The sequence below is a fragment of the Lactuca sativa genome, chromosome 3 (genome assembly GCF_002870075.4).
Source record: "Lactuca sativa cultivar Salinas chromosome 3, Lsat_Salinas_v11, whole genome shotgun sequence".
NCBI classification, from domain to species: Eukaryota; Viridiplantae; Streptophyta; class Magnoliopsida; order Asterales; family Asteraceae; genus Lactuca; species Lactuca sativa.
Genome location: NC_056625.2, coordinates 55,471,167 through 55,543,255, shown reverse-complemented (window position 1 = coordinate 55,543,255; position 72,089 = coordinate 55,471,167). Strand labels below are relative to the sequence as shown.

Genomic DNA, 72,089 nt, shown 5'->3' with positions numbered 1-72,089 from the left:
AGCGTCTCGATACCTTTTCATGGATATAAGGATGGTCGGATGTGGAATTGTATTGAGAAAGATATGGCGTTAAGACGAATTAGGGTTTGGCAAAAACCCTGGTACACGGGGTGTACCAGGGAGGTACGCAGGGTGTACTGATGTGAAGCCAGTTATGCAATGCATAATGTTGACTATACGCAACGTAGGTGCGATGTTGGGTCGGGGTGCGAGACCCCGTACGTTGGGGGTATGAGGAGGTACGATGGGCATACGAGGGTCAGGTTGAAAATCTTAATTTTAGGGTTGTACCTTTGAGATTGGGTCTTCTTGGGGCATGCAAAGTCACAAAGTCGGTGACTTTATGGTTCTAGACATTCATTTAGAAGTATATATGTGGCTTGGACTTATGGTGTCAAGCATTAAGAGATTAATGAAGGTTTTGGCTCAACGGAGGAGTACATTGGGCGTACAATCTAGTACGCGCAACGTGCAAGCCAAACAGCCTATACACTTAGCGTACATCTAAGTACGCCCCACGTACTCAATCAGGGGGGGGGGGGGTTGCTGATTAGGCTTCGGTGTGGGCCATCTGTTGGGCTTAATTGTCTTTGGCTCTATTGGGCCATCAGGTTTTGGTCTGTTTGTGAGTTTGAGAAGGCCCACAAAGGGCATTAGGCTGGGCCACGAGTAGTTTTTGGTATTTTGGGCTTGATTGTTTAAGTTATTAATGGGCTATTGGAATTCAAAGTGTTTTGGACTAGAATGAATGGTTGGGGCTGAAGATAAGGCCCATGTACGGGGTTTGGGCCCAATTTGGAAAATTGGGCCATTGGTTGATTAATTGGCCTTTGTGATGGGTTTTATACAAACAATCCTATGTGTACATGCAACCCTAGCATTGGATCTAGGTTTACACTATTAGATACACAACATTATGAACACATAATAAAACCCTAATCATGATTGCTATTTTCGAAATTAACCAAGAAGGTTAGATTACATACCTCTTGTTGTTATATTGTAATAACAACTTAAATCTTCAAACCTAAAGTCTTGAAAGCAAGCACCACAAGTGTAGTGCCTCTAATGGCTCACAAACACCAATAGCAAATGGAGAAGGTATAAAGAGAGAGGAGAGGTATAAGAATTCGTCCTTAGATGCTCTAGGGATCAAGTGCACAAATTCCTAAGGCCTTAGGGGTCTTTATATAGGGTTGGGATTAGGGTTTCAGTCCTTATCCTTATCCAGTTACTTGCCCACCAAGCAACCACAAGATAAGCCTTGAAAACCCTTATCTCTTGGACCTTGGACGATTTCAAGGATCTCCTTATCCTTGAATTCGTCCATCCTTTAACAAGGATAACCATTGCCCTATTTTGCAACTATCACATAATTACAATTCAGCCCCTCTAGTTTAATTAATTACATTTGATCACAAAATAAATTTTTAATTAATTATTGACCAATATTAATTAAACAAATATGATTTCTCCTTTAATATATTATTCTTATAACATATTAATAAATCATAATAACCTCTCTCTTTATTTATTTCTCTAATCAAGTTGCTTTGGTGAAGACAACGCAAAAGGACCATGCACCATCGGGTCAAGTACATACCAAAATAGTTATGGACTTAGACACTAATCCAACAGTCTCCCACTTGGATAAGTCTAATAACTATTATGCGTATGACTTCAGATCCTGATCTGCAATCGTAGCTTTCCAAAACCGTTGTCAACTCTGATCCTATCAGATACGTGTGTCCTTAAGATAAGGGATCATATATTCCTCCATTCTAGATATCATATGAGATATGATTTTAAATCATTCTCTTTGTACTATATCTCGATTCCCGATTTATGACGACTGACTAATTGAACAAATCAAATTAGCCCTAGCCCGGCCGAGCATTTACGTTTGTCATCACTAAACCATCGAGGGGCCCAAAGATATCGCTTTTATCCTTCTTTGGTTAAAAGGAACGGATAAACTTTGATACAATGCTCGCTTGCACTCACTCACCGAATCACACACAATAATATGTTTTATAACACCAAGTTACTAGTGCGTTTACATATTATCAATGTGCAACCGATTCGCAAGATACAACTCACACATCTCGGTTTCAAGAATATAAGATGTTATCGTCTTACCAATCACTCGTGATACAATCCATGGAGTGATCCAAGTGAGCGTGGGTTTAATCCAATGCTCAAATCATATTCATAAGCACTCATGAACGTTGCAGCAAACATTTGCTTATGTCTAATACTCTTTCAGACAATCCACACACCAATTCATGACAGTCTTCATTCATATCTACTTCCAACATATGAACGACTGTGGCCCGTTCGAATAATTCAATTATTCTTAATAAACTCAATTATTCTGGAAGTCAAAACATGCAAATGTGAAACACAAGAAAAATACTAATCCCATATGGCCTCAATCCTTTGAGCATAAATAAAACACCTTTCATTTATCACCATATCGATTACTCATTATTTGTTGTTTCGGGTAATCAACTTCTTACTTGAATTATTACACTTGTCCCATGCTCCTAGCATGCACACAATGTTTACCTATGGTTCTTACTTTGTGAAATAGATCGCATTGAACACATTTCCAATCATTCTCATTTCACAGCTCCAAATCCTCTTCATAAGTGAAAGAATATCAAATTCTTGCTACTTATAGAATATGCTAGATTCTAACATTTTATGCAATGATCCTTTTGTGATTTCACTGCACCAAAGTCACAAAGACTATTGCCAATGATATTACAAAGTCCTCTATCGGAGATTGTTACAAGACAATTCCTTAGATATGATGTCTCTCACTCAAAGTACATTCCTTTGAACATCCTTTTGCATAAAAGTTTCTAATCTAGTCATAGATTATCGATATTCACTTCCCAATGTGGATACATTTCCATATTTTCCATATGACAACTTATTCTTAATAGAATCTTATCTATTCATAATAATGTCGACATGGTCCATCCAATATGAAACATTTCCACAATTTCCATATGACAACTCATTCTTAATAGAATCTTTTATATTCATAATAATGTCGATATGGTCCATTCAATACCATGCTTCCAACTACTCACAAGCAACCAATCATCGTCGAACTTTGGATTGTCCTTTGATAGTTGTTTAATTATTTTAGTCTAAACCGATTCTAGTCCTTTTTCCCTCTAAATGCGCTAGACATTTGGAAATTTTTAGAATGGTCAAACATTAAAGCATTTGCAATCGATCCTATACTCGAAGCGTATGGGACACGACGCATAATGTTTTATTTGCTATGTTCTCAAAATTCGAATTGTGAAGAGGAATGTCGTAATCATAATCAAAATTTTAAGAACACACTATGTACCCTTGACTAAATTTATTAACATTTCTCAACCTAAACCTTTAGATTTGAAATGAAGCATAATATTCTCTCCCTTAATTATAGAAAAACAACTATTCCATCCTTGCAACTTTGCAAAGAATGACTCTTGTTTTCTATAATTAATATTGCCAACTTGCAATACTTTCCTTAATAATCATACAATCATAACATTTATGCTCCCACTATCATGATGATTATTATAAAACATAACACTTATGCTCCCACTAGCTTCGACATGTATTCATAAACATCTTAACTTTCAGAAAACAATACTTATTGAATTTCTTAAGTTCATGTTTCTAATACTTAGTGCTTTGATAATCCTTTATCAAGGCTTCTTGAACTTATACACCTTTGCCTTCGATAGTTCATATGTGTGTCTAAACAATTAAGACTAATTGCCAAACCTCACAATTCAAATTATGGAAAGGGATACTGTAACCATGATTGAATTCGAGAATGCAATTTTACAATTACCATCTTCTTAAAATATTTCCTAGTGAAAGCATTTCCTCACAATCATTTTCATGAAGGAGTAAATCTTATGACACTTAGATTTAAACGGTGTATGTGTTCCTATCCATGTGAATTTGTTAAAACCAAGGTTTATGACAAATTCAAACTTATATGGATCGAACTTTCTTAATCTTGATTTCTTGCCTTATGATAGCACAGCTGCCCACCACGTCTTCCAATTGTTAAGCAGCTCACCTATCAATGTACCTTTCATTGATTATGGTGCTTTGCCTTTTATGCGTTCAAAATGAGAACTCATAGAACTCACATGCATAATTAAGTCGATTGGATTGACACAGAAACAAAATAATGTCATCACGATAGGTTGTAAACCTCAACTCGTGTGCTAGTGATGATCGATAAGTTTTATTTGATTTGTTCTTGAAACCTTTCAAGACCATTAAGACTCCCACTAACTCCTTGACATATAAGATTCTCTTGTCAATAACCATTTCTTGACAAATATTCAAGAGTTAGTGTAGTTTTTATCAAAACACTTCATAAATTGGTCCTAGTTAGTCTTTGTCTTATTCAAGACATCACAACTTTCCACATTTGATGAATGTTATAAACCTTTAATACTTTTCACTCATTGTCACAATCTTAACTTTAAGACTTGTTATTTGAACGAAGTATGATTGACTTCTTGATTTAACCATTTCTTCAGTTCTTGATTTCTTTTCTTAGACATACAATTGTACTAAGACTCATTTAGAGGATCAATTGAGATATGATTCTTAATCATTAAGACCTATCAAAAAGCATAAAAGGCACTCGCCCATCTTCTTAGAATGGAGAAACTTTTATCTTTCTGCCTACTTGATTCTTCTTATTCGTTCTACTATTGATCTAAACCCTTTAATCAATTCAGAATTACACTTAATCTTGTAAGTATAATCATATTTACTAAACCTTTAGTAAATCTTGACGAATATCTTTGTTACTCTTATGGTGGACTTGATCAACACGCAACTTTGTGTATTCGATCTCCAAGTCCTTCACTTGACACTTTGTCAATGAATTAGTTTAATTTCCAAATATGAAATTTCTCATTCATCGTGTGAAACGCCTGTGTTTCCGGGCTTGCCATTTGTAGCAATGTAATAGTCTAGGTTAACCTCTGTAACCCGTTTTGAAATAATAAGATTGTGTTATTTGAGTATTATGTGTTTTGTGCTTAATTGCTTAATTATGTGGTTTGATTAATTAAGAATAAAAATAAGCGTCAAAATTTAAGTGTAAAATAAACTTAATATCTTTGAATAATGTTGTAGTAGTTGAAACGAGGTTTCCGAACATATATAGAACGCCTAAATCTGATTTCGTATGAGGAAGTTATGATTTATCGAAGTTTCGGCTTTGCGGTGTGCAACCCGAAATACTCGATTTGAGATCGAGTGGTATTTAGCCGAAGCAATCTAAATAAGAATCGAAGATCTCATTGTTGGTATCGAAGCGATAAAAAGTTAGGCGAGAACGGACGTCAAATGAAGGAGTTATGAATTTATAACGAAGTTTTTCTGTCGCGGCCTATTAAAAATAAATAATAAAAATAAAGTCAAAATTAGCCGACGGAGTCTAAACGAAAATTGTAGAGCGTAGTCTCACCTTCGCGTGGATATAAAGAACGTCGAAAACGGAGTTCGTATGCGAAAGTTATGAATTTCCGAAGTTTATTAAATATTTTGTAATTAAAATTAATCTTTTAATCCGGCATTATCCGAAGACGAGTCACCGGTCCGATCCGACGTACGCCCCGCGTACGCGAGTATGCCCCGCGTACTCCGAAGAGTGTCGACATTTCGGATGACGCATGCAGTGACGATTTCGGAAGCAGTACGCGCTGCGTACTGCAGTACGCCCCGCGTACTCCGAGGCTCCAGCCTCCTATAAATAGGAACCGAAGGCAGCCGAGTCTTTTGCCAATTTCCTCTTTTCTCTCTCCTGTTTTGCATCGTTTTGTGTGCCAGAAATATCTCGAAGCCCCGGTATTGTTCTCAAGCCCCGAGGCAAGTCCCGAGATCCTGAAGATCCCGAGAAGTGCGGTTCCCGAGCCGAAGCTCTGCCCGCGAGAAGTTCGATTTTTGTGAAGATCTTCCAGATCTGCTGAGGATTACTACTTCTACAAGCCGTAGTGCTGTCCGATCATCTTCTGATCAAGTGAGTGTATACTATCTTTCATAAACACGATAATAATACAAGTTTGGTTCGAGTGTATTAAGTATATTGTTGTTTATAAGTGTGAGTGTGTAGTTACCTTCTTCTAACACATAAATATTAAGTATTTTCTATAAAATACGTGCTATGTGTATGGTATATTGTGGTTATATGTGTGAATGTATATTCACTCTCTTCTATCTCATAGATATGATTTATTCTCTATGAGATATGTGTTATGTGTGTGTGTGCCTCATCTGTTATGTGGAATATGTGTTGATTAAAGCATGCTATGCAGGTTTTTAAACTATGTATAAAAATGTATATTTTTATCTACTAATATGTTGGGTAGAACATGGGTAGATAGTTGGTGTGTAATAAACAGATGAGAGGCCTCGTTGTTGTTTGATTTAGTCATCTAGCGGAGTTTAGATGACGACCACTGGCTATTCTAGACAGTCTTGTGGAAACATTAGCAGGTTCGCCACCTGTAGGTGTTAATGAACTCGGGTGTTCATTTGCTGTACTCCATCCCCCTCATGGTTGCCTTATTTGACTTATATTGCTGAGGTACCCCCGAAGCATGTGTTGTCGCCCCAATGAAATATTCTTAGACTAGGTCCCTTGTGTTAGTTGTTTTAGGGACATAAAGTGAGAATAACGGGAATGGGTAATTGGGTTATTGTTGGTTGGTGAAAATTAAATATGATTATTTATTGTGGGTTGAAAACCCTATATGTTCACCAGGCTCCCAAGCCTGACCCACTCAGTTTTATTTGTATTACAGGAAGTGGCGCAAGGGCATGAGATGGATGAACCATCGGTTGTTTTGTTTACAAGTCTGTATTTGTATATATTTGTTGAATGACTTGTAATGTTATCGTTTATGCTTATTGATCTGTATCGGAACATGACACCCCGAGTTTTGATTATAATGAAAATACATTTCTTTTATGAAATGCTTTGGTAAACATTGTTTTATCATGTTTTGTTTTTGGGAACAAATTCCGCAACTCTTTCAAATAAAAAGGATTTACTCTGAAAATATTTTTAAAAGCATAAATGAAAAACGGTCTTTTCTGGTCGAGATTTTGGGGATGTCACATTGTGCAACCAAGTTGCATGATTCCAAATTTCTGTCCAATTGAAACTTGGGCGATGAGAAACTCTCCCTATTTGGTAAATTCTCGACTTTTCCATAAACACCATAAATAAGAATCATATCCATTCGTTGTAGAAATATGCAAACATCAATTTTCATAACGATTTCATTGCAAGGAAATAAAAAAAATAAATAAATAAGTCAAACAAAATTTATTTTATTTATAAAAGCAGCGGAAAACATTTGTCCTTACAATGCAAAAATCCATTGAAAACTATGTATCTCATAAAGAAAATTTCTAACAACTCTTTCATAACTATCTAAGCTCAAAATCTAATCTTCAAGTCCATGCGATCAAGATCCATTTCTTGTGATTAGATTCATCTTGCTCTCTCATCAAGCTTCCATTCTTTTCACCGATCCTGCGAAACATTCAAATGTAATCTTATCACATCATGCATTAAGAATCAATGAATAGGAACTTAACGGTTTTAGATAGTGGATTTTACCTAAATTAGAGCCATACGTTCTGACTCTCCCATCTCTTAGATCTCTTAGGTAAATATGGCAACTTCATCTCCAATGCCCCTTCACTTGGCAATAAAAGCAAATTGACTCTCTTGGAATAGGACATGGAACTACTTCAGACATTGCCTTTCTCTTATGATTGGACTTTTCGATCATAGCATGTCTTTCGTTGCCATTGTCTATATCCATGAAGGCAGATTCACCAATCAACTTTGCTTTTCTATTGCGCCAAACCATTGCTGATTCAGCAGCAATAAGCATATAGGTGAGATCTATAAGGGTCACGTCGTGGTTCATCATATAGTACTCTCTTACGAACTCACTATACGAGTTAGGAAGTGACTGAAGAACCCAATCCACAGCCATCTCCTCACCAACAACGGATCCCATCATTCTTAACCTATCAATGTGTGACTTCATCCCTAGGACGTGTGCATACACTGACTTTCCTTCTTTATGTTTACTTGCCAAAAGGGCTTGAGTGATATTGAAACTTTCAATATTTCGATCTTGTGGGTTAGGGAGAACGATTTGAGGAGGAGGAGGAAGCGAAGCATGATTTCTTGTTCCTCGATCGAATCGTGGAATATCATCTTCATGTGGAATGCTTGTTCCATGGGATTTGGGAAGACCATAGTTGTCGAACTTTGACATCTGCAAAACGGGAGAAAACGAATTCAAGTTAGTTGATAGATTGAGTCCTTAGTAAATCACCCAAATGAAATACTAAGGCTAGGACCCAACACAATATTCTACAACTCGGGAGAGGGATGCCGTAACCCTAATTGCATAATATTTGAAGGTAAGTGAATGACGATTCACTAATTTCCACCATGAAAAAACGAAAAGAAATTTAAGTTTTAAATCTATGAAAACTCCTAGATCCTTTGAGATTCATTGAACATTTCAATGGCATGTTTAAATCTCGATATGCCCCTCTTGTTTGTGACCGGGATGCCGAGGATCACAAAGCGGGTGTGAATAACCATGCAAACTTACATGGTGCCTCCACATGTTACAGTCATCTATTCGATGTGCCGGTAAACCACACACGCTCCACCGAACTATGACAAACATTGAGTCACCCTTTGCTACCTTTGCTTAGAACCATTTTGTGTGCCGGTAAACCACACACGCTCCACTAACGTCTTCGCAAGGGCACAAAGTGTAATTTCATGGAATTGCATCAATTCACTTTTGCCTAAGTAACTAAGATTGGGAGTTTTATGAAAACATTTAGTTACTTTTATACTTCATTATACTTATAATGGAAGGTTTTTGTCCTATCCTACCCGTTCGGCTAACGAACCTCCACTAGTCAAGAGTGCGGTGGGTAAGAGTGGATACCCATTCAATTGCCATTTTATAGGCAATTTCCTTAAACACCCCTTATAGACCAGCTTCGTGAATGAGGCCTACTAACGGTAAGACTGACTTTTACTCATACATATATATAATGTTAGACTTTTAATGTTATATATAGTATAGGGTGTATTTTATACTTTCAAAATACTAGGTGGTCTAATTTAACAATTATACTTTTAATTCAATTAAATTGTAAACTTAAACTTTTATGGATTTATTAAACCTCTTTTAATTATACACCTTAATTAATTAATAAACCATAGGGTGTGATTTGAACTTTTCAAAACAATCCTAGGGTTTTAGAATTTAACACTCCTAATTAAACCTTTTTAATCAACTTTTAAATTCCAAAACTTGAGGGCAAGTTTTGAAACATTTCAAAACAATTTAGTTTTAATTTCTCTTAAAAAAATTTCGAATTTATGACATGTAGATTAAAATTTTAAATATTAAAACTCTTGATTTAATAATTATCTTGAATTAGACTATTAATTTAATTATTAAATCATAAGGGATTATCTAAATCATGAGGATAATTACCATTTATACATTTAAGATATCCTAATCCCTTTATTATCTCTTTAGAAATCGAAAATATGGATAGGATAATGCAAAATCTATAATTACTATATATAACAATTAGAGGATAATCACAAGATATGGGATAGTCCAAATCCCTAAAATTTAGGATCTTATCTTGGGGAGGAGGCCAAATTTCGAAAACCAAGGGATTAAAACAAACCCTAGATTTCGAAATTTAAGGGTTTAAGGAAAGGATTTGAAGATCTTATTCAAACTCTTGCAAATTAGGGTTTGCAAACCCTAATCTCGAAAATCCTAGCCACCTAGGGTTTATTGGATATAAACCCTAATATGTCAAGTTCATACAACTGAATAAACTAATTGAAAACAAGTTAACCAAAGGCTCTAATACCACTGATGGGTTTTATACAAACAATCCTATGTGTACATGCAACCCTAGCATTGGATCTAGGTTTTCACTATTAGATACACAACATTATGAACACATAATAAAACCCTAATCATGATTGATATTTTCAAAATTAACCAAGAAGGTTAGATTACATACCTCTTGTTGTTATATTGTAATAACAACTTAAATCTTCAAACCTAAAGTCTTGAAAGCAAGCACCACAAGTGTAGTGCCTCTAATGGCTCACAAACACCAAGAGCAAATGGAGAAGGTATAAAGAGAGATGAGAGGTATAAGAATTCGTCCTTAGATGCTCTAGGGATCAAGTGCACGAATTCCTAAGGCCTTAGGGGTCTTTATATAGGGTTGGGATTAGGGTTTCAGTCCTTATCCTTATCCAGTTACTTGCCCACCAGACAACCACAAGATAAGCCTTGAAAACCCTTATCTCTTGGACCTTGGACGATTTCAAGGATCTCCTTATCCTTGAATTCGTCCATCCTTTAACAAGGATAACCATTGCTCTATTTTGCAACTATCACATAATTACAATTCAGCCCCTCTAGTTTAATTAATTACATTTGATCACAAAATTAATTCTTAATTAATTATTGACCAATATTAATTAAACAAATATGATTTCTCCTTTAATATATTATTCTTATAACATATTAATAAATCATAATAACCTCTCTCTTTATTTATTTCTCCAATCAAGTTGCTTTGGTGAAGGCAACGCAAAAGGACCATGCACCATCGGGTCAAGTACATACCAAAATAGTTATGGACTTAGAAACTAATCCAACACTTTGGGCCTTTCAAATTGTAGTTTGGGCAATAGTTTGGACAATGATAGGTTAGGGGTACAATGGTCTTTTTACCCCAAGTATGGAGTTATGGTTATGGATTGGGACCCAGTTGTTAATTGGGTATTGTTTTGTTATTGGTAGTTGAGGAACTGTCAGTCAGCGTCCAAGGGTTTTTTGTATGATTAAGCAGTGCGAGGTGAGTCTTCTCACTATATCTATGGGTTGAAGGCACTAATACGAACCCATTACATGTTATGTGGTATGCTAGTTGTCTCTGTGATACTTGCATGGAAGACCACGGGGGGGACCCATGGCAATTGGATGTCATACCATGGGGGGAGCCTATGACATTCCAGGTAAAGACCATGGGGGAAGCCCATGACATTCCAGATAAAGACCATAGGGGGAGTCCATGACAACTATATATATATATATATATATATATATATATATATATATATATATATATATATATATATATATATATATATATATATATATTGCATGATAATCTATGGTTGTATGTTGTATGGTACTTTGGGGAACTCACTAAGCTTTGTGTGCTTACGATTTTTAGTTTATGTTTCAGGTACTCCAGTTTTCAATTGGGAGAGCTCTAGATGATTGTATAGCACACACCACATGTTTCCGTATTCTGTGAACTACTCTGATTTGATGATGTTTTGTTAAATGTTTTGTTACCTCGGTTTTGGGAAAAGTATGTGTTAACGATTTATAAATCTAAAAACAAAACTTTTTATGGCATGATTTTCGGGTCGTTATAGATTACTACCTAAATCGTGTCGTAACCATTAGGCATCTTGGGAAGTTTCATGACGAAGTCCATTGCAACTTGTTCCCATTTCCACTCAAGTATTTTGTGATGTTGCATTAGACCTGAGGGTTTTTGATATTCTGCCTTGACCTTAGCACATGTCAAGCATTTGCTCACATAGGTGGCGATTTCTACTTTCAAGTTTGGCCACCAATACCTCTTCTTTAAATCAAGATACATCTTATTAGCCCCTGGGTGGAATGACTACCTTGTTATGTGAGCTTCATCTAAATCCAGAATTCTGATATCACCAAATTTTGGCACCTAGATTCGGTCCATGAAACATAAGGTTCCATCATCTTTGGAATCAAATTGTTTCTCCATTCCTCGCAGGCATTTGTCTGCCTTGTTTTCTTCTTTAAGTGCCTCAAGTTGTACTTTTTGAATTTAGATAGGAAGTTTGAGTAAATTGTCAAGGTGAGTGCTTTCACTCTGCGAGACTTAGCTCATTCCTTTCTTCTTAGGGCATCAGCTACCATGTTATCTTTGCCCGATTGAAATCGGATTTCACATTCGTAGTCATTCAACATATCTAGCCATATTTGTTGCCTCATATTCAGTTCCTTTTGATTAAAGATGTGTTGAAGACTCTTGTGTTTGATGTATATAACACACTTTGTGCCATAAAAGTAGTGTCGCCATATCTTTAAGGCGAAAATTATAGCTGCCAACTCCAAATCGTGAGTGGTGTAATTATTCTTTTGGGTCTTAACTTGACGTGAAGCATATACAATTACTTTGTCTCTCTGCATAAGTACGCATCCCATTCCCTAGCATAATGCATCGCAATAGACTACAAAGTCTTTGGTTCCTTCCGGAAGCGAAGTAATTGGCACGATACATAACATGTTTTTCAATTTCTGAAACGTTGATTCTTGGTTTTCCTCCAAGTTGAACTTCGTATCCTTTTGCGTCAGTACTATGAGGGGTTTACCTATTTTTGAGAAACTTTTGATAAATCTCTGGTAATAGCCTGCCAATCCCAAGAATTAACGTACCTCTGTTGGCATTGTAGGTGCTTCCCAGTTCTTTATTATTTTGATTTTGGAAGGGTCTACGTGAATTCCCTTGTTGTTGGCTACGTGTCCGAGAAAATTTACTTCTTTGATCCAAAACTCACACTTTGAGAATTTGGTGTACAATTTCTCTATTCTAAACAATTCCAAGATGATGCATAGGTGTTGACCATGTTCTTCCTTGGGTTTTGAGTATATCAACATATCATTGATGAGTACAATCACGAATTTGTCCAGGTAAGTTTTACAAACATGGTTCATTAGATCTATGAAGATCGTTAGAGCATTGTTTAGACCGAAAGGCATAACTAGAAACTCATAGTGGTTGTAAAGAGACTGGAATGCTGTCTTTGGGATGTCTTCCTCTTGTAGTCGAAGTTGATGGCACCCCGAACTTAAATCAATATTTGAATAAAAGACGGATCCTTGAAGCTGGTCGGATAGGTCATTAATCCTTGAGAGTGGATACCTATTATTGATCGTTAATTTGTTCAACTCTCGATAATCAATGCACATCCTGAAGGTTCCGTACTTCTTCTTAACAAATAACATTGGGGATCCCCAAGGTGATAATCCCTTATCAAGAAGATATTGAAGCTATCCAAATAGTTCTTGCATTTCCGAAAGGGGTAATAGGTAGGGAAATTTTGCCACTGGCGCTGCCCCTGGAACTAGTTCAATTCGGAATTCGACCTCGCGAATTGGCAGTAGTCCGGTTAAATCCCCCGTAAATACATTGGGAAAATCACATACTTGGGGTATGTCTTTGATTTCATTTATCTCGCCCCTGTTATTTATGATGTGGGATAAGAAATCGTAATATTTCTTGTGAAGGTATTTATGTGCCTTCACGTAAGAGATGATTCTAAAGTTCTTGCTCAACTTATCTTCACATATCACTAATGATTCTCCGTCAGTTAAGGATAATCATACTGCTTTGTCGTAGTATAGGATTTCAGCTTGATGCGGTGATAACAATCCATGCCAATTAGAACATCGAAACTTCCGATTATAATATGCATTAGGTCGACGTGGAAGGTGTGGTTGTATAAAGTCAGACAATAATTTTCTAACATTTCCTAAGTACTACTAGATTCTCCATTAGACTTTTCCATTACGTAAGGCCCATCTAGGATCTTAGACTTATGGCTTAAAAGTGCTCTAAACTTATGTTAAGTGAAGCATTTCTCAACACCAGAATCAAAGAGTACATTTGTGTATAAACCGCTAAAAGGAAACTTACCTGTTACCACGGTCGGATCTTGGATGACGTCCCTTGAGCCAATCATAAATGCTGTACCTCGATCATTCCATCCTTCATTGCTCAGTCTTCAACAATTTCTCTTGAGGTGTTCGATTATTCCACATTCAAAACAAGCTTGACTCTCAGGCGCCACAACAATTGGTGGATTGGTCGTGGTGGCAGGCGTAGCTCCAAGATGTCTATAGTATTTGATGGTATGCCCTTTCTTATTGAACTTGTTCCAGAATAGGCAGTTTCCCGAGTGGTGGTAGTGGCACAGGTTGCATCTCGTGTGTTTACCCACATATTGTCCTTGAGAGGTGGAGGTTGGCAGGCTGCCACTAGTGTTGGGGATGCAGTGATTGCATATGCCTTGCCAGTCTCTTGTTTCTTACTCGGAGTGTAATGTCCTAAAGACAGTGATAAAAATTTTCATTTGGAAGTTTATCAATTCATTCATCAATTGTTCAAAATCAAACACCAAGTTATAATATTCAAAACATCATAGTACAATTATTCACAATAGGAAATCTTGAGGGGAGGATGTTGTGCCATCACGTCAGGCCCTCCCCTTTCGAACCAAAAGTACTTGAAACCATAAACAAAACTGTAAGCACAAAGCTTAGTGATTTCCCTAAAGTACCACATACCATACATAAGAAAGTGAATGCTATTGTCAAATCATAGTCTTATAATCATTTCCTGCCATGGGCCAAATCATGGTCTTTCCTTGCAATGTCGAGGGCCAAATTCCAGTCTTTCCTTGCAATGCCAAGGGCCTAATCTCGGTCTTTCATACAAGTGCCAAGGGACAGATCCTGGTCTTTAATACAATTTCCGGGGACTAGATCCTAGTTTTCATGCAAGCATTATAAAGAAAATTAGCATTCTACACAACAAAGTAATGGGTCAACATTGGTGCCTTCGACCCATGGATCTAGTGAGGAGACTCACCTTACAGACAGATGAGAAAATAGATTAGCATACCTCTTTGAGATCAACTCTACCAATCAACTTAACAAATTTAGTGACAATAATCTCATCATACATATCAAAATACCTAAAATACCCCTTGGCCAAACCCTAGTCAAAATCCAGGTGAAAGTCAAATGAGTCACCAGAGTCGCACAGTGAGTATGATGGGCGTACTCAATAGGTATGCAGGGTGTACCATGCGTTTGACCAAAAACGAGGGCTGACTACGTACACACATCGTACTCTTTGGTACGCCTAACATATGCGGCTGCCATCCAACCCAACCCATTAAGTGCTAAATCCTTGAGCACCTTCGCCCAAAATCCAGATCCGAACCCAAAAAGGTGATCTTAACCATAAAGTTTCCAACTTTATGGTTTTGCATGGCTATTAAGACCTTAATAACAAAAACCCTAACTTCTTGACCCATTAAGACAACCTAGACCATACATGAGAAGAAACCAATGTCCAAGATCACATTATTATGACTTAACACACCCATAAACATCTGAAAGGACAAATCAAACGTCTTGGAGCATTCCATGCTCACAAAGTTCAAGATTTGGGACAAAAAGGGACCAACTTTAATCTAAAACTAGATATAAAGAAATGTTCATCAAGGTTGGAGCTTTATGCCTCCATAAGATGCACAACGGAATGTAGATGCTGGATCCAAGGCCTTGAGTGAAACACTACAACCTCAAGGTTCTTCCTTCTTCTTCAAAAGTTCAAAAATGTCACTAAAAGGCTCTTCAAGCTTAACAAGGAACTCATACACTTTAGGGTCTCGAAATGAGGAAGGAGGATAGACTTAAGAGAGTGCATAAGGCCTTACAAACGTTTAAATATGGTTCCAAACCCTAAAAATTCGGGTTTGCACCCTGGCTACGTATTCCCACCATACTCGGGGTATGCCCAACGTACTCATGCATGGCCAATAGTTACGAAAATGCCATTAGGGACCAATTTTGTAAACAAATCACAATACAAGGGTCAAAAGAGAACACCTGACAGAAATTAAGATGTTACACGGAGCTTGCTTGCAAGTATCCTTAAATCCATTTTCGGAGTTGCGCTTGTTTTCTTCTGACTTCGGGAGGTCAGCTCTTTGGACCATGGTGCCTCATCTTATCTATTGGTTGTTTAGGTCGAATGCCAATCTCTTGGCACTATCATACGTTATTGGTTGGGATGTTGTGATCAACCCTTGTATAGGCTGGAATAACCCCCATATGTATCTTTTGATCTTCTTAATTGTATTCTGGCTCTACGAAACAAAGACAAAGGTTTACAAGATCATTGAATCGATTCGTGTAGGTTGAGATGTCAACGTTGGTCATGGTCAAGTTTCACAACTTTTTCTCTAATTGATGCATTTCCTCCCGAGGAAAATATTCCTCGATAAGCATTTGTTTGAGTTGCTCCCAAGATATGGCATTTGCACTTACGAGGCCCATTGTGTTGATGTGGCTGTTCCACCAAGACATGGCTACATCCACAAAGGTGTAAGCAACAAACTTCACCATGCATTCCTCAAGACAAGAGTTGATCTCGAACATCGATTCAGTCTTTTCGATCCACCTTGTGAGTCCTACAACTCCTTCGTTTCCAAATAAAGTCCTAGGTTTGAAGCTAATAAAGTCCTTGTAGGTGCAGGTCCTCAGTGAACCTTGATTATTTACTTGCAAGTTTTCATTTCGCGCTCCAAACCCAAATCCTATATGGTTGTTATTGCCTAACGTTAGCACTTTGCTGTTCTACCAAGGCCTCAATGGTTGTTGTATCCAAAGGTTAGCTGCTCTGAGCAGATTGGGCATCCTGATCTTGGGGACCTTACTTGGATCTGCTCATTCTTGGGGGTGTCATTTCTTGATTCCTAAAGTTAGTGTTGTGACGTGAGTTACTTGATCGTATACGTATAGTTAGCGTCCTCGTGGGAGTGATTATGATATGGAGTGTTACTATTAGCGTTAGTGTTATTCAAAGAGTAGAGTGATAACATAACACACACATTTCTTACAACCATATTATATTATATGCATCATAATATTTTACAGAATGGCCACCAAAAGGGGTGGTTAGTGTAAGAAAAGCCCTAGAGTTTACAAAATAAGCAAGTATGACATATTTGTGAACTTTTTCTAAATATACTAACCCAAAAAGTATCGATATATCTATCCCGACCATCATGCTAGGAAAAAAATTCTAACATCCACAATACATAATCAAAAGTTTCATAAGCTACACTAGCTATCTGTAAAGAAAATATATATAAGCATCAAAAAACAAGATCCTCGACTCGGCTCTATCCACATGTTGCTCCAAACTCTCAATATGACTAAAAACCTCCTCCAATAATTGTTGATGAAACTGCGTCTCATCTCAGGCATCCTACATATGTCTTGCAATATGAGGATCCTCATTTCTACCACATCCTCTCCTCCTCTAAGTACTATACCCGCTTTGCTAACTGCAATAGGGTCACCCTCAACTGAAAAAGCCTAGTATACATGGCTCCTAAACAATCAGAATGTTGGGTAGTTTGTGGCACCAAGAAGGAGATAGTCTGTTCCATCGTCTGAGATAGGATCTGGTATGGTAGAGTATTCCCCTACCTCATGGTGAAAACCGATATCCTCCTCCTGTCGCCATGCTCTCACCTGAGGTATCCATGCGTAGTCGCTACAATGCTTCTTCGTTGGAGGTGGGGGTGCTAGTCTTTTTCAATTGGGAATTGTCGTAGGCTTCCTTGGGGTATTTTTAACCCGAGTACCAGTAATACGGGATCTGTATGATCGTTGTGAGGGTGTGGGAAGTGGTGGTGAGATCTTTGGAGAGGAGGAGATATCCTCCTCATCCTCATTTGACTCATAGTCCGAGCTGGGGTGTCCATGCTCAGCTGGAGTGTAGTCAGGCTTGGAAGGGCCCAAACCAATAGTGACGTCAACCTAGATCTCATCACTGGTCTCCATCGGTTCCTCCTCAGAATCTGTGAGCATCGCTGGAGTATGTGCAAGGTCGGTAATGCTAGGTACTGATTCCTCCTCTACTGGAAGCGTAGCTGCCCTTTGTCATCCAAAATCTGTCATGACTCTCTGGCAAACCTGCATAAGACATCAAACATGAAAGATGTTATATGAGAGATGAGAAGATCAATTATATACAATATAATATCCAATTATAAGTATGTAATAGATAGTACCCCCAATTCCTAAGTCTACCTACTATGTCGTAAGTCATAAATAGTGGTTCTAAGCCAAGAATCCTCAAGTGTAGATATCTCTAATCCATAAATCCTCAGACGTAGAAATCCTCTAAAAGAAATCTTCGAGTGTAGAACCCTTGAAATTAAGCGTCCAATCCAGAAGTCCTTAAGCATTTAGATTGCCAACCACCGTATCCGAGTTCGGTCGTGCGTCGTTCAGAGCATAATAATACTTAGTTTCACATTCTAGGTTTACTTATGGTACAAACGATGTACTATACCAACTATAAATACTGTTTTTGATCTAAAATCTTGAGTTGTGATTTTGTGAATTTGTGTTGTGGGTAGTAGATATATTTATACGAGCATATTTATATTGCTCTATATCTTTAAATCTTTGTTTGGTTGAGTGTACTTTATTAGTTTTTGGGATTTTGTACTCCAGTACTATCAAATAAGGATCAGCCAGGTGAGAAGTACCGGAGGGTAGGACCATTATAGCGTATAGCCATTCTGAAATCCAACAACCCAAACGATATTTCAAACTGGTCACTTCCCCCGTAAGTAGTCGAGAAGTAGTGTAATTAATAATAATATTTTTTTAATGTAATAGGCTTATGGATTAAACCTAATTAAAGTATAGCCCTAGATTATATTTGTATTTTGTAAGTAATTACTAGTTTGCTATAATATGAAGCTCTGATACCAATCTGTCACACCCCCAACCGAGCGGCAAAATCGCCAGGTTGTGCGATGCAGTGATGTTAGTTCACTATCATTACTTTCTTAAGTTATACCCTAGTAGTAGTCTAATATAATTTGTTTTAGTTTAACAAGGTTATGATGAGTTCCTATAATCGTGTTGTGACTGTTGAGAGATCCCCAAAAAACCACGACACTTCATCGAATGTCGCAAATGTGTTTAGAAAGTTATGTCAGATTCGAGTTGCAGTCAAGTTGTAGCTAGCAACCATAGGTAGGAGTGTTAATCCCGTATAGATCTATACATATGTTTCCCACTCACTTAAGATTTAACGATTATTGCTCGGGGGGTAGCTGATCAAGGTCATTCAACGTGTTGATGAATCATGTTTCATCTAACCACTTGTTGTGTGAAGCCTCCACTATTCGGTCGTGTTGTTCATCTTTGTTGTATTATACCAGATACTTATTATATATATTATTCATCTTATACATATATCTAATCAAATTAGTGTGTTTTGCGTAGGCGAGAATTTGGGCAGAGTAACCGCTAGGTACAAAGATTTATCCAAAGGGTGGCTATATGTTGGCTAGCGTATCTGCTAGGTGTCAGCGTTTCCTAACAACTGGCCAGTGTAACAACTAGGTATGATATTTTCTATCAATGTGAGTCAGTATAACAACTAGGTATAATTTATCTTTAAAAAGTTGGGCATAGTATCTACCGGGCAAAATATCATCCTGATGTTATGAGCATAATTCTCTAACTAATATTATACACTTCGTAATAATTTAAAAATAGTTGTGTTTTAATATGTATTCCCCCCAAAAAGGTTTAGAAAATAGGTCCGTGAACTTTCTTGTAAATATGAAATCGTTGTAGTAGGGTAGAAATCGGGAGTCTGAAACTTCGAGAGACGTTCGGGGGCAGTGGCACGCAGATCGAGAAAGTTGAGAGAGTGTTTTTAGGGTGAGAAATGGGACTACTGAATCTTGTTATTTATAGCAATTATTGTGGTGCATGTTGCGTAGTGTGCGCCATGCAGTGTGCGCCACATAATTGTGCATGAGTCACAGAGGCTGCTACATGTCGTCCCCCCTTGTGCCACGTCATCCTATATCCCGAATTTAAAATTTCATAACTCTCGCAGATGAACTCCTTTTTAAACGACTCTTATATATCGGGTAGGTCTCTACGTACCCTAAAACTTTCCTTTTAGTTATTTTGGCTAGTTTTAACTTACTATATTTTTACAATCGTTATGATTTTATAAAAATTATAAATCTCTCATACGGGTTCCGTTTTAGGCGTTCCTTGTCTCAAAACTCCTACTTTGAGTAGTACTATATTTCTCCTGTTGGTGTCTTTTGCTAAAGATCAACCATTATCCACGTAGTTTTTGACGTTGTAATTTCTTATGCGCGGTAAATTTTTATTTACTATAAAAATCATAACTCTTTTATACTAAGTTGGATTTTTACGAAGGTTATATTTTTTGAATCACGGTAACACATAAATTCTAAAAATATAAACAAGCTCTCAAGGTGATACGATTTTCCACGCATTATATTTTGAGCCTAAAAGTTGACGTAATTAAACACGAAATCGAATATATTTACTTAGATATTCCAAATGTTTACATTACATGGTTGTCCTATTATATTTTTGTGTTTGTCATTAAATTCTAACGGGGGTTGATGTCGTGTTTTCCAAGTGTCACAAACTGGTCTTTCCTTTACCTCCTGTTGCACATGCATCTCACCACCTCCTTGTTATCTAGGTTCTCTATTTCCTGATGCATAAACCCCATAGGAGTGACTTCTACCTCATCATGCTATTGTCCTTCATTTTGACCTCCTTCATCACCACCCTCATGTACATCATTACCATCCTAATTCACCTCATTCATGATACAATATTAACAAATAAAAAAACAAAAAAAACCGCAAATTAACATGCTAATTAATTATTAACATGTCTTCTTTTTCTTCTGACAATTTTAGGAGATCTTCCAACAATAAAATCTCTTTTGTTGTGTCCTTCAAGCTAACAAATACTACATTTTTCTTTCGCTCCAGCTTTGGATACTTTATGGTTATCATTGTTTTGTGTTTGGGTACTCTTCTTCGGTTTTTTCCTTGTCTGGTTTTCTGTTGCATCCCTTTTCCTTTTAGTTGTAGGTCTCCCAGGCATAATTCTATGAACATGAGGTAAAGGTGGTGTGTACAAACTTGTTGGGCACAAGTTACTTCCATTCATAGGTGCTAACTCAAACTTATATGCCTTCATGTACATGATGATACTAAACATTTTGTCCACATATGACTCTACATCCCTTTTAAGATAACTAATGGCTGCAACAGAATGGACACAACCAATTCCATTAAGTTGCCATTGATGGGTTTTAGTCCTAAGAACATCCTATGTGCTCATACAAACCCTAATGCTTGGATCTAGGTTTCTCTATTGTACATGCAAGTTATCCAAGACTATAAACCCTAATTCTAGCATACAAGTAATCATATTAACATAAGAATGGTTTAAATCATACCTTGATTGTTATATAGCAATAACAATCACAATTCCTTCTTGTAATGACTTTAGAAAGCTTAGAGTCACAAATGTCACTCCTCTAATGGTTCACAAACACCAAGAGAAAGAGGATGAAGAGGAGAGAGGAAGGAGGCTGCCCTAAAACGTGTGAAACCCTAGAAGGATGCTTAGCCACGTTTTTGGGTCATAAGGGATCTATATATAGGAGGCTATTAGGGTTATCTTAACAAGGAAACCCTAATTTGGATGCTTAAGCCCTAAGCAACCCATGGATCCCTTTCCTTAAGGCCTTGGACGATTTCCTTATGGGTTTCCCATAGAATTCGTCCACTCCTTAATATAAGGCGATCCATGGCCCAAATTGAAATTATCTTATAATTACAATTCCAGTCCCTTAAGTTTAATTAATCTCTTTTAGTCACAAAACTAATTACCAATTAATCATTGACTAATATCAATTAAACAATATGATTTCTCCTTTAATATATTATTCTCATAATATATTAATAAATAATATTTAATCCTTTCTCTCCATAATTCATCCTATCAAGTTGCTTTGGTGAAGGCAACCCAAAAGGACCATGCACCATCGGGTCAAGTTCATACCAAAATAGTTATGAACTTAGACACTAATCCAACAGTCTCCCACTTGGATAAGTTTAATAACTATTATGCGTATGACTTCAGATCCTGATCTGCAATCGTAGCTTTCCAAAGCCGCTGTCAACTCTGATCCTATCAGATACGCGTGTACTTAGATAAGGGATCATATATTCCTCCATTCTAGATATCGTATGAGACATGATTTCTAATCATTCTCTTTGTACTATTTCTCGACTTCCGATTTATGACGACTGACTAATTGAACAAATCAAATTAGCCCTAGCCCGGCCGAGCATTTACGTTTGTCATCACTAAATCATCGAGGGGCCCAAAGATATCGCTTTTATCCTACTTTGGATAAAAGGAACGGATAAACTTTGATACAATGCTTGCTTGCACTCACTCACCGAATTACACACAACAATATGTTTTATAACACCAAGTTACTGGTGCGTTTACATATTATCAATGTGTAACTGATTTCCAAGATACAACTCACCCATCTCGGTTTCAAGAATATAAAATGTTATCGTCTCACCAATCACTCGTGACACAATCCATGGAGTGATCCAAGTGAGCGTGGGTTTAATCCAATGCTCCAATTCATATTCATAAGCACTCATGAACGTTGCAGCAAACATTTTCTTATGTCTAATACTCTTTTAGACATTCCACACACCAATTCATGACAGTCTTCATTCATACCTACTTCCAACATATGAACGACTGTGGTCCATTCGAATAATTTGACTGTTCTTAACCAATTAAATTATTCAGGAAGTCAAAACATGCAAAGTGAAACACAAGAATAATACTAATCCCATATGGCCTCAAAACTTTGAGCATAAATAAAACACCTTTTATTTATCACCATATCGATTACTCATTATTTGTCGTTTCGGGTAATCAACTTCTTACTTGAATTATTACACTTGTCCCATGCTCCTAGCATGCACACAATGTTTACCTATGGTTCTTACTTTGTGAAATAGATCACATTGAACACATTTCCAATCATACTCATTTCACAACTCCAAATCCTTTTTCATAAGTGAAAGAATATCAAATTCTTGCCACTTATAGAATATGCTAGATTCTAACATTTTATGCAATGATCCTTTCGTAATATCACTGCACCAAAGTCACAAAGACTATTGCCAATGATATTACAAAGTTCTCTATCTGAGATTGTTATAATACAATTTCTTAGATATGATGTCTCTCACTCAAAGAACATTCCTTTGAACATCCTTTTGCATAAAAGTTTCTATTTTACACATAGATTTTCAATATTCAATTCCCAATATGGAAAACTTTCCATATTTTCTATATGACAACTCATTCTTAATAGAATCTTATCTGTTCATAATAATGTCGATATGGTCCATCAAATATTATACTTCCAACTACTCACAAGCGACCAATCCTCGACGAACTTTGGATTGTCCTTTGATAGTTGTTTAATTATCTTAGTCAAAACCGATTCTAGTCCCTTTTCCCTCTAAATGCGCTAGACATTTGGAAAATTTTAGAATGGTCAAATATCCAAACATTTGCAATCAATCCTATACCCGAAGCGTATGGGACACAATGCATAATGTCTTACATAAAGATTTGATACTTTATCAATCTTCTACCATAATATTTTATGTGCTATGTTCTCAAAATTCGAATTGTGAAGAGGAATGTCGTAATCATAATCGAAATTTTAAGAATGCACTATGTACCTTTGACTAAATTTATTAACATTCCACAACCTAAGCCTTTAGATTTGAAATGAATCATAATATTCTCTCCCTTAATTATAGCAAAACAACTTTACAACTCTTGCGACTTTGCAAAGTATAACTCTTGTTTTTTATAATTAATATTGCCAACTTGCAATACTTTCCTTAATAATCATACAATCATAACATTTATGCTCCCACTATCATGATGATTATTATAAACATAACGCTTATGCTCCCATTAGCTTTGACATGTATTCATAAACATCTTAACTTTCAGAAAAACAATACCTATTGAATTTCATAAGTCCATGTTTCTAATACTTAATGCTTTGATAACCTTTTATCAAGGCTTTTTGAACTTATACACCTTTGCCTTAGATAGTTCATATGTGTGTCTAAACAATTAAGACTAATTGCCAAACCTCACAATTCAAATCATGGAAAGGGATACCGTAACCATGATCGAATTCGAGAATGCAATTTTACAATCACTATCTTCTTAAAATCTTTCTTAGTGAAAACATTTCCTCACAATCATTTTCATGAAGGAGGAAATCTTATGACACCTAGATTTTAATGGTGTATGTGTTCCTATCCATGTGAATTTGTCAAAACCAAAGTTTACGACAAATTCAAACTCATATGGATCGAACTTTCTTAATCTCGATTTCTTGTCTTATGGTAGCACAGCTGCCCACCATGTCTTCCAAGTAGTTAAGCAGCTCACCTTTTCCTATCAATTTACTTTTCATTGATCAAGGTACCTGCCTTTTATGCGTTCAAATGAGAACTCATAGGACTCACACGCATAATTAACTCAATTGGAACAACACAGAAACAAAATAATGTCAACACGATAGGTTGTAAACCTCAACTCGTGTGCTAGTGATGATCGATAAGGTCTATTTTGATTTGTTCTTGAAACCTTTCAAGACCATTAAGACTCCCACTGACTCCTTGACATATAAGATTCTCTTGTCAATAAACATTTCTTGACAACCAAATATTCAAGAGTTAGTGTAACTTTTATTAAAACACTTCATAAATTGGTCCTAGTTGGTCTTTGTCTTATCCAAGACATCACAACTTTCCACGTTTGATGAATGTTATAAACCTTCTTAAAATCTAATCACTCGATGTCACAATCTTAACTGTAAGACTTGTGATTGGAACGAAGTATGATTGACTTCTTGATTTAACCATTTCTCCAATCCTTGATTCCTCTTCTTAAACATACAATTGTACTAAGACTTACTTAGAGGATCAATTGAGATTTGGTTCTTAATCATTAAGACCTATCATAAAGCATAAAAGCTACTCTCCCTTCTTAGAATGGAGAAACTTTTATCTTTTTGCCTACTTGATTCTTCTTATTCGTTTTGCTATTGATTTAAACCTTTTTAATCAATTCCGAATTACACTTAATCTTATAAGTATAATCATATTTACTAAACTTTTAGTAAATCATGACGAATATCTTGTTACTCTTATGGTGGACTTTGACCAACACACAACTTTGTGTACTTGATCTCCTAGTCCTTCACTTGACACTTTGTCAATGAATTAGTCTAATTTCCAAATATGAAATTTCTCATTCATCGTGCAACCAAGTTGTGTGATTCCAAATTTCTATCCAATTGAAACTTGGGCGATGAGAAACTCTCCCTATTTGGTAAATTCTCGACCTTTCCATAAACACCATAAATAAGAATCATATCCATTTTGTTGTAGATATATGCAAACATCAATTTTCATAACGATTTCATTGCAAGGAAGTAAACAAATAAATAAATAAGTCAAACCAAAATTTATTTTATTTATAAAAGCAGCGGAAAACATTTGTCCTTACAATGCAAAATCAACTAAAAACTATGTATTCAAAAAGAAAATTCCTAACAACTCTATCATAACTATCTAAGCTCAAAATCTAATCTTCAAGTCCATGCGATCAATATCCATTTCTTGTGATTAGATTCATCTTGCTCTTTCACCAAGCTTCCTTTCTTTTCACCGATCCTGCAAAACATTCAAATGCAATCTTATCACATCATGTATTAAGAATCAATGAATAGGAACTTAACGGAGTTAGATAGTGGATTTTACCTGAAGCGCAACCATACTCTTTGACTCTCCCATCTTCTGGACTCTTCAGGCTCTTTGGGCAGACTTGTATCCAACGCCCTTTCTTTTGGCAGCAAATGCAGTTCGGTTCTCCTAGAACGTCCTCGGAAGCATGGTCGGTTGACTTTCCCAACAAATACGCTCCATTGCTTCGCCAAATCATTTCTGATTCAGCTGCAATGAGCATGTAAGTTAGGTCAATGAGGTTGTCGTGATGATCCATCATATAATACTTTCTTTTGAACTCATTATACGATTCAGGAAGTGACTGCAAAACCCAATTCACAGCCAACTCATCCGGGAATGACACACCCAACATTATCAACCTATCAATGTGTGATTTCATTTCTAGAACGTGGGCACACACGGGTTTACCATCTTCATGTTTCATTTCCAATAGGGCTTTAGTGATATTGAACCTTTCAATTCTTCGATCTTGTGGGTTAGGGAGAACAATTGGAGGAGGTGGAGGAAGTGAAACATGATTTCTTGTTCCGCGATCAAATCGTGGGATACCATCTTCATGTGGAATGCTTGTTCCACGGGATTTGGGAAGATTATAGTTTTCGAACTTTGACATCTACAAAATGGGAGAAAACGAATTCAAGTTAGTTGATTGATTGAGTCCTTAGTAAATCACCCAAATGAGATACTAAGGCTAGGACCCAACACAATATTCTACAACTCGGGAGAGGAATGTCGTAACCCAAATTGCAGAACATTTGAAGGTAAGTGAATGACGATTCACTAATTTCCACCATGAAAAACGAAAAAGAAATTTAAGTTTTAAATCTATGAAAACTCCTAGATCCTATGAGATTCATTGAACATTTCAATGGCATGTTTAAATCTCGATATGCCTCTCTTGTTTGTGACTGGGATGCCGAGGATCACAAAGCGGGTGTGAATAACCATGCAAACTACATGGTGCCCCCACATGTTACAGTCACCTATTCGATGTGCCGGTAAACCACACACGCTCCACCGAACTATGACAAACATTGAGTCACCGTTTGCTACCTTTGCTTAGAACCATTTAGTGTGTCGGTAAACCACACACGCTCCACTAACGTCTTTGCAAGGGCACAAAGTGTAATTTCATGGAATTGCATCAATTCACTTTTGCCTAAGTAACTAAGATTGGGAATTTTATGAAAACATTTAGTTACTTTTATACTTCATTATACTTATAATGGAAGATTTTGTCCCATCCTACCCGTTCGGCTAACGACCCTCCACTAGTCAAGAGTGCAGTGGGTAAGAGTGGATACCCATTCAATCGCCATTTTATAGGCAATTTCCTTAAACACCCCTTATAGACCAACTTCGTGAATGAGGCCTACTAACGGTAAGACTGACTTTTACTCATACATATATATAATGTTAGACTTTTAATGTTATATATATAGTATAGAGTGTATTTTATACTTTTAAAATACTAGGTGGACTAATTTAATAATTATACTTTTAATTTAATTAAATTGTATACCAAGACTTTATGGATCTACTAAATCTCTTTTAATTATACACCTTAATTAATTAATAAAACCATAAGAGTGTGATTTGAATCTTTTTCAAAACAATACTAGGGTTTTAGAATTTAACATTCCTAAATTAAACCTTTAATCAACTTTTAAATTCCAAAACTTGAGGGCAAGTTTTGAAACATTTCAAAACATTAGGGTTTATAATTTAAATATACATCAAAATTAAACTATTAATTCAAAATTTAAATTCCAAAACTTGAGGGCAAGTTTTGAAACCTTTTTCAAAACATTAGGGTTTCAACTATTTAAATTTCAAAACAACAAAACTTTTGAGGTCAAATTTAAACTATAAAACCTAAAGGGGAAAATATGAAACATTTCATAACACAAGGATCAAATAACAAATAATCTAAATTAACATTTAATCACATAATTATCCATATTTGACTTATTTAATGATTTCTTGCAAAACAATTTACCAATTTAATCAAAATAATTAATCAATTATCACATAAGGAAACAAATATTTTATTAATTGATAAATATCTTCAATTAGATCAAGAATATAGTCATATATATCAAAAAATCGGATTTATATTGATCTAATATGATAAGGCAAGTATCCTCAAGCAAAAACAGCAAGAAATCCCGGTTTTCCCTCATTCTGACCCGCCGACTCGTCAAGTCAGGCATGGACTCCTCGAGTCAGCATGGACTCGGCGAGTTCATTTAGAGACTCGGCGAGTTCAGCAAGCAGAATCACAAAAAACGAATTTTTTCAACATACAAGGCATTAATACAATAGAAACCAATCTAGGCTCTGATACCACTGATGGGTTTTAGTCCTAAGAACATCATATGTGCTCATACAAACCCTAATGCTTGGATCTAGATTTGTCTATTGTACATGCAAGTTATCCAAGACTATAAACCCTAATTCTAGCATACAAGTAATCATATTAACATAAGAATGGGTTTAAATCATACCTTGATTGTTATATAGCAATAACAATCACAATTCCTTCTTGTAATGACTTTAGAAAGCTTAGAGTCACAAATGTCACTCCTCTAATGGTTCACAAACACCAAGAGCAAGAGGATGTAGAGGAGAGAGGAAGGAGGCTGCCCTAAAACGTGTGAAACCCTAGAAGGATGCTTAGCCACGTTTTTGGGTCATAAGGGATCTATATATAGGAGGCTATTAGGGTTATCTTAACAAGGAAACCCTAATTTGGATGCTTAAGCCCTAAGCAACCCATGGATCCCTTTCCTTAAGGCCTTGGACGATTTCCTTATGGGTTTCCCCATAGAATTCGTCCCCTCCTTAATATAAGGCAATCCATGGTCCAAATTGCAATTATCTTATAATTACAATTCCAGTCCCTTAAGTTTAATTAATCTCTTTTAGTCACAAAACTAATTACCAATTAATTAATGACTAATATTAATTAAACAATATGATTTCTCCTTTAATATATTATTCTCATAATATATTAATAAATAATATTTAATCATTTTTCTTCATAATTCATCATATCAAGTTGCTTTGGTGAAGGCAACCCAAAAGGACCATGCACCATCGGGTCAAGTTCATACCAAAATAGTTATGGACTTAGACACTAATCCAACAGCCATAACCTGCATGAACAAGTTTTCTTTTCAAGATCTACCTCATAAGCATCTCTAGTTCCTCTAACCTCAAACTAAATTGACCCACTAGGTAATACTTGGTAAAATCTTTGTTGTTTGTTAACCTCATTCAATAACTCTCTGATTGTTGGACAAATTTGCTCGCCCTATCCTTGGCCCTTAACTTTCATGTTGAACACCATCTCCATCGTATACAACCTCACTCCTCGAACATAGTGATAATTGGCTTATTCTTAGTATCAATTGTAACAAAACTGAAGCTTTCTGACATTCTATTCTCCACATCATCACAACATCTTTCTGGTTGGATAAAGGCTTTTAACCATGTTTTAGGGTCTTTATCAATCAGATACTTATGAGCACTTGGGTCTAAAACTCCAAGTTCTTTCATGGCAACCTTAAAATCTACATCAGTTGTTGCTTTAGAAGCCTTCCAGAATATGCTTTCATATGGTTTAGTTAGACAGTCAATCCTAACATCAAAGACTAATTGCGCAATAAATAAATAAATAAAATAAAATAAAATAAAACTTGAGTGACTATATGTGTAAATTCGTCAAATTTTTTTATGCTACAATAGCAATTAACATACAAATAAAATGCATATGTATATCATGACATTTTATTGTATTAACATAAAATTATGTTAATGTTGAATGTTATTTACTTGCAAATTTGTCACTATGACTTGTGTAAATATGATGTGTATTGGGTGATATGACATATGGGTTTTGGACATGTATACTTACCCTCTTCATATACACTAATTGTTAAAAGTGAAATTAAATGTTTTGGTTATTTTTCATCCCAAAAATATCACCAACCACATAGATAATCAATTTATGTGATTATACATTATTAAGATTCACTTTAAACACTAGAATTTGCGTTATAACACTCTTAAATCTAAATCCCATTAAACATTTAGAACCAATTTCTTTCACATTTCTTTTTGTCAAAAGCCATGAAACCAAACAGAGAGGGAAGATCCTTTTAACCTTTTGTGGTTTTAACAAAGTGCTGAACAACATCTATTGATCTTATCCTCTTGACTTCACACACTTTTGATTTTATTTTTTTATTTCATTGAAAATGAAAGGGAGCTTAAAGTCTTAAACCCTAACAAAAATTTATTCTCCTAACAAACTTTCATTCCTTTTAATTTGGCCACTAAACTTTGTAAAATTAAAAAATGAGCCTAATTTCTAAATGACAATCAAGCCGTTTTGTATACCTGAAGGCGATAAAACGTCATTGTAACGGGCCGGCCCAAGACAGCAACCAGTTCCATTAGAAAAACGAGCGTTATACATGATCCAAGTATCCAACCAGTTTCAGGGTTTCAGTGTTCAAAATACATCAGTTTTATCTATATATAATCAAATGATCTGCTCGACTATTAGAATCACAGCCTCACAGAATACAGATACATCTTAAATCCTAAGCTTTCCATATCAGAGTTTTTGTTTGATTTTAGAGTTTTAATTTTAATCTGCATGTAGCACCCCGGGCTTCTCTGAAAATACAAATTGGATGAAGAAGAAAGCCCCAATGCTCGTGCTAAATCAGATATACAGCCGTCAAGTGTTGCAGTTCAGCCTTTTTGTACCTTTTTCCATGGCCGTTTCTGTGTCAAATCGACGGCTACAGATAATCAATCAAGTTCATAGCTTTATCAATTTCATATGTTCTGCCTCACCACACCTTAAGCCTTCTTCCTTAATTTCTATTGGAAAGAGGTCTAGTCATGGAGGCATATAGTTAACCCTAGGCGGCGTTAACGTGGAGGTTTAAATTATATTACTGTTTTTTCCTCTAAAAATTTCCGCTATATTTATGCATTTATTACGATCTTATGAAATTTATTTTTCTCGGCAATGACTTGATAATTTATCCGCGCTTCTGAGAGAAATCAGTGAAGTAAAGGATTTAAAATGGTTGAATTTCTTAATATGAGCCGATTCTGCATAAATTTAAATAATTTTACATGATTTTTTGAGGTTTGATGACTTTGATAAACTCTTGCATTGATGATTAAAATACAGCTTTAAGCCAGTTCTGCTTCTGAGAATTCATGATTGATAGAGCTGTTTTTTACTCTGAGCTTTGAATTATGATTTTTCTTTTTTGAAGCTACTGAATGTAAAACAACTTATTTTTATAATTTTTTTTGTAGATTTTAAATAAGACGATGATGATATAATCCAAATGTTGGAGGAATAGGGGATCCAAGACCTTGTTTTACAGGGAGAACCACTTGGTGAAGCTGTATTTCAGATGATATTACCGGATTTAACTGAGGTGCTATGTATTTTTTATGACCAATCTTATTAATATTTGATTCATTTAATTCGATATGATTTATTGAGTTTTAACTATACTCTTTGCCTTAATATTCAACGGTTTGGAGTCTGAAAAAACTCATAGAGCATTGTGTTGTCATCAGCTTCTTCTTTCGTAACATTAACGAGATTGGAGTTAAATAACAGCACTAGATTTTTAGAAAAAAATGTCTACTACGATGCTACCTACATCGTGGGTTTTGTTTTTATTCTTTAAATGGAATTTGTGTGCTTTTTTGTTATTTTGTTGAATCAGCAGTCTCTTTATTTTTAAATATGACTCTTGTTGATCATTAATGGAATTTGTTTTTATAGCAAAAAAATGTAGCAAAATTTGATAAGTAGAGAACGTGAATCAAAATCAGTTGGCATGAGAGTGGTCTGAGAACATTTGATGTAGGATACTGGAAGTGGAATACATGCTGCGATGTGAATGGATGAAAGAAATAACGTTATTGCCATTTGTTGATAAATGTTCTGCTGACAACTTTATGTGGCGTAGTTTAGTTGCGCTACGTGTTATCGTGTATGTGTCAAGGATATAAGGTCATGTGAGATGCAAAAGTTCCAACAATTTTGACATGAATATTGTGAAGTAGGTTGATGAATAATGATACAAACAGGTAATATGTAATGAAAAAAAATCCCTGATTACGTAATGTGTCATCTAAAATGTTTAAACTTTGTGATTGTTGAATGTTTATAAAATGTCTATGTCAAAACATGAGTTTTATTGAAATTGTTTTATAATGGTTCTATTATTTTGTGTTATAACTAGTGGTGGATCAATCTCCCGGAAGTCAAGTGGTGTGCATGTTGACCATTGATTGTGTTGAAGTTGACCGTACGGGCAAATGAAAAAAATTGAAAAAATCCAATGTTTTTGTGAAGATGGTTGACGAATGCCAAAATTCAAGTAATAACATTAAAAACATACAAATTAATGAAAAAAGAATCAAGTAATAAAAAGTTAGAACAAATTAAAACCATACCCAAAAATGTGAAAAGATGGTTGATAAATGCCAAGAACTAGAAGATGAAATCGGATATAAACTTTTGAATTTAAACAAACCTAATTTGAGATAGGCAATCTCCAATACAAGTTCAAACTGTAAAATACAATCTCCAATACAAGTTCAAACTGTAAATATCAGACAAAAAACAAATGAGAGTTGAAGATAGCCTGTTGTTGATACAGACAGATATTGTGTAATAATGAAAGATCAAATTCTGATTACGTCATGTCATCTAAAATTATTAAACTTGTGTTTGTTAAATGTTTATAAAGTGTCTATGTCAATACAAGTTCAAACTGTAAAAATAATCACAAGAAGCAAATGAAAATTGAACATAGCCTATTAAGCGTAATGCAATTGTGAAGCAGGTTTGATACAAACATATATTATGTAATGAAAGATCAAATTCTGATTACTTAATATGTCATCTAATATGATTAAACTTGTGTTTGTTAAATGTTTATAAAGTGTGTACGTCAAAACATAAGTTTAAATGAAATATCAAATTCTGATTACGTAATGTATCATCTAAAATGATTAAACTTGCGTTTGTTAAATGTTTATAAAGTGTCTATGTTAAAACATAAGTTTTATTATAATTGTTTGTTCGTATAATGTTATAAATGTTAATATTATTTCGTGTTATAACAGGTGGCGGATGCAACCTGTAAGTTAAGTGGGGTGCACGTTGACCATTGACCGTGTTGATAGTTGACCGTACAAGCTAATGAAAAAAATTCAAGTAATAACATTAAAAACATACAAAATTAATGAAAAAAGAATCAAGTAATGAAAAGATAGAATAACATTAAAACCTTACTGAAAAGATGGTTGTAGTGATATGGTTGATGAATGCCAAAATTCAAGTGATAACATTAAAAACATACAAATTATTGAAAAAAGAATCAAGTAATAAAAAGCTAAATAACATTAAAACCTTACTAAAAAGATTGTTAATGAATGACAAGAACTAGAAAATGAAATCGATGAACTTTTGAATTTAAACAAACATAATTCGAGATAGACAATCTCCAGTACAAGTTCAAACCCTAAAAATAATCAGACAAGAAGCGAATGAAAATTGAATCTTCTAAACACCACTAACCCATTTAAGCCACCACCATCATCATGATAATTGATTTAATGGGTCAATAATATATCCGAAAAAGGTGTTAAACTGCTCCATGGATTCTGTTATTCCTAGACTTTTTCTTTATTGAACCAAGGAAGAAACGAGTATTTTTCATCCCCATCTGCTATCCATTTTACTTTTTCCTTCTGTTGGAGGTCCATCTTCTCCATCCGCTCCAACTCTATTAATTTAATTTTACAGTCTTTCATGAATCCCTTTCCATATCTATTAACATTTGAGTTTCAACGGTCCTTTCCAACTCAGCTAGCTTTTATTTTGTTTAATCCAGTTGCCCTCCAGCCTTCTTTGAGCGTTCTGCTTTCAATTTTCGAATATCATTACAAAATCTTTTAAATATAAATAATATATGGGAAAGGTATTATAGTCTTTTTTTAACTTTTATAACTATTATATTAATTTTAAACTTTTTGAATTATAAATATAATATATTTAGTTTGTTAATTTAAATATGATGTTAAATTCAAAACCTAAATCAAAATATCAAATAAAAATAAAAAATAGTCGAATATTAACTTTTAAAATAGCTAAAAAAGGGTTTAAATATTTATATATAAATCTAAATCGACATTTATATGGAGCTCTATAACTTCGATACTTGACAATTCTTTTATCAGGCTTTCTGTCGCTAAAGTGCCTTGTTGCAAATACCTCAAGGCTAAAAAAAAATAGATTTCTTGAGAGAGAAACCCGAATTGGCAAGGTATAAGGGAGAATGAGGCATTTAAAATATATTTATAGGCAATTTGTTAGGAGGGTGCGTTGTGCCCATACATAGGCACGTCGCATCTTCAACGTAGGGAGCAAGGGTGGTATGTCGTGCTGACACGTGGCGGTCACATGTATTTCTCACAATTTTCAAATAATCATATCTCTCACATAAGATCTCCATTTTTGATGTTGCTTATATCTCCGGTTTCTTATCGACGAGTACTACAACTTTCATATAGACTTCATCCGATAAGGAATATATTGTAAAATGACGTTGCGAAACTCATAACTTCTTCATACGAGCTTCGTTTTTGGCGTTATTTATATAGATGGTTTAGTAATGACGAGTACGATAACTTTTATTTAGACTATTTTGTCTAAAAATCAATTGATTTTCATTTCGATTTATGTTTCGTACATTATTGTACTGTGTCACACTTGTGACTTTGAACAATCATAACTTCCATAGTGCCTTCATAAGCCACTGTTAGCGTGTCTATCATCTCTTGGGTTGATTCACAATTTTGTATGAGATGATATATGTGGTATGGAAGAGAGTTTCCTATAGCAGCCCTGGCTTTTACATCAAGACTAAGCAGTCTTTTGTCATCGTCATCATGACTCGTCTCTGGCTTTTGCTTCAAGAGGCCAATGGGAGTGTTGTTGACCATGGGTTGGTACATAGGAACAAGGGGACCTTTTTCAATAATATTTCTCATCTCATAGTCCATGGTTTCAAGAAGGGAGCTGATCCGTACACAATAATTTTTTTTCATACACAACAATTGGTGCTTTAAAATGATGTATTGTACAACTATACAATGCATGAATTGTTGTGTATGACAAAAAACTGTTGTGTACGAATCACTTCCCTTTCAAGAACCAACATGGCCTTGGTTTTCCACATGGCGAAGTTGAGTTCATCGCAGGGAGAAATTTTGTTTAGACCAAAGGATTTGGAATTGCCTGAAGTTGACATGATTACTTGAGTGTATCAAAAACCCGCTCTGATACCAATTGAAGGTTTGTATCGATCAGATTCACTTCAATTATGAATAACAAATGTAAAATTAATCTAAGCAAAATAATAAACATAAAGTAAATAAAATAGAAGTTCTGTGACAACCCGATATTTCAAGTCAATGTAATGACCTAAATAAGTATTGTAATCTATTTTTGAATTAACAAATAAATAAAAATAGCGTCAGAAATGAAATGTTCAAAAGTCTCAATTGAGATGCATAAAATGATAGATATCGTGTCAAGGTTTTCAGAAATATAAAGAACACTCAAATCCGAGTTATAACGAAGAAGTTATGACTAATCAAAGATCCACGTCAAAACTGGTAAAACACTATTAAGTGTGAAAAAGTAAAATTTCAATAAAATACTTTTTAGCCTTAGGAATCTAAACTAAAGTCTTAGATTAGGTTAAACCATGAACGTACATAAAAAGAACGTCCAAATCTGACTTTGTATGAAGAGTTATGATTTTTCTAAGTTTCGAAATAGCAGTAGACTGCTAAAAACTCGAAATAAAGATTGAACGATATTTAGTCGACACAACCTAAACGGGAATTGAAGGTCTCGACAATAGTAGTACAACGGTAAAAAGACAGACGAAAACGGACATCGGATGAAGAAGTTATGAATTTTTAACGGTTTTTTCCTGTCCCGACCTATTAAAAATATATAATTCAAAATAAATTCAAAATTTGCCAACGAAGTCTGAATGAAAGTTGTAGATTATATTCTCACCTACGCGTGGATATAAAGAACGTAAAAAACGGAGCTCGTACGCATTTTAGAAGATTGGGACACACAAACCGCGGGGAGTACGCTATGGCGTACGAGGGTATGCCCAGCGTACTCAGTGTGTGACCTTAGATCGACCACGTATCCCTACTACCTTCTAGCCTGTCCCATCCAAAGTCCGGTATCCGACGAAGGTGTCATGCATAACGTACGCCCAGCGTACGAGGGTCAGCTCCACCCCTATATAAAGGGTGCGAGGCTTCCAAATTCTTTTGCCAATTCACAACCTTTCTCCCATATTTTCTCACTCTCGAGCCTCCCGAAACTATCCCGACGCCCCTGTTACGTATCCAATCTCCGACGAAGGTCCGAAGGTCGGAAATTCCCCAAGAAGTTTACCACTTTCCGGTCGAAGTGCTGCCCGAGTTAAACATCGTTTTCTTCAAATCATCACACTTACCATGTGAGTTCATACCCCTATATTTTCACATTTTTACTATATTTTAGGGGGAAAATACAAGTGAAACGCAAGAAAAACTTATGTTAAAATACAAATCGTTACATACAGTTTCTAATGCTTTATCTACATTTTGGGTATAAATGTTAAATAAGTAAAATAACGTTATTACAAATGTTATACTTTACATGCAAAGCTGATAATATACCAATGTTTATCATTCAAATGAAACACACTTTTGAAAAACTATAATAGGTATAGTTTACGAGATATTCAATATATTTTACACTCTATGAACACTATAAAAAGGAAATACTTACATTTATAAGAAAAACAAACTTTTCATACATAAATCTATTTGATACTAACTTTTGTGAGACATTTACTTCACGTACTTTCAAGTACGCATTTCAAATCATGTGTTATAAACCATAAACTCTTGTAGGGAGAGCGTGATACTTGTGTATCTATCTATACGGGATTGACAATCTCGCACCTAAACTGTTAGCTACAGTTGAACCGGCAGGTCTGCGGTGACAAACGTCATTTCATTCCAACGCCTGAAGAACGTTGTGACAGGTAGTCTGGGTCAATAGTACGATTATAAAACTCAAATGAAGTATTAAAACATTTGATTTACGGGGCTATAAAACGCCTTAGTGGTTATATATACATATATAAATCTTCTTACACTATTTTAGGTATGGAAAATACTTATGCATTCCGGTTTTTGGAACTTTTAAAACTACTATTCATTTATGGAAAATATTAGATTTTCTAGAAACAAACTCAGTTACTTTATACAAAAAGGCATACAATTCTTATACAAAAACGCTTATGAACTCACCAACTTAATTGTTGACACTTTTTCAAAACTACTTGTATTTCTCAGAAATTCAGTAATATAGGTAAACAACAGCTTTTGGGGAAGGGACGCTAAGGCATCAATTTCAAACTTACTATATCATCATATTGTAATTTCTTTTGAAACATGTATTACAATCAACAATGTAACTTTTTAAATTATATTTATGATGGTTGTGTTTGCTTTCTTTACTATTTACTCAACTGTTATGGTACTACACGAAGTCATCCGCCCTCGAACGATTCCGCCGTTCTGGTTTGGGGGTGTGACAAGTTCTCTAAATTGTTCTTTCATCAAGAAAGAGATTTGTCTTCACCAAGAAGATGTGTTTGTCACAAAGATGATTGACACAAATCCATGATCACAACATTCGGGTTTTCCCTAATGTTGTATATATATATATATATATATATATATATATATATATATATATATATATATATACTAATCTATACATGTATATCCCTTGATTGAAGGGATTGCGTCTAATCTATACTAAGAACCGATCTTATCACAAAAGATACTAGATCTTTGATCTATTATATACTTATCTAAATCATTACCTAATATACAAAAAATTACAATCGGGTAACTAAACTAGAAGCTAACGCTGATAAGATTGATACGCTGGCGTTGTAGATGTAGTAGACGCTGACATTGATCTATTAGCCTATCGTGTGTTTGACTCATCATATCACAAGGTGTGACCTTACAGTAATCCTAAACCCTTCTTTGGTATTCTCAAAAATAACCTAGGGTTTCTAGGGTTTATTATTTGATGTTCTTAGTTATAGGTTCAATAGTGAAAACATAGATCCTTTAGTTTGCATGTGAACTTAAGGGTTTTTAAGTTTATTTGTTTTACCTAAATCCTATCAGGAACTCCTTCTAACACCATCTAACTAGCTCACGAATGCAATTAAACATCACTGATACCAGATAACTCTTTGACTGATAGGTCTCACACTATAACGGTTAGACTCAAACAAGAGTTGCGCAACAGGATTAAACGTAACCTTCTAAAATTATATAATCCCAATAATATGCAAGCTAACACATTTTCCTACCAGTTAGCTAATATTAATGAGAAATCCTAAAAGCACAAAGTAAGTAGCATTCGAGCATCAAGTAATTCAAATCAAAGCATAACCTAAATAGGTCGTCCTATCAAGCAACTGATCCAATACTAGCATGCAAGTCTACATGCTCATACAGTAGGCATATAAAGGCATGTCTCCTAGAATTCTATCATACAATCTTGAGCAAATCCTTAGCCCTAATCAAGCATGCAATTCTCAACATGTCACATAGAACATGTATGGGTATTTTGGGAAAACTTACCTGAGTTTGATTGATTACATGCTTCACACCCCTTTCTTTTATTAGAAAATCCTTTAATAAAACATTTCTTTTTGTAAAAAGATCTACCAAACCCTCAGTTTGAGTTCAGAAAAACTCGAGAGTATGCATGAATCCCTCAAACCAAGGCTCTGATACCAAATTGTAACACCCCAAAATTATATGACCAGAAATTTCATTTTTGTTTTAATAACACCATTAACCAAACATGTTTATAAAAATCATAAAGAAAATCAGATTATGTTAATAATCATCTAAAAGTACATCATAATCATATAAAGCGGTAAATCATGGTGTATGCAATGCGATCATCTCGACCTCTTCCCCTTCGAACTGGAAGTACCTGAGACATAAACTGAAAATCATAAGCACAAAGCTTAGTGAGTTCCCCAAAATACCACATACCATACATAAATGTTAGCTCAAGGCTGAACTGGTTCTGTTTCACCCCTAGGTCTATTTCACCCCTGAGTCTATTTCAACTCACATAACAGCTCAAGGCTGTACCTGGTCTATTTCACCATCGGGTCTATTTCACCTTAAGTCTATTTCAACAAAAATGACAGCTTAAGGCTGTACTGGTTCTATTTCATCCCCGATTCTTTTCACCCCACATACATATAGAAAACAAGCATACAAACATACAACAATAGTCACAAAGACAACAAGCACATACTACCCTAGTATCCTAGAGTAGTGAGCAAACTCACCTCGATCTGCTGATAAACAAATAGATGCTCTGGCTATTGAACTGGAGAATCCCCACACTACTCAATTAAATAATATCCTAATTAACAATTAGGTTATAAACCTTAACTGGGAATCTAATTCATTAAACCCGATTCCTTAGGGTAAAATGACAAATTTACCATTTCCCTTAACCGACCCAAAACCGAAACCTAACCTAAAAGTAATCAAAGCCCAAAGTGGCCCAATTTCCAAAACTCACAGTTGGGAGTATGCTGAGCGTACCCAATTCATAAACCCCGCGTACTCACCCTTGACCAAGTTACAGGGATTGAACCTAGTATAAGTAACGTACATGGAAGTACGTCCGATGTAGTGGTCTATGAGACAATACTGCTTTAGATGGCTTAATCCTTTTAGACCCTTTCATCCAAACTTCAAATATACTCTAAAACAAGGTCTTAATCCATAAAGGTGGAAGCTTTAAACTTATGCAATGCTTAATAATCCCCAAAACCCAATTTTAACACTCTAACATCATGAAATGAACATTAACCCTTGCATGGTACCCATAAAGCTACCATTTTTATGCACAATGGACCTTGGAAACACTAAGATCTAACATCCTAAGCCTTTGTAGTAGCTTATACTCACAAGAAACAATTCAAGGGACCAAAATATGCCAAGAACTCCAAACTATCTATATCTAAGAGATGGATCAACAAGGTTGCAACTTTATACCCTCTAAGACTTGCCAAGATGATGAAGATTCTGGATCTTCAAGCTCCACTCCAACCAATGCTTGATTACCAAGCTCCTACTTCTTCACAATGCGTAAAAACACCAAAAGTTTACTTCCAAGGCTCAACAACACACAAGTGTAGTGATCCTAATTACGATAACATGTGCGAAATTGATTAGATCTAGTGAAGCATTCAAGAAACATGAACACAAGGAGTAAATACTCCAGTTAAGCTCTCATTAGGTCAAGTGAGTATTACAAAGTGAGTAATGTAAAAATGATCTAACTAATCTAATCTCTCCAAAGTTCATTACATAAATAAGTGTCACTCACTTCCTGCTTATAGGAAAACAACTCATTACACAATACAAGATGGTAAGCATACACTTCGCATCCAAGGAGAACTTTGCATCCTAAAATTCTCCCCCTCAAAGTTAGGATTGGATGTCTTGAATTCAGTTTCCAAAAGAGCTCGCACGATCATGACCAACTCCCCCTCGAAGTAACATCGGTCTTCAAATTCGCAAATGAATACCCGAGAAGCTTCGAATACCATCTCTTCATTCTCCCCTTTTTTATAATCAACAAGTGATTATAAAACCCACAAAAGACGAGAAGCACTCGAAGAATAAACTTGACAAATTCCCCCTCGATGTGTGCTAAAAATGAAACCGCGGAAAAACTTGCACGAGTAACAATCACAAAAATTCAAGAAAATTTTCCAAATTTTGTGAAAATTTTCGACTTTTAGGTGAAAGTTGCAAGAATTTCGAAAATCTAGGCATAAATTGTCAATTTCGTAATTCTTTAGGGACCTGTTGCACCAAAATAGCCTTAAATGCGAAACTTTACCCAAAATGCAAAACTAGGCATAAAGTGTCTATTCGCATAAGCTTCAGGACCCGATACGAAAAATCTCAATATTTCTCAGAATTTTAGCCTAATGTCGAAACTAGGTAAATTCTGTCATTTCGCATAAACCGTAGGGATTCAAAATGAAAATTTTGCAAACTTCACATGATAGAATAAATAAGAGTAGATCGACATATTTCAAACAGGTAGTTGAATCATAAACAAATAACACAATGATCAAAGTTGTGCCGAATGATTAATAATATATGCCTTAGAAGAACTCGATGAAAAATTGTTACTGTAAAAACAGAGTATGGTTACAAGAGAATCGACACGAGATACGGTGCATGCATGTACTATTTATAGTTAAACCTTAATCATTAAAGACACCGAGTGGACAGGCCCAACCCGTTACATAAAATGGACTATATAAAATAATTACAATTGACGCAATCCAATGACCCAATATCACAAAACATTACTCCAATTCAAAAATGGGTAATTTTTGTCACATTTCTTAAAGATTAAGGATTCGAATAGAAATATTTTGTTCTTCCCCAATTTTGTTTCCTACTAGATTATGACCCGCGTAAAACGCGGGGAACATATAAAAATATACATATAAAGTAATAAAAAAGTTGGCACAATAATAATAATAATAATAATAAGGTAAAGTAACAAAAAACAACTTAACATTATTGGTAATATTTAAATGTCCGAATATCTATAATTGTTGAATAATCTCTTTATACACAACATGTTTTTTACCGATGACGCAAGAAACGACATATAATGAATCATGATTGAAGTCGAGTCCTAGCAAGTATTGCAAGGTTATGTGTATAATATGATTTGTCTATACAATTGATGAAACATTACATGGTCTCAAATAAGCAATAGTTACTTGAAATATGGAGGTAGAAACAATGGACTAATTTTACTTTCTTTTGTAGCATCACACATTCATTTAGTTTTATTTTAGCCATGTACTATGAAAAATCTATCCTATTATAGTTATATAATTCAAATAAATTTGTTTAATTTTATTTTTATATTTTGTAGACAATGCATTAGGAGCAATATACATTTAGTGATGTGTTCAATATAATAAACTTTCGAGAAGGAAATTTTGTACACATTGAGAAATAACAACACCCTAAGAAAACATAAGAAAAATATTATTATGAATACCAACAAAGACCCATACACAAACACGCATACATAATGATATAGTTTTTAGAGCAATGTATAGCAACTTTTGGCATTACGTAAAAATTGTGCAAAAAAGAGCATTTTCGGAGCAATTTATAGCAACGTATTTCCGTTAAATGGACATTTGTATATCAAGTAAAATAGACTAAAGCGAGCACATTTTGGTCAAAATGAGATATTTGTTGGAAAGGTCAAATTGACAAAAATGCGGCCATTTTGGCATCAGGTCAAAATTGTGCTATAAAAATAACATGGAGCCTATAAAAATTGTAATTATTAATCATAAACTACAAACAATTATTCTACTACAACATTAGACGTTTTATCCGCAAGTCTATCATCGTTAGCTATAATCCAATTTACTTGATATTAAAATGTCTGTTTTAATAATAAATTGTTTTGAAAATGCTATTATTGCATCATTTTGACCTGATGACAAAACCGTCTCATTTTGACCAAATTGAGTAAAATGCCCATTCATGACTTAGGCTCTAACTTTTTTATGCAAGTTTCATTTCATCACTATAACGAAATACAAATTCACATTGTTAAAACATTTTAAAAACCAAATATAAGATGCTATAAAAACCAATAAAAAATGCTGTTTTTTTTTCCGCTGAAAATACAGGATGCTATTTTTGCCGTCAAAAGTAGCATGTTATTTTTACCCTAAAAACTAAAGTTGAATATTATTTTTGTCTAGAAAATAAAAGTAGCATGCTATTTTTTGGCTTAAAATGAAAATCATGCTATTTTTATCTAATAAATGAAAAGTATAATGCTATTTTTTGTATAAAAATGAAATTAATGTGCTATTTTTACATTGACTTTTGAAATTGCATTCTACTTTTATGTTAAAATTAAAGTAGCATGCTATTTTTTCTTTCAAATTGAAAGTAACATGTTGTTTTTGTCTTAAAAAAGGAAGTGACATGATATTTTTTTTCTTGAAAATGAAAGTATTTTATATAACAATACATACTTTTGACACCCCCTACCGATTATTGGCTTCTTTTATGCTTACTTGTAATTACAAATTCTAATGCTTTTATCAAGCATTAATGCTCAAGATCTATCGTAATGCAGAAAACTAATACATCCGAAATTAGGTACTACATTGGTTTTATGAAAACCAATAGTCTATAAGTAGTTCTGATGTTTGTAGTTTCCAATCTTAATGTCATTAATGAGTGGTAACTGACATGATAAAAACATACTTTAACAATATCAACGTTAAGTGTAAGAAATCTGAACTATGTATCTTAAGAACAACAATAGAATTAGAAAAAATAAAATTGAAAGTTGAAATTGGATGTTGAAAGTATAATACACAAATAAATAACACCTTAGTATGTTTGGAGTTAATATTTGTGGTTGTGTTTTATAATACCGTCTTCAATCCATTACACCACTTCTTGAACCAAAATTATATATTATTTATTACAAAAATCATTTTTCTTTTATCAAATGAACAAAAACACATTAAGTAAAATTTACACATATGTTAATTATGTGTGTTTTTATTTATGTTAATTTTGTGTTTTATCCAAAAGTATAGTGTTTTAAATTAATAAAAAGCTTTAAATTATTGAATGAGTATGAAAAATAAAATTTTACCTTAATATATACCATAAATTAATATCAATTTTATAATATAACTACATATAGAATATCATAACATAAATAATAGCTTAAAATATAAGTTCAATAAAGATGCACTAAATCAAGATTCATTTTCTCCCAAGAGTGATGGTGCTTCATCTGCAAATATATTCTATATTTCCAGGATGCACGATTTGCAAATCAATCACCATCTTTGTTTGTTTATAGAGATGACAATGAGGGCGGGGAACACAGGGGACCCCAATCCCCATCCCCATCCCCGAATCCTCATTCTAATCCCCATCCTCATCCCCATCGAGGAATATAAATAAACCCCCATCCCCACCCCCAACGGGGACTGGGGATCCCCAACGGGGAAATGGGGATTTCTTTATCTCTTTTAACATGCAAACTTTTACGTAAAAAAAAACTCTATATTTCAATTTTACCAGCATAAGTTTAAAGATTTTATAAAATATATAAGTACTCATAAATTGCATAAAAAATATAAATAAATTTTCTATCAAATTTAAATACATACATGAAAAATCAAGTAGAAAAAAATTATCAGATTGATATTTAAGGTAAAATAGATCAATCAAAGAGAAAAATATATATATACACGAGTTTAAATTAGATAAAAGAAAAAACAAAAAGTATAATTTCAACCAAATAATTACTAATGAGTTAGGTTACTTAGATCAAATTTTATGTATTATAAACTATATTATAAATGTACGTTCTATATTATTTTTATATATTAGTATATGTCGGGGGTGGGTCCAGGGTCGGAGATTAAAGGTATCCCCATCCCCACTTTTTTTATTCGGGTATTCCTCATCCCCGGTCAACCTGGGGATTCCCCAGTCAAAACGGGTGCGGGTTTGGGGTTCCCCATTGGGTATGAGGCTTTTTGCCATCCCTATTTGTTTAGTCCCAATTCATGTAACAAAAACTTTAAAATTCTATTTCATTCACTCATGCTTTTGTTAAATTGCATGTTATACTTTTGTTTATAACGACTTCATTTACAAAGAATGTCATGGCTGAGCTTGGAAGGCTTCTTATATATGAAGCATCAAGGGATTGGCTGGTATACTTCTTTGGTCTCTTTTTCTTTTTTGTTTTTGTAAGTAATAACAATATGCTCTAATCGATTTATTTACTAAAGCATCTTTCTTTTACTTCTTCCTATTACAACATTTTTGCACTATAAAAATATACTCAATTGTGGCGAAAATACAATTCCTTAATAAGAATTTATTTGATAATACAGTGCTGTAATAGACATAAATGAAAGTAGGATGTTATAATAAACAAATATATCAAAGTGCATTGCAATTTCTTGCTTTAATCATTAATCTAGTATGTTTATTTTTTTGCAGCCTACAATTTCAGGGGAGATTCAGTCCCCACTTGGGCCTGCTACAGTTGAATTTATTGATCCAAGAGAACCTGTAGCGGTTAGTATATCAATTCCTTACATTATGCTTTATTATAAACACTTTCTATTATGTGTGTAAATTTACACAAATACCCTTGTGTTTACATGTCGTTCCCAATCTAAGAGTTGGACTTGCTCTTGCAGAACATGGAGCATCCATCTTGCCAGCAACCAAGACATACCACCTAGGTAACTAATTAACTAACTATCAAATGAGATTTAGTATTATAGAAAATCAATTATTAAATGATTTCCTCCTTCCAAAATGAAAAGCAATAATCAATTTATTAATTTCAAGATTTCTTAAATTTATCTTAAATATTTAGGTATCTGCTGTGACTTGCCCTCCAGCCCTCCAAAAGCTGAGTGAGAATTATCCAGGTACAATATTTACTAAAACTCATGACACGTGATAAAGGTTATATATGTCTTTTGTGATTTTACTTCTATTATAATTCCTCTGGCTTCATGTATATGCTGGAATCATTGCTGCAACCCTTACTGATAAAGGGTAAGTTGGCAAATTCAAAAAAAAATATATATATATAAAAACATATAATCAATACAAAATATGTAATTACAAGCATGGAAATGATGATTAAAAGAAAAAAAATACAAAATTTCAAGGCTAAAGAAGTAGAAAAACTTTTACCTCAACAATTTTACAATTTGCAGTGTCCTTTACCCTATCCGAATTTTCTAGGAACTGATACAGTAAATTCAATAATTTTTTAGTCGCAAGTTTTGAGGTCTTCATCAAAGTATGTGAAGCCACCCAAAAAAATCCATCATACACGATATTTAATTATATATATATATATATATATATATATATATATATATATATATATATATATATATATATATATATATATATATATGTCTAAAGAAATAACAAAACATAGATAAGATTCAAGTCGATATTTAATATTTTTCATTACTTTTTAAATTTAGTTTAGGCTAACCTGATTTACACGCACACCTTTGTTGAGGTCATGAAAGTTGCGTTCAAGGATCCGTTTGTAATACCTGACAAATAAACCAATCAGTTAAGTGGCAAGATAACCACTTGAGAATCCAATAGGGGTAGAATTGGAATAGGATTAATATTAATATTTTTGTAGAGGGGACATTTCAACACAGACAACATTGTTATTTCCTACATTTACCCCTAACCGTAAACTAACATAAGCAGATAATCAAACTAACAACAGAAGATTCCAGCGGAAACAAATTCCATCCATTTGGAAACATTGGAATGGAATCGTTAATTACAATTTTGAACAAACACAAAATTAAACTTTACATACCTCTCGCCTACCACGAGTCCCAACATATAAAATCATGTTTTGGTAGAATGTGTTGTTGTATTGTGATGAGAAGGAAGAATGGAACAGGGAAGAGAATGGCAACGATAGGTATCCATGTCACACCAAAACACATAAGGAAATAGACAATCTGGAAGATCGTGAACATGAAAATGGTTCTATATGGCACATATTCAACAAAAGAAGCGTGAACCCTTTCAAGAACCCTGACAAATTTTGATGATGAAACATTGATATAAGTAATAAGGATGATTTTCAGTGCAAGAATGAAATGTTAAATCTTAACTCACTTGTATATTCGACTATGGGGAACAAAAATAAGTAAGATTCTTTCCCAAAATTGGTTTCCAGGAAGAGTGTCAATTGCTATGTAAGCAAAATAGCCCCATAAAACCGATGTGGGTATCAACGTTATTAAGGGCATGACACATATAGACACTGCTAAGAGAATCAATTGTAGAAAGTTGCTGACTCTTTGTTCATTGATGCAATGCTATGGTTAAAGAAATACAGCCCAACTATCATAACTGTTGGGATGAAGGCAACCAAGATATAAATTGGAGGAACCCTGCCCATGTCCTACAAGTCAATTATAACAAATTAAAGATTAGGATGCAAGATTTTTCTCCAAAGTAAACAGAAATTTGCAAAAATATAACTTGATTATAGTCCAAAGGTATAAAGATTCAGAATCCCATAAGAGTTGGATAAAGAGACTTCTAGGAACACCAGATGGAACTTTGCTTAGTACATAGAGAGTGATGTCCACACTACAACCATCAATGGAACCCCATAGTCTGCTATGAAGCTTCTAAGACACCCTGTATTAAGTATTCAAAAGAATAACTACATGTTAAGATGATATAGAATATAGTTAAGCCACCAGGTTGCAATAAACTTGATATACATGTTCCATACAACCAGGATCTTGCTCTCCTACTTCTTAATGCAGTGTATAGAAGTCCAAATGAAAATATAATACCAAGCAATCCATTAGTGTAAAGCCACTGAAATTGATCTTTGGGTGAATTTGGTTCAACAGATTTGGGAGCTTTGAACTCACTCACCAGTCCCGAGTCAACAAAACCAGAATTAATCCAAAACAAACTTGAAATATTTTCTCAAATTATCATCATCATAACGTTTTTTCTACATGGCTAAATACCTTGATGGCCTCTTAAATGAAAAGTACAGAAATTAACATCTCAAATGTTTCCCCTGCAATCCTTGTGAATCTACTGATAATAGCACAAGCATTAAAAATCGCCAAAAGAAACAAGAGTAGGGTTGTCCGTGTGCATACCCTACAAAATTTGTATATACATTAATTGCTATAAACATATCCAAAATTGGAAAATGAAAGAATTTGTGAAAACAGGAGACATGTGGTGAAGGGATTTCTAAAAATATTACCATCCTGCCCAAGCTAAGAATAGTTGTTAACCCAAATCTTGTATCCCTTTCGCAAAATTATACAAGTATGTATACATAATGATTGTAGGTTCTGCAAATCCAAGTATAAGAAGAGGTTGACCAACAAGAATCGATGGGAAGAGAGACACACAAGATGTGCTTCAGATTTATTTACAGATAGAACTTGAACACAAACCGAGTTGGATGAGGGTACACATCGTCGACAGGGTGAGGGAAGGGAGCATGTCTACAACATAGATGTCTTCGGGTAGGGTTTTCCTGGGAATCAATCATCCTGTTGAGAGGGAAGAAGATTTAGGTAAGCACGTGAATGTTAATGGGGGAAGGACGGAGGGTGTTGATACAAAAAACGGATGACGGGGCCTAAGAGAGAAATAAGAGACATGAGAAGTGGTTTGACGATGGCTGATGGTGTTTTGAGGAGATTAGGGTTTTCAAAAGGTATGATCGTAAGTGAAATTAGAGACGCGTGTTTGGTCGATGCTGATGATGTAAGCAAATCTGATCTAACCGTGTGAACCTATGAATCAAATACAATCAATGGCGCGGAATGTTTAAAATGATGTCATAAGGTTTCTGTTTTAATAATATTTAGAGATACGCGAAAGAGCAGCAGCAACAGTCGAAGATGAGTTCGACTCCATGCAAGGGACTCTTGACCTCAAGGCGTTCGACCTCGATAACCTCATCAAGTGATGTCGACTATGCGACCACTATCTTCAATCAAAGTCAATTTAGATTCCCGTGAATTCAATTCGACCCAAGGAAATCATATTCGACTATTGACCCCAAATTGAGTTCGACCTGGTTCAACAAATCTAAATCGTTCGACAATCAATCATCAAAACTGATTTCGACTCAGACTCAGACTCAGACTCAGTAACTATCACCATCGAAATCGCAAATCACAATTCGAATTACCCACGGACATGCGATCAACTTGGACTAAATCAACTGACACTGTTGAACTCGATTTCGACTCCAGGTAAGGACGTTCGACTCCAAGATGCTTAACCTCAACACTCTATCTACTTTCGAAATCTGTTTCTTTGACTTTAATATTCCTTTCAACTCAAACAAACTCCAACAAACTCCAAATGCTTATAGTCAAATTCGAAATTGACTTCAGTGCTTTCGACTCAAATAGAAAACATCAGTCGAAATTGATGCCAAACATCTTGAATCAAATTTCGATTTCAAGCGATTCTTCAACAATCTAACTCTATTTTGACTTTAATCGACTCCAAATCGAATTCCAAACTACTTCAACAGCCTACACATTCGAAACGAACGACCAAAGCCAGTCAATATCGATTTCGAAACCAATTAACTCCAGTTTCTTTCGATTCAAACTAACGACCATCTGATTTCGACTTCTCTTCAACACATAAAATTAAGTTCGACATCATCAACCCAAATCGAAACCAGTTGACTCAATTTCGACATCAATCGAACTTGATTTAGATTCCATATTGCTTTTGATTTTCGATTTTCAACCAACATCATCGACTCCCATTATGATTTCCAAACAATCCATTCTCAAATCATCGGCATCAAATTTTGACTTTTCAGTCAACTGTTCTTCGTTTGTTCGTTAGTATGAACAATAAGAAACTTCAAATTGAATCAGTTCGATTTCCAAATATGACAATATCCATGAAATCGCTTTTTGATCATAAAGAAAATAAACTTGAATGATTTGGATCAAAAGCAGATTAACAGTTTCGATTCAGAATAAGAAGAAGAATAGAATCCGTCAATGAAATCAACAAAATCTCATTGATTAAAAAATTACTTCGTTCTATATTTCAATCCTTCATCAATTTCGATTCATGAGAAGGAATCAGTTAACAAAGCAAATAGTGACAAACTGATCGAGAATCATGAACATCTCCTTTGATCAAAGTCTGAAATCCGAGAATGTGAAATATCAAGACTAAAAGATGAACATTAAACCGATATTCAAGTTGGGCTCAACGAAATGGATCATGAACAGTAATATTCAATGATTGGGCTTGAATTCAGATTAAGAAATAATGATCAGTAATGGATTTTGAATTGGATTAAAAAAAGTTGATGCACAGTACAAGAATTTAGTTTTGGGCTTGATCTAAGCAAAAGATAATTGGATAATCGGGGTTGAAACGAAAGAGACCAAATGAATCAAAACGATCAAAAATAAAAAAAACGAAATGCATGAATCGAAATTAAAATTGAATTTCGATAAAACTTGGATTGTTCTTCATCGGATCATCAATAATCATGAACGTTATGGAATCCATTTGAGGATTTGAGACACCATCTTGATGATTGTTTTTCCATTTGCAACACACGGATAAACCATTGAAGATCTTGGTTCTTTGGTTGGAACAAGAAAATATCCAATCTTCACATTGTACCACCCACAATGCATGTTGTACAAACCGTTATTCGTGTTCTTCAACGATCTAGCGTCATCTTCATAAGAACCATAAAAAATTTTGGGTTTTAAATTCAAATTCATTGCAACATTTAATGATTATAGCTTTGAAACCCAAATTTGTTTCATAGATTTTGGCTTCACAACAACATTTGAAGATTTTTGTGACGAAACCATTTGTTCTTCCTTTTGATCTTCTTCTTCTTTTTCTTCATTTTCATCTTTTTGGATCTTGAAGATTTGAATTCAAGAACAACTTCATTCTTGACAACTTCAACTTTTCAAGTTTGAATCAAATGTTTTGGAGTTTGATACATTTGAACTTCTTGGATTGAAGGCTTTAGATATGGCACCATTCCTTTAAACGAATCACAAGAACTCAAACAATCATTACTTTGAACTCCAATTGAATGAGGAACTTTCACATCTTCATCAAAATCACATTAAATTCCTATTTCTTGCAATTCAACAAACTTAAGAACATGAAGATCATTTGGGTCTTCAATAAGAGAAACATATCCCTTCTTGAATAATTCTCTTTCTTTTCCTTCCTTTTGATTTTTACACCAAGATAACATAATCATGGTGATTTCAATCAAACTTCCAATCTTCAAAAGTGGTTGAAATATCAATCTTCCATGATCATCTTTCAAGGCTCTATAGGAAATCAAAGCTTCCCATGTAATCAACTCGCCTTTTAACAATAACCCATAAAATTGTTTCTCGTTCGCCTTGTATTTGACATATCCAATCATCACAACCCAAGAATCATAAGCCAAATACACCATGATCACAAGAAATTAAAAAGTTTCTAGAGAGAGAAAGTGAATATGAACAAGTATTCTAGAGAGAGAAACTCGAATTTTGGATCAAATCAAGGAATAAATTTGATTTCTAGAACACAAACACTCTCAATCACAAAGAACTCACAACAATGAAGATTCACTCAAATAATGTAATCATCATGGATCAATTCTTGAGAGCTTCAAGAACACCCGCTCTCATACCAATTATTGTGATCCTAATTATGATGACATGTGTGGAATTGAAAAGATCTAGTGAATCATTCAAGAAACATGAACACAAGGAGTAAATAATCCAGTTAAGCTCTCATTAGATCAATTAGTATTACAATGTGGGTAATGAAAAAATGCTCTCACTAATTTAATCTCTCTAAAGTTCATTACATAAATGAGTGTCACTCACATCGTATTTATAGGAAAGACAACTCATTACACAATATGAAACCGTTGTAGTAGGGTAGAAACTAGGAGTCCAAAACTCTAAGAAATATTCGGAGGTAGTGGCACGTAAATCGAGAGAGTTGAGAGAGTGTTTAGGGGTGAGGAAACGGGATTGTCTAAGACTACTATTTATATCAATTTTGTGGTGCATGTCGTGCAGTATGCACCATATAATTACGTGTGAGCCGTAGGAGGGTGACACTTATTTATAGGAAAGACAACTCATTACACAATATGAAACCGTTGTAGTAGGGTAGAAACTAGGATTCCAAAACTTTAAGAAATATTCGGAGGTAGTGGCACGTAAATCGAGAGAGTTGAGAGAGTGTTTAGGGGTGAGGAAACTGGATTGTCTAAGACTACTATTTATATCAATTTTGTGGTGCATGTCGTGCAGTATGCACCATATAATTACGTGTGAGCCGTAGGAGGGTGACACTTATCGTCCTCCCCCCCCCCTCGTGCCACATCATCCTGTATCTCGATGGATTGAGTGTCAGGTATGTGCGGCACACCGCATGCGGATGTGCGCCTCAGTAAAAGTTAAACTTTGAAATTTCGTAACTCTCACATTCGAACTCCGTTTTCAATGAATCTTATTTATCCGTGTAGGTCTCGACGTACCCTACAACTTTCTTTTTGGTTGTTTTGGCTAGTTTTAACTTTCATTTTTGTAACAGCTTGTTTCAAATCATTTCGTAATTCGGGGTCATGATCCGAAGACTGGTTATCATAAGGCTTAGGACCTTTGGGAAAGAGAGACTTAAACCCCTTCGAGTGTGGATAATGTAGATTAGATGATCCGGGAGTTCGGTTTGTGTTTTGGAGTCCAATGGTTTACCGGTAAAGTGGTAGTTTGGGTGTTTTATGAATTTTGGATTTTAGATTGGAAAGTTTTATATCAAGGGGAGTTGATAGAAGTGTAGAGCTTCTCATTACCTTTATGTGGATATAAGGCTCGTCGGAATCAGATTTAGAACGAATAAGTTATGGCTTTCAGAAGATTGGTGACTTTAAGACTAAGCCTAGTACGCAAGGCGTACATTGAGATTACGTTGGGCGTACTAGGCAGGAGGATTACCGGTAGGGATGAGATTTAGAACCGGAAAACCAGAACCGGAACCGGAACCATTAGAATCAGAATATATAGACCGGTTCCGGTTCTGGGTTTAAAAATTGGCTTTATCCGAGTTCCGGGTAATCTAGGTTTGGGTCCATCGGGTCCAGGTAAATCGGGTCTAAAAACCGAAACCGGTGTTAGGAACCGGAACCACTTTTAGGCCGGAACCGATTTTTGTGAAACGTTTAAAAGATGCATATCTCATTAGTTTCAACTCCGATTGACATGTGATTTTTTCTAACGTATAGTTTAGAGTTTGTACATGATTTTAGACTATAAATTTGCCATTTTTAGTTTTATATTCATTGACTTATAGTGCCTCAAAGTCGAGATATCAAAGCTGAAAGCTTTTAGTTTTTTCAGTTTTTTTAGTATTCTCTGAAAGTATTAAAACATGTATATCTAATTCGTTTGAAGTCGGATTAACATGTGGTTTTTTCCAACTTGTAGTTTAGAGTTTGTACATGAGTTTTGACTATAATTTTGTCAATTTTGGTTTAATATTAAATGATTTACAGTCCCCCGAAGTCAGGATATCAAAACTGAAAATTTTCAACTTTTCAGCTATTTGTTTTTGTACTTTGTATTTTGTGAAAATGTTAACACATGCATATCTCATTCGTTTAAAGTCGGATTTGATGGGTTTTATACAAACAATCCTATGTATGCATGCAACTCTAGATATGGATCTATGTTTTCACTATTAGTCATAAGACATTATGAACATAAAAGAAACCTAACATGCTTCTAGTAATTTCGAAAATCATAAAGAAGAATGGAATACATACCTCCTGTTGTTATGTTGTAATAACAACTAGTTCCTTGGATCTTCTTGTCTTTGAAAGCAAGTACCACGAGTGTAGTACCTCTAATGGCTCACAAACACCAAGAGCAAATGAAGAAGCAAGAAAGAGAAAGGGGAGAGGTAAAAATTAGGCTCTAGGAACTCTAGGGATCACGTGGCCGAATTTCTAATGCCAAGGGTCCTTTATTTAAGTGTAGGAATTAGGGTTTCAGTCCTTATCCTTATCTAGTTGCTTGGCCACCAAGCAGCCTAAAGGATAACTCTTTGAATTCGTTTTATGAATTCCAAGGCCTTTAACCCCTTGAATTCGTCCACCCTATCCTATAAGGTTTCCTTGCCCAACTTTGTAACTATCACATAATTACAATTCAGTCCCCCTAGTTCAATTAACTTCTTTTGATCACAAAATTAATTCTTAATTAATTCTTGACCAATGTTAATTAAACAAATATGATTTCTCTTTTAATATATTATTCTTATAATATATTAGTAAACCATAATAACCTATTCTCTATTATTTCTCCAGTCAAGCTGCTTTGGTGAAGGCAACCCAAAAGGACCATGCACAACCAGGTCAAGTACTTACCAAATATGGTTACTGTAACGCCTGTGTTTCTGGGCTTGCCATTTTTAGCAATGTAATAGTCTAGGTTAACCTTTGTAACCCAATTTGAAATAATAAAAATGTATTATTTGTGAATTATGTGAATTATGTGTTTATTTTCTTAATTATTATAATTTAATGAATTAAAAATAAAATAAGCGTCAAAATTAAAGTATGAGATATGCCCAATATCTTTGCATAAGGTTGTATTGGCCGAAACAAGGTTTCCGAATATATATAGAACGCCCAAATCTGACTTCGTATGAGGAAGTTATGATTTTCTGAAGTTTTGACTTGGCAGTATGCAGCCCAAATACTCGATTTGAGATCGAGCGGTTTTTAGCCGAAACAATCTAAACGAGAATCGAAGATCTCGTTGTTAGTAGCGAAACGATGAAAAGTTAGGCGAGAACGGACGTCGGACGAAGAAGTTATGAATTTATAACGAAGTTTTCCTGTCCGGGCCTACTAAAAATAAATAATAAAAAATAAAGTCAAAATTAGCCGACGGAGTCTAAACGAAAGTTGTAGAGCGTAGTCTCACCTACACGTGGATATAAAGAACGTCGAAAACGGAGCTCGTATGCGAAAGTTACGCAATTTAGAAGTTTAACGAGTCAAATTACGCCGAGCGTAATTTGAGTACGCCCAGTGTACTCAGAAGGGTGCAAGTTGCCTGACCAATACTCGAGTGCCACCAAATGACGCATGCGGTGACGTCGAAGTACGCCCAGCGTAATCCCAGACCCAGCAGCCTATAAATAGAAACCGAGATCAGCCATTTTCTCATGTTCAAACTTTTTCTTCTCTCTAGTTTTTGCCTCGATTTGCGTGTCAATCATATCCCGAAGCCCCGGTATCATTCCCGAGCCCCAAAGAAAGATCCGAAGCCCCGAGGATCCCGAAGAGCGTTATTCCCGAGCCGAAGCCCTGCCCGCGAGGAGCCCGGTTTTTGTGAAAATCTTCCAAATCTACGGAGAAACACTACTTCTGCAAGTCGTAGTGCTGTCTGATCATCTTCTGATCAAGTGAGTGTATAGTCACTTTCTTCCAACACATTATTATGAAGTATTTTATATAAAATACGTGTTATGTGTATATATTTTGTTATTATATGTGTGAGTGTATATTCACTTTCTTCTATCTCATAGATCTGATTTATTCTCTATGAAATACGTGTTATTGTGTGTGCCTCATCTGTTATGTGGAATATGTATTGATTGAACATGTTATACTGGTTTTTAACTATGTATAAAAATAAATATTTTTATCTACTAATATGTTGGGTAGAACATCGGTAGATAGTTGATGTGTGATAAACAGATGAGAGGCCTTGATGTTGTTTTGATTCAGTCATCTAGCGGAGTTTAGATGACGACCACGAACTTTTCTAGACAGTCTTGTGGAACACTAACAAGCTCGCCACCTGTAGGTGTTAATGAACTTGGGTGTTCATTCACTGTACTCCATCCCCCCTGGTTGCCTTATTTGACATATATTGTCGGGAAACCCCCGAAAGCATGTGTTGTCGCCCCGATGAAATATTCTTAGACTAGGTCCCTTGTGTTAGTTATTTTAGGGACATAAAGTGAGAATAACGGGAATGGGTAATTGGGTTATTGTTGGTTGATGAATATTAATTTAATTATTTATTGTGGGTTGAAAACCCTATATGCTCACCAGGCTCCCAAGCCTGACCCACTCAGTTTCTTTGTATTACAGGAAGTGGCGCGAGGGCTTAAGATGGAAAATCATCAAGTTGTTTTGTTTACAAGTTTGTATATGTATATATTTGTTGAACGACTTGTAATGTTATCATTTATGCTTTATGGTCTATATCGAAACATGACATCCCGAGTTTTGATTATATAATGAAAATACATTTCTTTATGAAATGTTTTGGTAAATATTATTTTATCACGTTTTGTTTTTGGGAACAAATTCCGCAACTCTTTCAAATCAAAAGGATTTACTCTGAAATTATTTTAAAAGTATAAATGAAAATCGGTCTTTTCTGGCCGAGATTTTGGGGATGTCACAGTTACGGGCTTAGACACTAATCCAACAGGATTGACATGCGGTTTTTCCAAAGTGTATTTTAGAGTTAATACATGATTTTAGACTATAATTTTGTCAATTTTGGTTTCTTATTCAATGAGCTACAGTCCCCCAAAGTCGGGATATCAATATAGAAATTTTCAAAGTTCAACCCACTAAGTAGTAATTAATTACCAAAAAAATTCGGTTTTTCCGGTTCTAAACCCACTTTATCCGGTTCCAACCTATCCACTTTGATGTTTCCGGGTTTTCCGGTTCTAGACACACTCTACCCGGAACCGAACCGGAACTGGTTCCTATATACCGGTCCAGTTTTCGGTTCTACAAAATCACGTTAACCGGTTTCGGGTTTTCCGGGTCCGGGTCCATTCGGTCTGGGTTTAGACCTACTTTCATCCCTAATTACGACACCGTATAGAGTATGCTTGGCTTACTGGGAATACACCATGCGTACTCCAGCCTCATGCAAACCCTAATTTAGGGTCTTAAACCCTATTTAATGATCTTAACTCAACTCCAATCCCTCTTATCTTCAGCCTCCTTCCCATTAAACCCTAGATTCGAAACCATAGCTTTCATTTGAGCATTTGTTAGGTTTTTAGTGTGCCTTGGAGAAGAAGGAGTTCTTGTTGGAAGCATTGTTTGGCTTGGAGCTTGTGGATCCAAGCTCTAATCATCTTCATCAATATTCAGGAGGTATAAATTTTCTAACTTGATGACTCTATGTGTTAGATCTAGTATAGGGTATGTTTTGGGTTTATTTTGGTCCTTAGAGTCATCCTTGTGAGTATGAGCTACTCCAAGAGCTTAAAATGTTGGATCTTAGCACTTCTGAGGTTGTGAGTGCATAAAGATGTCATATTGATGAGTTTGGGTGAGTCATGATTAATTTGGTGTTCATATTATGGGTTTAGAAGGATGAAAATGGGTTTTGGGTCCCATTAAGGCATGCAAGGGAGTAAAGTTGGCAACTTTATTGTTTAAGGCCTTACGTAGAGATCATATCTGTGTTTGGACGACCTTATTTAACCAAATAAGAGCTTAATATGGGTTTTTAGGCCTCTGATGAGTACATTGGGTGTAACATCCCAAAATTCTAGACCAAAAATTTCATTTTTTTATATAATGATTCATAAAACAATTTATAGAAAACATCATCAAGTTATTTCATTTCATAAAAACCATAGATCATATGTATCAAAAGCACGTCATAAGGTAGTAACAACGTCAGAGTACAAATCCCAAGAATCTCATATGCACAAAATCATGTGTGTGACGTACTGCTACCATGTCGGCTCCTTTCCCTTCGAAGAAGAAGGACCTGAAACAAAAACTAAAAATCGTAAGCACAAAGTTTAGTGAGTTCCCCCATCATACCACATACCATGCAACATACATAATGTCTAACATATTCGGGTACAGGACTACCCCTTCGGTCTCTTTTAACCGGTAACTATCTAGCATATCAGGGTGTGGGCCTACCCTTTCGGTCCTATCGACCGAAACCTATCCTAGCATATCAGGGTGCTGGCCTACCCCTTCGGTCCTTTCGACTGGTACCGGGGACAATTTCACCCCCTACTTCTATCACATAACATCCTAGTGCATAAACATATAAGCCATATACTGCCTAGCTTATCCAGGTGTTGGCATACCCCTTCGACCCTATCGACCGGTACAGGGGTGTATCCTACCCCTCCTACCACTATCACATAACATCATAGCATACTAGCATATATATCACAACAGATAGTGACATACCAGATAATTATCACAAAAACAAGCATCTCTACTATAACTCTTACTATTGGTCCGACATTGGTGCCTTCAATCCACTTCTACTGAAAAGAAACTCACCTCAATGTCGTGAAGTAACTGAACTGTCCTTGGCTCTGGGATCAACTCCTCTCAAACTCCACACATAACAATCTCATTTAATTAATCTTTCATACTCATAACCCCTTTAAGGGTCAACTATGGTCAATGGTCAATGTCAAAGTCAACATCCTAGTCAAACTCAACATCCTGGTTGAATCAACTCGGCGAGTTGGTCCATCAAATCATCGAGTTCCATAATCCATAAAACCCTGAAATCTTGATCCTACTCATCGAGTTCTTTCATGAACTCATCAATTTCCATGATTCATACAACCCTGGAATCTTGATCCTACTCGTTGATTCCTTTCATGAACTCGTCGCGTTTCTCCTTCACTCACAACTCGTTGAGTCCCTCCTTCAACTCGTCGAGTTCCTCAATCTTCATAACCCAAAACCATGGCCAACTTGCTGAGTCGTCTCCTAGACTCAACGAGTTTGCTCAGTAATAGAAAAAGTTGGGGACAATGAGCCAACTCGCCAAGTTGTATGAACAACTCATCGAGTCCCCCATAGATTAAATTCGTTCAGTCGTTTCCATTCGGATTCAAAGCTTCCAAAACAAATATATGGTCCCCTAGGACTAAGTTACCACGTAAAGTTGCTAACTTTATGTTCATTCATGGTGTCATGAAGCTAATAACACCAAAACTCAACTCCTAAAGAGATCTTAGGCATGGAGAAGGGCCAAAACTCAATAAAGCTAGCAACTTTGAGTCTCATAAGGCCATGAACATTTAGATCTGAAGTCATGACTCCAAAACATGCTTACATCCATGAATGGTTCCAAAATAGGCTCCTTAAGGCCGCAAACTACTCCATGAAGAGATCTAGTAAATGAATGGTCAAGGTATAGACTTTATACCTCAATAAGGCTGATTTGACAAAGAAATCTTTGGATCCAAGGCTTCTTTCTCAACCAAGCACTTCTAGCTTCCACTCCTTCAAGGAAATACCAAATAATCACTCTCTTTTCACTCACACACTCTCAAAAGGCTCAATATCATGAATTAGGGTTTTGTTGGACTGGGGGAGGCGATAAGGGAGGCCACAATAAAGTGTTAAGGTACTTAAATAGGGTGAAAACCCTAAAAATTAGGGTTTATTTTTGGCAGCGCTACTCGTTGAGTTGAGGCTTCTTAACTCATCGAGTAGACTTCAAGTCCCGCGTCCAACATCTGTTCCTACTCGACGAGTTTGGGGCCTCCAACTCGTCGAATCCCTTTGCAAAAATGAATGATTTAATTTAAAATACATATCAGGATTTGGGTGTTACAAATCTCCCCCGCTTATTTTAGACTTCGTCCTTGAAGTTTGCTGCGTCTGGGAAAAGGTCAGGGTAGTGCTCCCTCATCTCGTCCTCCGGCTCCCAGGTCCATTCCGGTTCCTTGTGGTGCTGCCATTGCACCTTCACTAGCTCGACCTTCTTTTCCTCAGATCCTTTGTCTTCCTGTCGAGGATGGCTACTGGCCGCTCGATGTAGTTCAGGATGTCGTCCACCTGAATATCCTCTAGAGGCACCACCACGGAGTTATCTACCAAGAACTTCCGCAGCTGGGAGACATGAAAAGTACTATGGATCTCACTAAGCTCAGCTGGCAAATCCAGCCTATACGCCACCTTGCCTACCTGGGATACAACCCTGAAAAGACCAATATACATGGGGCCCTACTACTTCCCCGCTTCCTGAACTGGATGACACCTTTCCAAGGTGACACCTTCAAGAGAACCATATCTTCGACCTGGAATTCTAGGTCCGATCGGCGTCTGTCGGCGTAGCTCTTCTGCCAACTCTAAGCAGTCTGAAGCCTGCTCGGCACCTGTTGGATCATCTCCGTTGTCTTGAGTACCACTTTGGTACTCTCCATGACCCTCTGTACAACCTCACCCCAGAATATCGGGGTTCTGCACTTCCTTCCATATAACATCTCGAAGGGAGGACGGTCGATACTCGCATGATAGCTATTATTATAGGAAAACTCTATCAAGGTAAGGTAGGTATCCCAGCTACCATCAAAGTCTAAGATGCTTGCCCGCGACATATCCTCCATAGTCTGGATGGTCCACTCCCTCTGACCATCCGTCTATGAGTGAAAAGTTGTGCTAAAGTGCATACGAGTACCCAACTTGTCGTGAAACTTCTTCTAGAATCTGGAAGTGAACCGCACATCTCTGTCAGAAATCACGGAGACTGGCACTCCGTGTCGAGCTACTATCTCCCTGATGTAGATGTCGGCCAGCTTCTCGGCCGAAATGCTCTCTTGGATCGGAATGAAATGGGCACTCTTGGTCAACCGATCCACGATTACCCAAATCGAATCCACTCCCGCATGCGGTTCTGGGAAGTTTCGTGATGAAATCCATAGTAATATCCTCCCACTTCCACACAGGGATATCTAACGGTTGCGTCTTGACGTGGGGCCTCTGGAGCTCTGCTTTGACGTTCTTGCAAGTCAGGCATCTCTCGACGTACCAGGCTACATCTTGCTTCATGTAGGGCCACCAGTAATTAGGGCGAAGATCTCTGTACATCTTTGTCGCCCCAGGATGGATGGAAAATTTGGACTTGTGAGCCTTATCCATCAGAATCTATCATACTCCACCCCAGTACGGAACCCAAACCCTCCCATGCACGGTCAGCAGCCCATGGTTGTCATAGTCAAACGAGGCCACATGGCCTATGATCCGCTCACACTTCCGGCACATCTCCTTCATACCCTCAACTTGCACCTCTCGGATCTACTCCAAAAGTGGAGTCACCACCATCATCCTCAAGAAAATGTCTCTGATCGGGGCTGCCTTTTGGCTAAGCGCATCGGCCATAACATTGGCCTTCCCCAGGTGGTAGAGGATCTCATAGTCGTAATCCTTCACCACATCTAGCCACCGACGTTGCCTCATGTTCAGATTTGGCTGATCCATGAGGTACCTCAAGCTCTTTTGGTCCGTGTAAATGGTACAACGGCTCCCATAGAGGTAGTGTCGCCAAATCTTGAGGGCAAAAATAACCGCCCCCAACTCTAGATCGTGCGTCGGGTAGTTCTGTTGGATTAGATGTCTAAGCCCATAACTATTATTGGTATGTACTCGACCCGAGAGTAGCACGGTGACATGGTCCATTTGGGTTGTATAACATCAGGACAATTTGTTAGGATGGACTTTTGAGAAGAGGTTATATATGATTTATTAATATATTATAAGTTCTAATATATTAATGTGAAATCATATGATTTAATTAGTATTGATCAAGAATTAGTTTGGAATTAATTTAGTGATCAAAAGAGACTAATTAAATATATGGGGACTAATTATGGTAATTGGTTATATTTATATGTATTGGGCTTATGATCCATATTGGACTAAGTTTATGTATGGATACATAGAGTTGGGCCACATGAACCATGGATCATAAAACCCATGGGTATGGATTTAGGTTATACCCATCACTCTTGGAATCCTACATATAAATATAAGCTTCATAACTTAAAAACGCATACTTCTTGTTCTTGGAGTTCATGGATGTGTTTTTGGTGCATGGAAATTCTCTCTCAAGAGTCAGCTTTGTCCTAGGTGAGTTGTGATTCCATTTGAGGTGCAACACTTGGGGCACTAAGTTCTTAAAGGCCAAAGTCTTCCTAGCAACGTCAACAACATCAAGAGGTATGTCTAAAACTTGTCTTATTATACATATGTTATTTGTATGCTAGTTGTAGGCTTAAAGCTTTGGAAACCATATGCATGTATAATTAGAGAAAACATAGATCCAAAGCTTTTAGGGTTGTATGTGCACCATAGGATGTTGTAGTATACAAAACCCAACAGTGGTATCATAGTCATGTGTTGTTTTCTATTATATTTGATGTTATTATTGGTTTTCGAAGCAAAAAAAAAAATCATATTTTCTGCATTATGTCAGCAGGACTCACCGAGTCCACTGGGTGACTCGACGAATTGCTTAAAGATACTTTTGGACTCGTCGAGTGCATCAAGGGACTCGATGAGTTGGCTGTCACGAGTAAAAGATTTTCGAGTTTTTTTGGCCTGTTTTGGATTAGAATCATTACCACAAAATATTTTTTGTTTATAAAATTTGATTTTGATGCTATGGTAATGATTATCCTCATCCAAATAAAGGATAATTGTCAAAGTTTCAAGATTTGTATTAGTTTATATGTTTAGCTAATTTCTTGAAAATTGTTAATATGAATTATCTTTACTTATGAGTTTGATCTAGATCATAGAAAAATTATTTGATTATTGTGTTAATTGGAATAATTGATCTTAATGGTTTTTATGAACTCCATAACTTGTCCACGAGTTATCGAAAATGAAGAGTTTTTCTTTTAAAAGATTCATTAAAGCTCATATGTTATGAAAAATGAAAGGTCTTGTTTTCAAATGACATCATAAAATAGTTTTATGTCTTCCATAACTTGTCCTCAAGTTATGAAACTTGAAAAGTCTTCCATAAAAATCATATTAAACTCATAAGTTATAGAAACAAAAAGTTTTTGAATTGTTCAAAACTTGCCCTCAAGTTTTGGAATTTGTAAGTTACCCCCCCCCCCCCCCCCCCAATGTATACTATTATAATATTATAGGTTATATATATATATATATATATATATATATATATATATATATATATATATATATATATAAGTATAAGAAGAAATCCAGTCTTACCGTTAGTAGGCTCATTCACGAAACCGGTTTATAAGGGGGGTATAAGGTTACTGCCTATAAAATGGCAGTTTAATGGGTGTCCACTCTCACCCACCGCTTCCTTGACTGTTGGAGGGTCATTAGCCGAACGGATAGGATAGGACACTAATTCTCCCTTCATTAAAAGTATAATGATAAATATAAAGTAACTAAACTTTTATTAAATTCCCAATCTTAGTTACATTAGGGAAAATGTGAATATTGTGCTAACCCATGAAATTGCACTTTGCACCTTGTTAATTCGTTAGTGGAGCATGTATGGTTAACCGGCACACTAATCTGGGACTGACAATGCATGGAAAAGGGTAGCTTGATGTTAATCATAGATCAATGGAGCGTGTGTAGTTAACCGGCATATTGATTAGGTGGTTGTAACATTGGGTGTACCAAGCTAATTTGCATGGTTATTCATACCTTGTTTGTGATCCTTGGCATCCCAGTCATAAACTTGAAGGGCACAATGGAGATTAAACATGCATTGAAAAGTTCAATGAATCTCAAAAGATCTAGGATTTTCAGTTCACTTAAAACCTAAAATTCTTTTTCGTTTTTCGTGGTGGAAATTGGTAAATTATCATTTACCTACCTTCAAATATTTTGCAAATTGGATTACGGCATCCCTCTTCCAATTTGTTAAATATTGTGTTGGCTCCTAGCCTTAATATTTCAAATTGGGTGTTATATTAAGGACTTAAATCGACTAAACTTGAATTTCTCCCTCATAAATGTCTAAGTTCAGACAACTATGGTCTTCCTGAATCTTTTGAATAAACTTTCTTTATAAAGATGATTTTCCACAAGATGATGAAAGATTAATCCCTTCTTCGTGCTATAGTGGAACTTCATTTCCTCCACCTCCTCCAATAATACTCCCTAACCCACAAGTTCTAGGTCACTCAAAGCCCTAGTGGCAGAAAGGAAAGTCTATATGTGCTCACGTCTTGGAGATGAAGTCACATACTGACAAGCTGGGACAGTTGGGTGTCGAAATCTCAAGGAAGTTGACTGTTGACTGCGTTATTCAATCACTTTCCGAGTCATATAGTGAGTTCATTAAGGACTACTGTGTGACAGACCACGACATGACCCTTAATGATCTTACCTATTTGCTTGTTTGCTGTTGAATCAACAATAATTTGGAGCAATGGTAAAGCAAATTTGATTAGAAGATCTACTTCCCAAACTTACATGGACATTGACAATGGAAACATTGGAAGTCCAAAAAAGTCATCTCTTCCCATTAGAAAGGGGTCAGCCATAGTCAACCCGGTTGACCAAATGGTAAAGAGAAAGGCTAAGGCCTTGTTTGGTAGCCTCTTAATTGGAAAATTAAGAGGCAGTCTCTTAATTTTTAAGATTCAGACTGTTTGGTAACATCTGAATTTATCACTCTTAATTTGTAAAACGCCTCTTAATTTTTCAGATATTGGGACGCGTCTGAAATAAAAAAAAAAAGGGACGCACATTCCACATTTGCCCTGGTACACCTCCTTTCCCTCTTCTCTTTCATTAACAAATGTCGAAATTCCGCAACCCCTCATCGCACACAACATCGTCGTACGCCCCCTTCTCCAGCTCATTCCCTCTCTGATCAGCAACTCCCTCTCCGAATATTTGCCCTAACATTAACGTTCCTTCAATTGATTCCATCCTCTGCTAGTGTCGCCACTGCCTGCGTCCGCTAGTGGTGACTCCATCCAAATCATGAATCTCCCTATCCCATATCATTTTTCTCCAGCAACGATTGCGAAATTGTGGATTTTCCCATCGTCTTCCCATAGTGAAATGGGGCTTCAGTTCGATTTCCTATCTCCAAATCATATCAGGTATATTCTGCTTGGTTTCATGTATTTGCATAGTTCTAATTTGATGATTTTTGCTTCAGTTCGGTTATCAATTAGTAAGATGAATCCTTCGATTTTTTGTCAAAACCAATATTTTGTTCAAACTATCTTCACTTTCTTTGACAATACCTGATTTGATTTTGAAAAAATTAAAATTCGTGGTAGATTTTTACATCTTCAATAGTTGGTTCAAATTGTAATTTGTATGAAGTTTATATGAAGTCTGTTTATTTTTGTTGTTAATAAGGTTGTATGAAGTTCTTATAGAAGGTGAATGGATTTGTAGGTGAAAGGTGTTGAATCTTCTTCTGTCGGCTGGGGTGGTGCTATTCACCCAACTTGAAGCTCATCTTCACAGGGAAATAACAACGATTAGAAATGGCACAAAGATCCCTGATTGATCTGCCTTCACAGGGAAACAACAACAAATGTTTTATTTGAAACGACCAAATGCAGATGCAATCTTTGTTTATGTTCATTATTTCCTGTTTATGTGGGTATTGATGATTTACAAATAGTGGTTGCTATTTTTATTATTATATCTTTGTTTACATCTAAAAAAAGTTATTGATTCAATTGTTGGTTCAATTATTTTATAAAACAAAAATGTTGAATTCAACAAAAATTAGTATACAAGGGTAAAATGGTCATTTTTATCATTCAGCACAAAAATTCAGATGTTTCAACCAAACAGCATGTTAAAATTCAGATCTTAAAAGTTCAGACCCTCTTAGAAATTAAGATCTCTTAAAAATTCAGATCCTGCCAAACAGCCCCTTAGTCTGAGATAGTCATGTGTACCATTACTAAAGAGTCCATATGTTTCTATTGCCAAAAAGAAAGGGCATTGGTTGCGAAGCTTCCCTATTTACCTGAAAGTTCACTAGGATGGTAAAAGTCAAAAATTTTGACTATCCTTCAGGTAAAGTCCACTATCTAACTCTATTAAGTTCCTATTTGGAGATTTTTATTACATGATGTGACTGGGTCACATTTTGATGTTTTGTAGAATCAAAAAAGGAAAGGAAGCTTACAAGAAGAGTATGTTGATAAAAGGTTACATATGATTTATTAATATATTATAAGTTCTAATATATTAATATGAAATCATATGTTTTAATTAGTACTGATCAAGAATTAAGTTGGAATTAATTTAGTGATCAAAAGAGACTAATTAAATATATGAGGACTAATTATGGTAATTAGTTATATGTATATGTGTTTGGCTTATGATCCATATTGGACTAAGTTTATGTATGGATACATAAAGAGTTGGGCCACATGAACCATAGATCATAAAACCCATGGGTATGGATTTGGGTTATACCCAACACTCTTGGAATCCTACATATAAATATAAGCTCCATAACCTAAAAACAAATACTTCTAGTTCTTGGAGTTTATGGAGGTGTTTTTGGTGCATGGAAATTCTCTCTCAAGAGTCACCTTTGTCCTAGGTGAGTTTTGATTCCATTTGAGGTGCAACACTTGGGGCACTAAGTTCTTAAAGGCCAAAGTCTTCCTAGCAACGTCCACAACATCAAGAGGTATGTCTAAAACTTGTCTTATTATACATATGTTATTTGTATGCTAGTTGTAGGCTTAAAGCTTTGGAAACCATATGCATGTATAATTAGAGAAAACATAGATCCAAAGCTTTTAGGGTTATATATGCACCATAGGATGTTGTAGTATACAAAACCCAACAGTTCGCCTCGTGAGGCTTCAGCTGCCTCAAGGCGTAGGCAATGACGTGCCCTCTCTTCATCAATATTGTGCCCAAACCTAAGATGGACGCATCACAGTACACTAAAAAATCCTCAACGCCCTCTTGCAGGGCTAAGATCGGTGCCACGCACAATCTCTGCCTCAATGTCTCGAACGATGTCTGCTACTCAGGCCCTTAGCGAAATACGACGGACTTCTTCGTCAGCCGGGTCAAGGGTACTCCTATCTTGGAGAATTCCTCTATGAATCTCCGATATTAGCCTGCTAACTCATGGAAACTCCGAATCTCAGCTGGAGACTTCAGAACCTCTCATCTCATCACGGCCTCCACTTTGACTGGGTCAACCAAAATCCTGTTCTGGTTGACAAGGTGCCCCAGAAACTACACCTCACGCAACCAGAACTCATACTTGGAGAACTTGGCGTACAAGCTCTCCCTCTTCAGGGTATCCAACACCTCTTACAAGTGCTCCTTATGTTGTTCCTGCGTCTTGGAGTAAACCAAGATGTCATCGATAAAGACTATCACAGACCAATCCATCATCGGTCTGCATATGCGGTTCATGAGGTCCATTAACGCGGTAGGGGCATTGATGAGCCCAAAGGGCATCACCATGAACTCGTAGTGGCCATAGTGAGACTGGAAAGCAGTCTTCTGTACATCCTCGTCTTTGAATCGCATCTGGTGGAGCTTGAACACAAATATATCTTGGAAAACCAAGATGCCCCCTATAGTTTGGTCGAAGAGATCATCAATCCTCGGGAGTGGGTAAAGGTTCTTCACTGTTACCTTGTTCAACTCACAATAGTCTATACACATCCGATGCGACCCGTGCTTCTTCTTCACAAATAGGATCGGGGATCCCCAAGGCGAACTGCTCGGCCTAATGAATCCCTTGTCTAACAGCTCCTGCATCTTGGGAGGAGCTAACCGATATGGTGCCTTGGCTATCAGAGCCGCACCAGGGACTAGGTCGATCCTGAACTCCACCTGTCTCTCTGGAGGTATCCCATGCAACTCCTCTAGAAACATATCCGGGTACGTAGGCGACATACCCTGTGCAACCCTGCTGAAGGTAGCGCCTAGCCCTCGCTGACGAACACAAAGCTGGTCCACGTTGCGACCTCTTACCCTGAATCACTAGCTCTCCCCCACTTGGGGTCCTGACATGCACCAACTGCTGCGCACAGTCGATCACTGCCCCATTAGGGCTCATCCAATCCTTGTCGATGATAACCTTGTTCCCACACAATGAAATGGGAACCAAATCCATGAGGTAACGCTCGTCATACATCCTCAAAATTCAATCTCTGAAAACCTCTGATGCCCGGACAGATCGGTCGTCAGCAATCTCGACCTCTAAAGGACAATCCAACATTCCCGAAGACTCAGAAAACCTCTTACTAAGTGTAAGAGAGACAAATGATCGGGTAGCCCTCGAGTCAAATAACACTTGTGCTGGAATGCCGTTCACATGGAACGATCCTAAACAAAACACATAAACATAGTACATAAATATCACAAACGACATGTAATAAGAGTTAGGGAGGAAAAAACATATTCGTCACCACATCCGGTGCGGCACGCGCCTCCTTGGCGGTCAACTGGAAGGCTCGGCTCCTCACCACAGGAGCGTCCGTCTTGCTCTGTCGACCATCCGTGATCCACAGGGTCGCTGGAGCTAGCGCCGCCACTGGCGCTCCTGATGTCAACCTCGGATAGTTAGCCTTTTTATGGCCCTTCTGATTGCAATGGAAGCAAATCAGGTCTGATGTCTGAAGAGTGGGGGTAGGGGCAATACAATCCCTACCAAAATGCCCAAGCTTGCCGCACTTATAGCAGCCCGATGACCCTAGTCTACAAACCCCCTTATGTGTCTTGCCGCACTTCCCACAATGGCTCCGGCCCTGCTGGCCCTTCGACCTTATGTTGGATCCCTTGGGTTTCTTCCCCGAAACCCCAGTCACCTGCCCAGCCTCCGCCTTCCTCTTCCGAATGTGCTCTATATCAATCTCCCTCTCTTTCGCACTAGCTTCAATGTCCTCCAAAGTCGGGCATGCTAAGCAGCTGACATGTTTCTAGATGTCAGCTCTCAACATGCCATAGTACCGTGTCTTCCTCATCTCCTCATCTCTCGCATATTGAGGTGCCAGTAAGGCCCTCTCCCTGAACTAGGTGGAAATCTCCGCCACCGACTGAGTCGTCTGTCTCATATCAAGAAACTTTGTGGCCAGCTGCTGAATCTCCACATCTGGCGCAACCTCAGCCCTAAACCTAGTCACAAAGTCCAACCAAGTCATAGCCTCAATGGTTAGGGCTCCCAATGAATCACTGACTGCCTCCCACCAATCTCTAGCTTTGTCCCTCAAACACCCTGCAACATATCGGACCTTTGACCCCTCAAGGCAGAAGCTCGTCAATTGTACACACTTGATTTCTGCAATCTACCTCCTGGCCACATTTTGGGTCCTTCACCCCATGGAAGTCTGGCGCACCACATCCCCTGAAACCCTTGAAGGAGAGTGTGCGTGTCCCTGACTAGCCAGATGCCATGTCGCTCCTAAACGCCTCGAGACGCTCCTCCATCAACTCAATGATCCCTTCCTTGATCGACCTGAAAATCACCGAGGTCGCCTCAAGGATGCCTCTCGTAATCTCATACGTGATGAAATCGCATAGTCCATCATCAACCGGCTCAAAACCTGCACCCGAACCTGAACCTGATCCTAACCTAGACCTGAACCTCCTGCTCTGTGACATGTCACCACCATTCTGATACAAAACACATAATCGACAGGGTCATATATAACCTCGAGAGGTCTCACACACCCTACAAGTTCCCTGGTTCTATCTTAGCCCTCCTTGACTTCAGTAGTACGGGCTCATACTTTTGGATTAGTGTCTAAGTCCATAACTGTATTTGGTATGTACTTGGCTCGGTTGAGCATGGTCCTTTTGGGTTGTCTTCACTGTAACATACACGTTTTGAAATTATGTATTGTAAATGTTAAAAGTTAATAATATTATGAAATATTATGTGAATTGAATATTGAGTTCTAACAGATAGTTTATTATTAGAAATGAAGTAAAACTATCTTTAGAATCACTCGAAAAATATTAGAAGTCTTATGAGATTCCAATCAAAAAGGGAAAACAATGAAATTTAACGAAAATATAAAACTTGAAATGAGTATAATTTTATTATTGAAAGTTGTAAATAATCTCTCTAGAAACATTTAGGCGAAAACCTCATCGAAATCCGAGTTATAACGAAGAAGTTATGACCAATCGAAGATCCGCGACAAAACCGGCACGACGCCGAATGACGTAAAAAGTGATTTTTTGATAAACTACTTTTTAGCCTTGGTGATCTAAATGAAAGTCTTAGTGTTGGTTAAACCAAGAATTTTCATAAAAAGAACGTCCAAATCTTACTTTGTATGAGGAAGTTATGATTTTTCTAAGTTTCGGAATAGCAGTAGACAACTAAAAACTCGAAATAAAGATCGAACGATATTTAGCCGAAACAACTTAAAAGAGAATCAAAGGTCTTGCCAATAGTAGTACAACGGTAAAAAGACAGACAAAAACAGACGTCGGGTGAAGAAGTTATCAATTTTAAACGGATTTTGTTGTCCTGGTCTGTTAAAATAATAATATTAAAAATAAATTCAAAATTAGCCGACGAAGTCTAAACGAAAGTTGTAGAGTATATTCTCGCCTACGCGTGCATAAAAAGAACGTCAAAATGGATCTCGTATGCAAAAGTTATGGATTTTAGAAGTTCGGGGCACAATTTTTGAGAAACCTCGCATGGATAAGGTCAGATCTCGGTGAGTCACCTGCCACGTTTCCGATCAGATGACGAGTCCGAAGTGTGGTCCGGTAGGAAATCGACGCGTTCCATCTCCGTGTCAAGTCCGAAGCGCTCCAGCTGCCCCTCGCATCCGAGCCTCGCTGCTGTTGTCGCGTGTCCGAGCTTCGCTGCCACTTGCTCCCTTTCCTCTCGCTTCGGATCCGAGGCTCGCACCTATATAAAAGGTGCAAGACCTCCCGGCTAGATTTACAAAATTGCCACTTTTTCACCCCTAATTTCATATTTTAGCTATTTCCACTTCCCCCGAAGCCCCAGGATCATTTCCAACACCCGAAACACACCCCGAAGTGCCCGAGAAACCCGAGAAATTTATCTTTTCGGTTTGAAGCCCAACCCTCGCAGGGCTCGTTTTCAATAAATCTACTGGTTTTCAACGAAGAAAGCTATTTATTATAACTAAGTGCTGCACAAATTACTATTTTAACCCCCGATTAATTCACAGTGAGTTCAATATATAGGAACAATTGTATGTTATGTGTTATATGTGCTATGTGCTTTTGAGTGTCATTTTTCCAGGTTATTTTCCCGTGTTGTTTTTGTTCGCTATTTTAATAGCAAAGTAATAACTTTGACGATGTGATCAGTGAAATGACTTAGATTCACATTGGTATTGGTATGTAGCCTCTGGCCATGTAGAACATGTCTCCGTATGAGAATGACTTCTATTCTATGGCATTGGCAGAATGTTAGACTATGCTATAAACCTGAAATCTAACAAAATGTTAATCAGAAGTTGTATGTCTTCTGTGCCATTTGGGCCAAAACTTTATTGATGTATATCAAGTATGGGAATTGTTATGTCTCATTGATTGTATATCTTTTAATGAAATCATTGATTGATATGGACAGTTGTCACATGATTCACATATGCCTTTGTTGTTATTATTCCTCTTTGCTTTCTCCATATTGAAGTGTATATATATATATATATATATATATATATATATATATATATATATATATATATATATATATATATGGTATAACGTTATACTGTATCTATTATTGAACTCATTAAGCGTCACCGCTTACCCCTCTCTATGTTTATCAAATTACAGGAGATAAGTAACCAGTATAGTTGTATACTGTTTGAAGGTTTAGAATAGTTATGAAACTATTGTATTTTGTACTCATGTATGTATAAATTATAGTATCCTGGGAAGTTATGTAATATATAACACTTTGTAATAGTCGGTTTGTATCCAGTAGTTTGTAATCACTTTATCAATATAAAATATTGTTTTTATGAATATGCATGTAGCATGTTTTGGAGTAACTATATTGTCAAGTATGAAAGTTTGGGTCTTTCAGAAATACGAAAGTAAGGGTCTTTCATTCACCAAAGCAACTTGACTGGAGGAGTAATATAGAAAAAGGTGATCATGGTTTATTAATATATTATAAGACGAATATATTAAAAGAGAAATCATATTTGTTTAACTAACATTGGTCAATAATTAATTAAGAATTAATTTTGTGATCAAAAGGAAGTTAATTGGACTAAGGGGACTTAACGGTAATTATTTGATAGTTGCAAAGTTGGACAAGGAAACCCTAATAGATAGGGTGGACGAATTCTAGGGCTAAAGCCTTAAGAATTCGTCCATGATAGGGATTCTAGAATTATCTTATGGGCTGCTTGGTGGCTAAGTAACCAGATAAGGATAATGATTGAAACCCTAATTCCTACACCTATATAAAGGACCCATGGGCATGAGAAATTCGGCCATTTAAACCCTAGAAGTCCTAGAGCCGAATTTCACCTCTCCCCTCTTTCTCTCTTGTTTCCTCCAATTGCTCTTGGTGTTTATGAATCATTAGAGGCACAACATTTGTGGTGCTAAAGTTCTCAAGGCTTCAAGATTTTCAACCAACAACAAGGTAATCATCTAGATATGTTTATTATGTTAATT

At 36.1% G+C, this 72,089-nt stretch overlaps 2 long non-coding RNA genes and 5 other non-coding genes across 17 annotated transcripts; 6 read left to right on the top strand and 1 right to left on the bottom strand.

The window, feature by feature from the left end:
• The first annotated feature begins 30,200 nt into the window (after positions 1–30,200).
• LOC111914497 (uncharacterized) lies at positions 30,201–32,020 on the top strand. Its single transcript, XR_002857822.3, has 2 exons — positions 30,201–30,708; positions 31,097–32,020. It is a non-coding gene; the product is annotated as an uncharacterized LOC111914497 (long non-coding RNA).
• Positions 30,413–30,572, top strand: LOC111914544 (small nucleolar RNA snoR134). The gene has a single exon (XR_002857849.1). It is a non-coding gene; the product is annotated as a small nucleolar RNA snoR134 (small nucleolar RNA).
• LOC111914540 (small nucleolar RNA U36a) lies at positions 30,793–30,880 on the top strand. The gene has a single exon (XR_002857845.1). It is a non-coding gene; the product is annotated as a small nucleolar RNA U36a (small nucleolar RNA).
• Positions 30,941–31,030, top strand: LOC111914548 (small nucleolar RNA Z223). The gene has a single exon (XR_002857853.1). It is a non-coding gene; the product is annotated as a small nucleolar RNA Z223 (small nucleolar RNA).
• LOC111914531 (small nucleolar RNA Z278) lies at positions 31,108–31,223 on the top strand. The gene has a single exon (XR_002857837.1). It is a non-coding gene; the product is annotated as a small nucleolar RNA Z278 (small nucleolar RNA).
• On the top strand, positions 31,311–31,419 carry LOC111914535 (small nucleolar RNA snoR97). The gene has a single exon (XR_002857841.1). It is a non-coding gene; the product is annotated as a small nucleolar RNA snoR97 (small nucleolar RNA).
• A 12,878-nt stretch (positions 32,021–44,898) lies between the features above and the next one.
• Positions 44,899–48,331, bottom strand: LOC111914496 (uncharacterized). 11 transcript variants are annotated; one of them, XR_006189127.2, is made up of 6 exons: positions 47,856–48,331; positions 46,733–47,746; positions 46,425–46,648; positions 46,080–46,143; positions 45,208–45,820; positions 44,899–45,125 (listed from the first exon to the last, which is right to left on the bottom strand). It is a non-coding gene; the product is annotated as an uncharacterized LOC111914496 (long non-coding RNA). The 11 variants fall into 11 exon arrangements; XR_006189128.2 differs by having other exon boundaries at positions 44,899–45,092; XR_006189129.2 differs by having other exon boundaries at positions 44,899–45,615; positions 45,767–45,865; positions 47,856–48,329.
• Between the last annotated feature and the right edge of the window lie 23,758 nt (positions 48,332–72,089).